This window comes from Haliotis asinina, chromosome 12, assembly GCF_037392515.1.
Source record: "Haliotis asinina isolate JCU_RB_2024 chromosome 12, JCU_Hal_asi_v2, whole genome shotgun sequence".
NCBI lineage: Eukaryota > Metazoa > Mollusca > Gastropoda > Lepetellida > Haliotidae > Haliotis > Haliotis asinina.
Genome location: NC_090291.1, coordinates 12,417,905 through 12,478,852, shown reverse-complemented (window position 1 = coordinate 12,478,852; position 60,948 = coordinate 12,417,905). Strand labels below are relative to the sequence as shown.

Genomic DNA, 60,948 nt, shown 5'->3' with positions numbered 1-60,948 from the left:
AGTGTTAACAGAACTATCAAACGAAGATCATCGTTTGGTGATTGCTGGAGGAAATACGGTAATACTCCAAGTCCAAGTCCACCGATTTACTTGTTTGTTTTGGTTTGTGTTGTTGTTGGTGGTGGTTTTTATTTGTTTTGTTTTTTTGTTTGTTTGTTTTTTGTCTTTTTTCTGTTTTTTGTTTCTCCCAGAAATCAAAATGCTTCTGATTCCACTGCATGCCAGGCCAAACTGATATTATGACCCAATCTTCGTCACGGTTTAGGCTAATTAACGAATGTGACCACCTCTAACAGCAATACACGCCCAGACTCACCGTCTCATCCAGGTCGTCAGCCGACGAATGACGTCAACTGGAATCCTGTTGCAGTTGTTCCTGAGAGCGTCTGCAAGTTCCTGTTCGCTAGGGGTCGTGGCCGTCTTCTCACCTGGGGATTCAGGTGACCCCCGCAAGTGCTCTAAGGGGCTTAAGTCCGGTGAGCGTTCTGGTCATGGAAGAACTTGGATACTGTGGGCGTTCTAGTCAATTCGAGCTTGTGTGGGGCCTGCCGTTCCTCGTGCTATAGAAGTGTTCCCTGTTGTTGCTGGTGAACAAATGGTATTGCCACGGGCAGAAGAATGTTATCTCTGTATCTCTGAGCGTTCAAGTTTCCACTTATTACGACCAATCGTGTACATTGATTCCAACAAATTCCTCCCCACACCATCACACCGCCTCCTCCAGAAAGGATGAACTTCTTTGGACGTAGTTCGGCGCTTTCTCGACCACTTTCTAAATGGCACTGTGTAAAAATAGATGGATTAATCTGTGTTAAATGTTTTGAGATATAGAGCGCAGGAACCATGGAACCAAGTATATCAAATATACTGTTTCCTATTAGCGTTCCTTTGATGGCGTTATGTGAGACTGGGTATGTGTATTGACTCTTTGCTGAGTAAGACTCTTTGACATTTTCCCCGGTCTGCGTTCGAATATTTAATTGAGACGTCTTGTTTTGTATGGCGCCGAAAACCACAAATCACGGTTAATTGCAACCACAAATAGAGATATACACCATATTTACCTACAAACAAAAATAACTCCGAAGTTTTTGTCTGGATTAACTTAGCCTACTAGTACATATTTCTCTTTGACTTTGGGTGGTGGGGGTAGCCTAGTGATTAAAGCGTTCGCATGTCTTGCCAAAAAACCCGGGTTCGATTCCCCATACGAGTGCAATGTGTGAACCACATTCCTGATGTTCCTCGCTGTGAACTAATGGCTATTGTCAAAAGCGGCCTAAAACTCACTCAGTCAGGTTCGAGCTGTCGGCTTCATCTAGACACCGGGGTTAGTGTATCGTAAACATGTGTGTAATTTTGTTCCATGAAATTTGAAAATTGTGAATTGAGGAGGAACCATTGAAGCTCTCTGGCCTTGCCGAAGCATGTATCGTATCCGATGATGTAGAACAATGTTTACGATGCCAATCCCTGGGTTATCTCCAAATCCGTCATCGACGGTTAATTTCGGTTGTAACGAAGTCATCCATGATGGCCAGGGTAAGGGTAGGTCTTCCGGCACCAATCCTGGTCGCAAGAGGTAACTATGGAGATCCGGTAATGATGCTTGTTGACTTGGTTGGCACATGTCACCATATCCTAATTGCGTAGATTGATTGCATGCTCATGTTATTGATCGCTGGATTGTCTGGTCCGGACTCGATTATTTACAGACCGTCATCATAAACCTGGGATAAACGAAATCAAAGGGACCACTAATTTTATTTCGTTATATAACGATAGTTTGTTTATATGCATTTCAACTAAAATGTAAACGCGTTTCCTGATGATTGCAACATCAAACGTCAAACAACATGTACGCAATAAAGCATACACAAAAGTCTCTTTGTGGACGAGCTGTACAAGTTTGATAATACAACACAATTTCTGGTCTATGCGTATCTTTTTTTGGATAGTATATGTGAAGTTGTGATTGGTTATAAACGTGTATACATGCATCAGTACAAAGATTAAAACAAAAAATGCGTGTTTTCTTTTGGAGGTAAAGACGTCGTGACACGAAACATTAGGCCTACCTATTAGTCACGCACAAGAACTGTCTGCAAGGTTAAAACAGATGGATTCCTTGCATGTGAAACCTAGATAAAAATTCATTATCACGTCCCTGCTTATGTAAAATCTGATTTTTCACAGCAATGTTATATGACGCTCTTGGTAATTTCTCTTGGTAAGGCTGCCGAGTCCCCTTTATGCAATGTTGTGGTGTGTGGTCCTGTGAGTGAGTGAATTTAGTTTTACGCCGTACGCAGCAATATTCCAGCTATATGGCGGCGGTCTGTAAATAATCGAGTCAGCAACATGAGCATCCATCTGCGCAATTGGGAACCGATGACATGTGTCAACCAAGTCAGTGACCTATCCCGTTAGTCGCCCCTTACGACAAGCAAGTCGCCTTTTATGGCAAGCATGAGTTGCTGAAGGCCTATTCTACCCTGGACCCTCACGGGTCTGGTCCTGGGCGTAGAGTTAAGGTCAAAGGCAGGTGAAGGTACTTTAAAGGTCACATGCAACCAAAACATCAACCATAATTAAAATAGAGTTATCACTTTTTCATGATATATAAAATGTACTGCTGATAAAGAAAAAGCGAAACGAAGCAGCCAATCAGAGCCGGTGGGTGTGCACTCAGCTGTAACAAAGCCTTTTTATTGGCCACTAGTTCATTTGCCGATACCCTTGGACGGCTCTTTGTTTATGGCATATAAGTGTTCATTTCAAATTGCGTGTAAGTGTCAATGAACTAGACACTGAGTTTTCTTTGTGACAGAGACTGGTTATCACAATCTATATGTTGGGGTTGTTTCATGTACAGTAATGAGTAGATTATTTACTTGTTTGTGTACACACACAACCATGACTAGACTACTACTCACGACCTCACACTCCGGGCACACTGTTCCAAGCTCCGCGACCCTAGTCACTGCCCATGCGTTATAAGCGCAGCGCAGCATAGCACTTTTCCCTCCAGCTCTGGGGGAAGATTAGTGAATCGTTTGAACTCCGATTTCGCGAGCTACTGTTGGCTGATGATATGTTTCGGTAAGTGCATACCGAAAGGTATCAGAATCTTGTGGTTTACGTTGAATGTGACCTTTAAGCACAACTTAGTGAACTTGAGCAAGGTCTTGGAAGGGTGACCACGTTTGGCAACATGGCTCCTGAGAGTTTCTAGGACTTCCGTCCTGACTTACGACGAAGCACATGCGGCTCATGTGGTCTCACCTCATGCAAGTGTGCTTATTCAAACTTGCCTCGGTTCACTCAGCAGAAAATGGGTACCCGGTGGGAAAAGTCATCTGACTATCATGTGACTATAACTTTCAGTTGGGGTTATCCAGGGTAATAATGTAGTGCGTTTTCGTTGTTAGCGGTATGGGTATGTCTGATGTGCAGTATGGCGCTATGAAAATGGACGTATTATGTAACACTTCCTAGCTGAAGCAAATCACCTGATGGTTTGACAGCAGAACTGCTGGTTAAAAGCTATTAAACAGACTCTGCCTAGATGTGTGTTTTTGTGAGTTTTTCATTATTGCTGGTTATATGACATTTTATCGAATGGGCGCTGTGTTATGTAATGGGAATGACTCAAAACAACACAATGCCAAGGTCCGTTGAGGCTCTAGTGCTGGTTTATTTACTGTAGTTGTGAGTGTATAACACAAATCTGAAACAATTTATGTGAATATATAATTCTCCATCTAAAATACCTATTTTATCACATTTGATTCATTGCAGACTGTTCAGATAAGAATTCCCGTACTAGCACAGAACATATAAAAAGAACTCAAAATAAATGGACATAACAAAATGAATTCTTCAGTGACATATTGAGATTCTTATAAGCGCAGTCATGGAACACATTTGGCATCTTCCAAACACAATGAAATATCAGCTCATCTCACCACCAGTGGAACAACCTGCATCAAACTGGCCACATGTCGTGAGGCACCAAAAATATATACCATCCAAGAACCTAAAATATGTATTCCTCAATTGGCATGGGAATACTAATTCTCACCAGTAAAGTAAACGTGCAATCTGTGAAAGTGAAATTGTTAACACCAACAATTTCTAACCCTGACTCAAAATATGCCTCCGCCAAATGCATAGCTTTAGCTACAATAAATACTGAGTGAACCTTTCAACAAGTAAATATATCTTTGTATTTTATTCCTTTTATATGAAATCAAGTATAAATAACCTGAAATACACAAAAGTCAAAATCTTCCAGCTTCCACTCATGACTTTAAAGCCACCTTGCCCAGTTGGGAGAAAGACATGTACAGCAAGTGAACAAACTTCACAGTCTCCAAATGCAGATAGATTCACCATTCAGTCGAGACGCTGCACATCTTACTTTACAAATTGTATACTTTGGGACTTGTTACGTGTACAAGTTTTTTTCATTATTATTTGGTATAAAACATGTTATCGAATGAGCGATTTCCGGTTGTGAGTCGTCAGAAATGTGCTTCAGACTAGCCACTAGTCAGTCATGTGACTCGGGATTTCGGGGTGAAGTGACCCGTGAAGGTCCCGGGGTAGAATAGGCTTTCAGCAACCCATGCTTGCCATAAAAGGCGACTATGTTTGTCGTAAGGGGCAACTAACGGGATCGGGTGGCCAGGCTTGCTGACTCGGTTGACACATGTCATCGGTTCCCAATTGCGCAGATGAATGCTCATGTTGTTGATCACCTGATTGTCTGGTCCAGACTCGATTATTTACAGACCGCCGCCATATAGCTGGAATATTGCTGAGTGCGGCATAAAACTAAACTCACTCACTCATTCACTCAACCCAATTTTGTTTTCGAGGGTTTCTTTTCTCTTTGTTCCCCACGTATTTCTAAAATGCCTTTGGGTCCCAGGTACATAATGTTTTTTACCTGTCAAAATCTTTGTTAGTCTTCCATTCCTCTTGTTTCTTAGCAGTATTCCTGCGACATCACTGCGGGGGACAGAAATGAGCTTCATACATTGCACTAATGTGGGGATCGAACCCGGGATGTCGGCGTGACGAGCGAACGCACCCCCGCCTCTGTTTATTGCAAGAGGGGACTAATTTGGACGGACGTTTAACTCGCCGCCTTCGTTCATGCACGCCCTTGTATCACAGTTACTTGAATTGATGCTCATTTTTTGATCACTGGATTGTCTGATCGATTACATACCTTCGTCATACAGCTGGAATATTGCAAACAATGTTTGCGTGTCATTGGCTGAGCGCCATTTCATTAAGCCCCTTATCCGGACCAGGATCATTCAGCACTTACATTACATTTGTTTGCTGCTTACCAAAGTCATCTAATAGGCTGCATGGTACTTCCACTGACACTGACAGCTTCAACGAGGTAGGATAGCTTCGGTTAAAAGATTTTTGCCTTGCAGGAATATGAAGGTTCGAACTCTCTCTTGGGCCAGTTTGTGTCGTTACCAGAAGTAGTATTGCTGTAAACTTGAAACATACCAGCGCTTGAAAACGACCAAAACTAAATTTCTCAGTTCACATGCGACAACATGTATAAGCATAAAACTCACGACAAAAAGTATGTTTTGATATTGTTTAATCAGAGTAGGGTTTATCTTTGACAGCATTGAACAGCGAAACATAGACTTTCGTATATATTATAATATGTTACAAATACAGATACAAAATAGAACTATATATATACTTAGTTAACAGAGAAAAAATAACCTTTTTTCCTACGGATACGTAACAAATACATCACCATTGTTGAGTGTCGACACAAACACATGTCCTCTTGTATATTTCTACAGCTATCTAACTGATTGCAGTATTCAAATATTCATGTGTATGTTTTCACTCTAAACAAGTACAAACACTTGTTCAAATGCTACCTCAGTAATTCATTTAGGATGTACAGTGCACGTCGATGAGTGGTTTTTTTAAGGTCCTACACAAGGGTCAATATGTACGGAAGCGTATTAGGGCCACAATGAAAAGTTTTTTTAGTCTCGTTATCTCCTACGTAGGAGATAGTAAGTCGTACGTAGGAGATACTAAGTCCTACGAGGACATAATAAGTATCTCCTAGGTAGGACGTACTACTCAGTATCTCCTACGTAGGACTTAGTATCTCATACGTAGGAGATACTAAGTCCTACGTAGGAGATAGTAAGTCGTACGTAGGAGATAGTAAGTCGCACGTAGGTCATAATAAGTCCTACGTAGGTGATAGTAAGTATTATTTTAAAATATTTTTGGGTGTCACTATCTCCAACGTAGGACTTACTATCTCCTACGTAGGAGATAGTAAATCCTACGTAAGAGATAGTAAGTCTTACGTAGGTTATAATAAGTTCTACGTAGGTTATAGTTAGTTCTACGTAGGAGATAGTGACACCCAAAAATATTTTCACCGTGGCCCTAATACGCTTCCGTAAATATGAACAGTTGTTTTGAGTGAGTAATATTATACGGTGCTTTCAGCAGAATTTCACACATTGCGGCATTTTACCTTGACGTGTCAGAACAACCTGTGCGAAGCTGGTTCAGGACGTGTCGGTGAAACAATCAATCAATCAATTTCGTATTCAATCTACGAATATTAACATGAGAACTGAAATGAAACAACATGTGTCAGTTTAGCAGTAACATGTGTCAGTCTAGCAGTAACATGTGTCAGTCTAGCAGTAACATGTGTCAGTCTAGTAGGAACATGTGTCAGTCTAGCAGTAACATGTGTCAGTCTAGCAGTAACATGTGTCAGTCTAGCAGTAACATGTGTCAGTCTAGTAGGAACATGGGTCAGTCTAGTAGGAACGTGTCGGTTTAGCAACATGTCAGTCTTTTAGTAACATGTGTCAGTCTAGTAGCATGTGTCAGTCTAGAAGTAACATGTGTCAGTCTAGTGGTAACATGTGGCAGTCTAGCAGTTAAGTGTGGTTACGGTTCAAGATCATTGCAATCTCTTGTTACGTGGTCGATGCGTATATGCGTACGTGCTTCCGTGTGTTGGGTGCTTCAGCCACTACACAAATAAGCTGGTTTCCGGAACACTGAATCTGAGAAGAAACGTCACGGGAACCAGTTGGTTTTCAAAGAGTTTCTTACAGTTTCAGTGTGGTTTCAGTGAACTGAAAGTGCACCATTTCAGGATCGTTTCCAGTTTGTTTCATTACCCATTCCTCCAAGCAGGATCGAGCTGAGTTTTCCGTGTTTTTAATTCACTGTAGGTTTCCATGCAAACTGAAACTGAATTTTGCTCCATTTCAGGATGGTCTCAAGTTCGTTTCCTTACAGGCGAATGTTTTAGCCACTGAGCTATCACCCTGCCCCTGCAACTCACGTATTGAGCTATAATAGTTATTTACGTATTGAACATACATTTATACGTACAATGCCCGAACGTATGAAAAATATAGACATTTCGACGTATTTACAGATGTAAAACAAAGCACCATGGGGTCACAGAGGTCACGCATATTATTGATATGAAAAAAAGCAAATTTTCTATAAATAAAGTACAAGGTTATACATAATTCGAGATAGCCTGTATAGTACTCAGCGTGTGATAAGGACATGAGGTCTTATAAGCAAAAGTGTGCTCCTTACCAAATGTTATGTGTTACGTAGACTAAAGCTTAATCTCTAGATATACCAGTTTGAAAGTAAGAAATAACCCAATTTAAATTGAAAAGAAGCCACAGTGAGATGGGAGATTCAGAAATCTAGAATTGTTTCATTGAGAGCTTTAGCACAGCATAGAGGGCTAGGAGGTGGAGAAAATAAAGTAGGCCAAGGAAAGGAATGTGAGACAGGCTAAGTGTTATGCATCAGTTACTGTGATGTTTTTGTATTAAACAGAATAACGTCTCCGTAATCGTCACTGATTCAGCAGTTAGATCATTTAAAGAGTGGCTGTTTGTGTTAGTTAACCCATTTAAATTACACTGACAACTGAGGATCGACAAAACACATGACGCCTGCCATCTTTGAAATATTGTAAAGCTGTGACTCAAAATGATACGGATTGAGATTTAAAGCTCTGATGTCTAAAATAACCAACAGCATTTTTGTACGAACAAACATTAAATACGTTTTAAAAATAATTTGACATGAAAATATAATCTGAACATTGAAATAAGTAGAAATGTATACTTCAGTGTTGACAAAACATCACTGTTCAATGTTTTGCGTAAAATAAATTGAAATATCCTCATAAGATATTTTTGATAGAAAAGGAAAACTTAAAACCAATACGAGGCATTGTTTCTTTGGACTTGATGAATACACCTGTCAGTGTCGAGACAGCAGTATATTCGACACATCAATGTTCGACTCAACGCTGTTTCTATTCCATATCTATAAATGGATTTGGTGACTACATCTATCAATGTCTTGACAACCGTATATTCGGCACAACGATCTTTACATTCCATACTATCAAGATATGAACTTGATAAATACGTCATACAAAGTAAGTTTTAGGCTTAATCAAAATAAAACATCTCATGGTGTGATACTTGCTTCTGTGACACTACATATACACTATTTGAGTAAATACGTTCACAACGTTGAATACAGACATTCGCAGATACAACTTTGATAAGGATAATACGCCGCAAAACGCTCTTTTATCGACTTCAAAGTAAAGAAATCAAGGACATTTTCCCTTTTCTTGCGTATCTAAAGCCACATATTTCTTAGCCGAGCACTTTGGTTGTTCTAGTTTTATCTGCTAATGACTACGCCAGTATTTAGCATTTTGCAGACATTTACATGAGCAAATACAGTAAAAATGAATGAGCACTGTTTTCTGCCGCATTTAATACAGTTCACGGGATCTGAACTAAATGTGGGCGTAAAATACAAGTGATTAATTGTTAAACCAGCATGTACCATAATAACAGAGACCTCGGCACTCGAAGCTGCCTATTAGAATCCTAAGTAAACTAAGGGAGGAAATTCTGCTTTGCTGTTTTAGCTTCGTGGAAGACCAAGTGAAAATGTAATATTATGGCCATAACAAGCTTGAAATAAACAAATAAACAAAAGCTTGTACTTGGCCTTATTATGACTTCAAGTTTACTATACCCGCAATGATCCGGGTTTTAACTGGTTTTCAGAAACCCATGCTTGTGGTATGAAGCGACTAACGTGATCGGGTGGCCAAGCTCACTAACTTGGCTGACACATGTTATCGTATCCCAAATGCGTAGATCGATGTTCATGCGCTTGGACACCAGACACAATAATTTACAGACCGTCATTATATAGCTTGAATATTGCGGCGTAAAAACATGCACTCAAGTCTATTATATATTGGCGCGTGATCTACATCTTTAAGGTGCCATCTGCACTCTTGTACCACTTTGTGAGTGAATCTAGTTTTACGCCGCTTCTAGTAATATTCCAGTAATATCACGGCGGGGACACCAATTGTACCCACATGGGGAATTGAACCCTGATCTTTGGCATGACGAGCGAACGCTTTAACCACTAGGCTACCCCACCACCCGCTTAATTTGTCTTACTATGCAGTTTAATAACTCGTGAGGTTTATGAATGTACATAGTTATTATAAGCAAATAAGACTCAGGATTTGTCCCTTTTAGAGGTAACGAACAAAGGAATGAATGAGTATGGTTTTACGGCACTTTCAGAAATATGCTTGCAATCTCAAGACGGGGATACCAGAAATGGGCTTCACATATTGTGCCCATGTGGAGAATTGAGCCTGGATCGGCGTGACGAGCTGGTGCTCTATGTGGCTACCCTACCACCCCAGAACGAACAATGATTTTCAACACTGGAACATTTTTGTCCGGTTACCAGAATGATATTTCGTGTCCTTTCACTTCATTGTAAAGCACGGGATACCGCTTCAAAGGTGCTTAGGATCATTTCTACTTACAGCGGTTGACGCATTCATTATTTCAGAGTAAGTTGTAAGTAATAAATGATGAGAAGCAATTACAATTACATTTGCATGACGCTGGGCATTCCTGACTTTGTCATTACTCATGGATGTACAATATCGTATTCCCTATGTATTTGTCTATCTGTAAATTATATCCAACATGATCTGATAATTCCATTAAACATGGAAGCTGACATTGGAGATGACGTAAAATATTAGAAGTGTTAGAGATCAATGTTGCTCGTGTATCAGCGTGTTTTTTTTTACAGTTCTTCAGATCACAGGTTTGATAATGGAAGTCATAAAATGTAGTGGACACGAGGTAGACTGGTAGATAAAGCGTTCGCTAGGCATATATGAAGACCCGGGTCGATTCCCCACATGAGTACAATGTGTCGAGTCTGTTTCTGCAAAACGTCGCAAAACCACACTCACTCACTCATACGCTCACAGAATGTGGAGCTGAAATGAAAACAAATGAAATGCACCAAGGTGCACGATGTCGTTCGAGTACTTTGAACATCATTGCAGTATATGTACCCCTGGTCAGCAGAGTGTAAAGCGGGTCGGGTGCTCAGTTCAGAAGGGGGTAGGGTGGCCTGCACTGCACGAGAGTTTCAATGATGATGTAGTAGTGTAATAAACTTCTAGGACAATTTTGGAGGAGGGGGATGAGGGTTGGTGTGGGTGTGATGGGTGAGGGTTTGCGCCCCCTAACCACTTCGGTTAAGTCCATGAGCGAAGGATATGGTGCTGTCAAAACCTTGTGAATCTGCCAACGATGGCTCCTGGCACGCTCAAGGGACGCAACGCAATAGATGCGGCACTTCTGACGACTTGGACACCCGTGACCAATGGCTGCGCAGGATTCTCATGAAAATGTGAAAATTCAGCACCTACGAATTTATAAATAAAATACGCATTTCTCATTCCATTACGTACCCTTGACACTGTTAAGTTGATCGTGATCTGCAGACGGTTCCTTTCGAGGAATAAGGGAACCTGTGACTTTCAGTTCCTTAGTCCTAAGAGTTAGGTCGCTTTGAGTTGACAATATAGATCTGACCGCTCGTTCATGGCGCTCTGTTTTCGTTGGCTGGGTTGTCGTCTGCGCAATGTCACCTTGACCATTGTCAGACAAAAGGGTATCGGAAGTCATTAAAACAATGAGAACTGGGATCACCACAACCAACGCCACCACGACACAACCGCACATCATATGGCGCATGCGTTTCTTCTTTTGGCGTTTTGTTTGCAAACTTTCTTCAATCTCTGATAACTGAAAGTTAAAAGGAAATGAAATGAAAACAATAAACAACGAATCACGATGAATGTATGTTTGTTTGTCCACTCTGCACTCCGAAAATTATATTAAAGCTATGTAATGGCGGACAGTAAATGATGGAGTCCAGACAATCCAGTGATCAGCAGCATAATCTACATGGAATCAACCAAGTCAGACCACCCATTAGTGTGGGTTGTAGAAGAGCAATTCTAACCCGGATCCTGACAGGTGGAGGTGCTTATACCGAAACTCTCAAATCGTCTTAAGTAGATAATTATGTGGACAACGTTTGCAAATTACCACTGACAATATGCCCGCTACAGTTTCGGACATTGAGACTAGTACCATATGTTTACCTTGAACACACGATCACAACTGTTGAATAACTGTTGAATAACTGTAGAATAACTGTTGAATAATAAACGTGTATCTTAGATACAGGTGGAAGCATAAATAAAGTTACGTTATGGATGACAATTTCTTTATCATATTACAGACCCGTGAAGGTCCGGGTAGAATAGAGGTAGAATCAGAAACCTATGCTTACCATAAAAGCTAAAAAGCGAGTATACTTGTCGTAAGAGATGACTAACAGGATCGGGTGGTCAGGCTCACTGACATGGTCGACACATGTCATCGATTCCCATGCTCATGCAGTTGATCACTGGGTTGTCTGGTCCGTACTCGATTATTTACCGACCGCCTACATATAGTTGGAATGTTGCTGAGCGCGGTGTTAAAGAACCAGGAAACAAGTAATGGTGTTAATTATAACCATGGAGGGAGAGGCTGGGTGGCTCCACGTCAGCTCATGTACCCTGTCGCTCCACACGCTGCAAGGAAGATGTGAATACACAACAAATCTGTGTCAAATGTTCTTATTGGCTTTGTCATGATCGTTACAATGCTAATACACTTACCACAACACCATTCACCCCTGTCGCGCCGATTATGCTGATGTTTGTCGACTCAATCGAATAATCGACGCTCCTTGAGCGCTGAAACGATGGACAGGAAGTTACGTCACGACGCATGTTCACCACGACATCATAAGCTGGTGGTGGATCCGAATTACTTCTCTGCAGCTGAGGTGACCTAGACTGTCGGTGACCTTTGTCAGTTTGTATGTGGGGGACTGGCGACGAACGGAGCGGCGAAATCTGGTTATGTTCTTGTGAGAGACAGATCATGATATCGTCTCGTGTAGTCACAGGTGCAACACGGGAGGGTGTGGGGGACATCTTGAAACTTCTCGGAGAGGAATCTAGCTTTCGGGACCGAGGAGTTGTAGGTGACGGATTTCTCGAATCTCTCTGTACATCGAACGCCAAACTCCCACAAAGAACGCTAGACATGGCTTCCTCGTAAGACGGTGGGACAATTCCGGATGATGTGTCTGAGCTCACAGGAAACGTCGAGTCTGAGCCGTTGAGGGCATTGAGTGGCATGAGCCCAAATGTATCATTACTGACTCGGGACGATCCTGAAATCACTGGCGTCATGAACATGATGATCTGGAAACAGACAAAAACAACATTTAATTCCGCGTTCAAGGCAACACCTTAATGAAACGAAACCTCGCTAATTCGAACACCTTTACCGCCAATCGTATCCCTATTGCGTAGATCTATACTCATGCAGTTGATCACTGGATTGTCTGGTTTAGGCCCGATTATTGACAGACGACCGCCATACAGCTGGAATCTTGCTGATTGAGGCGCACAAGAAACCAACCAACCAACCAACCAACCTTTACCTCATTACATCATTCACGAAGACATTACGGAGTTCTTGGTAGCACTGAATGGTTACATTAAGACTTGTCGATGTAAATGATCAGATACTTTAACCATATTGTATTGTCTCGTTACCAACGCGATCACAACATTTCAGTATACGTAAATGAATAGTTTTCGTCCGTCCTAGAGTCTCATAAACGTCATATTTACGCTGCATTAAGACGTCATTATGAGTATAAGCATGCATGGACAAGTCATTCAGAGATTCCCATGCCCTCAAACGCCTACGCCTTAACGAACAACCACCGTAGGTGTATACTGTTTCCTTTCTGTCTCGATTCCAGAGAATTTTGCTGACATAGGAATACTCAAAAGTGGCTGTTCTCGCAGTAGTTTTTATACTGTAATGTAACACTCCCGATTTCGTAATGCTGAAAGCTGATGTTATCTTAAATAAAAATATAACTCGCTCCCTGTGTTTTCCCTGGGTTGGCCGAGGCCAAATTCCACTGTAGCCAGTAAACATCACGAGATATTGATTTTATGGGTTCACTCATTCTTTTATCTTGTAACTACTGGCATCTGGACATTTCAGGTTTCCTTGAAAACAAGTACCGTTCGTACCAAATGTAGCACCTGGCGTTTTACACAAAGTCATCAATCCTGTCGTCTCTCGAAGACTTTGACATCGTCGATGGTGCCAGGGTTCATTGACCAAATGCTTTGGATGAATACTTCCTTGTTGTCTAGGGCAAGAAATAGAGCTCTATTTTGGCATAGTAATTAGATTTGCAATACACAAAAGAACATATGCAGTAATATTAGGACACAATCATGATATTTCGATGATCAATCACGTTTTATACGATTTTAATTCCAAAGAAATCTATACATGTAAGTAGTTGTTCCAATTATGTTTCAACCACGATATTTTCAGTACATACCGATTCAATACTTTTCGTGAATTCCCTAAAACCAAACATTTTACCATATTAGACGCATTTATCTCGAACTTGCTTGGTAAATCCAGGTGTAAGATAAAGGTTGCGAAATTCAATCCAGATGTGGGTGCAAACATAAGCCAATATTCTCATTCCTATATTTCGCTCTTGAGGACGAATAACTTGACAGCCAGTGACTATCATTTAAGAACTGCATGAATTGCTACGAATAAAATCACTTATCATAGATCTAGAAACACATATACCTTGTAGAGAGCAAGAAGTATCAGTTATAAGAGTCAACAGTGATAATCACTGCTTCACTTCAGAGAGAAAATATTTTTTGTGAACGATACCTGTATTGTACTGCTGGGTTCTAGATAAAAAAGACCCGTGAAGGTCCCGGTGTAGAATAGGCCTTCAGCAACCCATGCTTGCGATAAAAGGCGACTCAACTTGTCGTAAGAGGCGACTAACGGGATCGGGTGGTCAGACTCGCTGACTTGGTTGACACATGTCATCGGTTCCCAATGGAGCAGATCGATGCTCATGTTGTTGACCACTGGATTGTCTGGTCCAGACTCGATTATTTACAGACCGCCGCCATATAGCTGTAATATTGCTGCGTGCGGCGTAAACCTAAACTCACTCACTAGATAAAACACTTTACCGATAATTCCTATGGAAGCCATTGAGTACGAACGCCTGCAAGGACAATTTGTTATGATGCATATCTTTCTTGAATTAAAGATGCTATTTTTATATTTCAGGATAATATTTTGGAAATGAAGGTAACCTTTTGGCAATTCATGACCATCATCATTGGGAACAGGTATGAGTAAGTGATTCATATATTGAACCACTCCCTCAAACGCCCACGTCCAAACGAGGTACCGTCGTGTTTGTGTAATGTTTCCTTTCTAACTCGATTACAGTGAATTTGGTTGATATAGGAAAAAATATTATATATTTTTAAATTAAGGTCACCTTTTGAAATTTTATGAACATTATTTTGAAATTTTACAAAGGGTTTGAAATTTGAAATTTTACCAGGGGATATGAAGATAAAATCATAAAAAATGTTATAACTTAACTCTTCAAAATCATCATTCTAATTACGCATCATGAAAAATAAAAAACAAACTAAAATCTTTTTCGCAACCAAAAATCCGATGAGTTTTTATAATGGTAGCTACGCCTCTGTTTCTCCATATTAACGGCAAACCTTCCTATTATTTATTCGATGATGTCAAGCGAACACGACAGTTGTCACACGTGTCCTACGTGACACAACGTGCTGTCCTTGAAATGTCACGACGTTGAGTTGTTACTGCGTCGCGCACCTTACAGACAGTGACGTCACAGACCGTGCTAAAGGAACATGATTCTGATAGTAGACATATTAAAGAAACGAATTGTATTAACGTGCTTTGGAGACGTTTTGGTGCAGCCTGGTACACTAAGATCATCATACAAGATCGATATATCATAACATTCCAATAATTTTTAGACATGTTAGGCGTTACTGTGTTCGTTCAAGTTAAACTCTGATATGTCGAGCACTGATATATCGAGTTTACAGTTCTCTCGACTTAAACCTTTGATCCGGGATAGAATAGGTCTTCAGTCAACCCATGCTTGCCTTAAAAGGAGACTATGCTTGTCGTTAGTGGCGACTAACGGGGACAGAGTGGTCAGGCTCGCTGACTTGGTTGATACATGTCATCGGTACCCATTTGCGCAGATCGATGCTCCTGCCATTGTTGGTTTTTTTTACAGAATCGATTATTTAGAGACCGCCACTATAAAACTAGAATATTGATGAGTGCGGCGCAGAACTAGATTCACTCACTCACTCATTCAGTCGCTATTTGTTCATCCTTGATGTGGTTGTGCCGAAAGTCCCTTCGACACAACAGTATTTGACTGTATGTACGAACAGGTTTCTTGAGTGAGTGAGTTGGGGTTTACACTGCTTTCAGCAAAATTCAAGAAATATCACAGCGGAGGACTCCAGAATTGGGCTTCACACATTGTACCCATGCGATGAATCCAACCCGCGACTTCAGCTTGAGGAGTGGACGCGTTTAGCCACTAGGCCACCACACAGTCCCCGGTTTCATAGAAACTTCGTAACAGGCGACTGAGGTATGTGCATCCTTTCTCAAGTTCGTACATCGATGGTCATAATGATATCAATCACCAGATTGTCTGGTCCAGATATTGCCATTTATAGACTTCAGTTAAACAACTTACTGCTGAGTAAAGGTCAGTCAAAGATTTCCGATATACTTTCATCTTTTACTTCACTCTGTGTTATTTTGTTTGCTCGAGAAGAGTCGATTGTGCCTTTTGGAATAGATTGTGAATATGTATTCATAAATGACCATCAAACCGTCATGACACCTAGGTATCGCGAAAAGGAGCTTTCAGTACTGATCACAAACACATGCAGAGGCAAACCAATTAGCCCAGCTAATTCTTTCACGTTTTCACAGCTTTATGACAGTGTGATACGTCAAAGATTATTAATGCTAACCTATTTTACGTTGTCTTAATGTTGCATTGTAGTTGAATAGTTTTCCCAGAAGTGGACAATACATGTTTTGAGAAACGAAGCAGAAATTCACTTCTATGTTTATAAGTCTATTTGTATGTTGTTTTGGTCGCGTGTTTTCTGAATAGTGAAGAAAGAATCTCTAAGTGAAAACCTCTGTCGTTCTAACCTCTTATGTTGTAAACACGTCATAACGTTGCGAGGAGCCCAAAGCATAAAGTCTCCACAACATACATTTGCAACGGTGCTATTACGTTGTGATATAGCGTTACGAAATGACGTGATAGTAACGTTGTGACGTTACGCTACAAATCTACAAGCTCCCCACACAGTGAAAACAAGTGCCAGATATCCATCCAAAACGTTCTGCCGGAACCTACTATATAATTCACAATAGCAATGAATCAAATTCTACTGAACAGCAAAAGAAACGCAAGTTTAGGGGGAAAATCCCATAAAAGTAGGCTCTCATGTTTCACGGCAAAAGGAATAATGTGCTCAAACTACCAGCGAAAAGGTCTCGCACTTCATTTTACATCTCATCCTCGCGTGTCGGTCTATAAATTGCCTTGAAAATCTCACGTGGGCGGGTTAGATGCAATCAATATTGGATAGATTAGACGGAGAGTGTGAGGTTTTCATTGTCGCGACCTGAATTGATCTTCCAAGCAGTCAGCGTTGAATAATTGATGTACCTGTTTATCGATGCAATATTCCTCTTACGCGGCATGCTCTAGGGTGGCCCTGCGTCGTCAAATGGCCACGTGATGGACACGATAAACAATCGGCTAATTTGTCGCAGTGAGAGACACGTATTTCCTCGTGTTGTCAATCACAGTAATAACGGAATGGATCGTGACTGTGTTGTGCTGACGAGTCATTGTAATGAGTGAGTGACAATGAGTTAATGTAAGATAATCTCCCTTTTAAGAGATCGTGTATAGTTTTACGCCGCTAATGACAATATCAGTATACGCGGATTTGGGAAATATTCCAGCAATATCACGACTGTGGACACCTAAAATTTTCTCACACATTGTACCCATGTGAAGAATCGAACCAGGGTCTTCGGCGTGACGAACAAAGGCTTTACCACTACGTAACCCACTGGCCCCTTTTCAAGTGAGGGGAAATGGACTGGACGTCAAACAATTGCACCACAGCGTAGTCCGCATTAATGGCTATAGGTTTCTTCTTAGTGGGTGACTGTTTGTATAATTCCGATTAACGGGGTTTTGTTACAGTGTTAGCACAATGATATCCCATAAAATAATTTAAAATGGATACCCTGTACCGATGGATACCCTGGCCAATATTGTCTCCTTGTTTCTTAATTCTGAGCGCCACGAAGGACATTAACAAGTACCATCTTTTAAAGTCTTTTGGTTTGGCATAGACAACAACACCAAATCCAGTTTCGACGCACTGTCAAGGAAATTGTCTTAGAAAATCTATATTCACAGAACCAGTTTCATGGATACAATAAAATGAACAAGTCTTTCAGCAACAATCAAGGGGGTGAGTGCTTACAGGTACACTTGATATCATTCGTGCCCGCTCGTATCATTCCGTGGCAAACATACCCGTTAACGGAAAGGGGCGAATGTTTACGACTTGCAATATCGAGCTCGTCCCTTTCCACGTTAGATTCAAGCCGAGCCTGGGCTAATCATGTAACACATTCGAACCGCTTATCACGGTACACAATGGCGTCATCACTTCAGTTGCAACGTGCTGTATGCTACTGGAAAAACATAGCTATACATTATCTGAGGTCATGCCATTTTAATGGTTAAAGATACTAATATGATTTGTGCGATTTCTTTAATCTCGTTGTAACTGTTCACAGAATAATATCGAAATCTGTATCATCTGACACAAGGCATCGTGACACGCCCTGGAAGAGACGTGGTGTTAAAAGTCATATCAGAAATTCAGCATCGTGTTTGTTAACCATTGGCATTGATGCAGGCTTGACAACGACGACACATGTACGACATTAAGTGATTGAAGGAAGCTTGGGGAATACTGTTCCATGTTTCAACCAATGATTGTCCCCTTTCAGCTAACGTCAATGACCGTCAGCTAAGTTTGCTCGATAGAGGACAGGTCCTTAGCTGGCCAGGGGAGTACCGGAATGTTCTTCTGTGTCGTGAAAACTTTAGGTCATGTGGACGGGCAGTATATTGCGGAAGCGTGAAGATATATCTCTGTCCTCGAATGAACGGCTGCACGTGCCGCCCAAAGTTGTGCCCATCCATGAGATGTGATGACTCCCCATATCACAACACCTCCACTACCAAATTGTCGACGTGGAACAACGCTGTTGCAACATACCCTTCACTTCGCGCTTGCACACCCTTGCTCTGCCATCTGGGCTGTCCAGATTAAAACTCGACTCGTCAAAGAACAAAAAAACATTCCCATCCTGCATCCTGTACCGTACATGCTGTCCGCATTAGGCAAGACATGCCTATCGGTGACGTTGGAGCAAAATTGTAGGTTTTCAGGCCATCGGTACCGGTCTCGTACATTCCTAGAACTGACTGGACAAAATCCAGAAATGGCCCGAGCAGTCAAACTAACAGCCTGAAATAGATTCTTACATAGGTCAGCCGAAAGTGGTTGTCTTAGTTTATAAATAGAATATGTTCAATATATTCACTTATTTCTCAAAAGACTTTTATTCGAGACGTAAATAATAAACATCTTCAAATACCTTTAGGTTCCATATGAAATTGGATTAACAATTGATTAAAGAATTGATTAAAGAAGCTACTGTACTTTGTGACAAGTCGTTGCTGAAGAGTCATTGTGGGAGCTTTGTCAATATGTCAGTGACGTCCTTGGGCGAGTAAGTCATTGACACGTATAGCTAGGGCAGTGTATGCCTATCACAGCTGTCCGAACCACTTGAGGATTTCTGAAGCAAAATACAACAGCTGCTGTTTACCCAGGATTTCATGTGATCATCGAATTATTTTTGGCCTGTTTACTCGAATAATGATTTCAGATATGTAATCCTAGGGAACGCAAAAGACGTTTGCCACCTCGGTAGAACCAATTGACGTGGATTTGCATGTGTTTGTGACGACGCTGTCGATGAGTCAAAGTTATGAAACATACATGATGAAAAGGTTCAAAGAATACCTAGTCTTCACCATCGTCAGTAACATATTCCACTTGCCCATTTATTCCATAATATCTGTGGAAATATATGAACAGACCACTATGTGGTGGTGTGTAGTCCTGTGCATAAAACTCATTCATCAGCTGAGCATTCATCAAAGTTAAGCAACTTTGGTCTTGGATGGGTGCCTGTGTTTGGCAACTTGACTCCTGAGAGTTTCTAGGAATCCAATCCTGCCCCACAAAAAAAAAAACATGTGATATATGGTCTCACTTTAGGCAAGTGTATTTGTTCTAAATTTCCTATGTTCACCCAGCAAAAAATGGGTACCCGGTGGGATAAGTAATGTGCCTATTAACCTTGTAGCGCACCCCAGGTATAATCAAATTCTGATTACAATGCTCACTGTGCAACTAGTCGGATGGATACAAGGCGCTGTATAAATTAATTATTATCATTATTACACCGGGTGTTCGCAAAAAACACATGTTCATCATGAACTCGGAATAGTCAATCCACCCTGCTGTTTTATCATCTTCCAATTACCATGGTGTTCAAAGCACTCAATAACAACCACAGTTTACACACAAATTCACATGACCTCACATGAATACGGCCATCTGAACAAGACTGCTGAATATACGACTGATTAATACACACTTGGCTGTCGTCTTCCCACGCATAATCAACTCGTCGTAACAGATACTATCCCGCATACGTCACGAGCAAATACCATGCACATATATACGATCGATTCCATACAGAGGCGGATCAATGCGAAATACTATAAATACCAATTCCATCCTAACAATCCATTGCTTTAATGAAGCTCAGTCCTTTATTTCTAACGCCATATATAATAAGCTATGGCTACGACTTTGTTAGTGACTAAAATGGACGAAACAAGAAATAGCTATTCGATGGTGACCTCAGCTTTGTAGCGTTTGGGCGTCTGTTTTCATTCCAGAAACGTTTTTACTTTACGATGCGTTTACTTCCCTTTGTGACTTTGCTTAATTTAAGAAGACGCTATGCTTGCATAGACGCTTCCAAACGAACGAAGTTCATATTTGACATTTACAATAACGAGATGAGGTAAATGTTTTTTTCAAATTGTTCCATTGCAGGTTAAATATGTTCATTCATGAAACCCATTTCCTTTGTGCCCCGCCGGAATATTGCTGAGTGTGGCATCAGCGAGTCTGACCACCCGATCTTACGACAAGCCTGTAAAGACCATAGGAGAAGCTCTAACCCGAATCTTCACGGTTCTTCACCTTTTGATTGCGAGAGTCTGTTTTAGGCCACTTTGCCAATATTCCAGCGTCACCACGTGAATAAGCTTCATAAGTTGTACACATATGGGAAACAGAACCCAGGTTTTAGACGTGACAAGCGAACGCTTTAACCGTTAGACTACCACGCCGGCCCGTTCACCGCGTGTAGATGTGTGGTTTTGCAACACAACTATATCTTGTATGAACATTCATGTAGGTGCTTTGGACAATTGAATTTGTGTGATGGATGTGTCCATTTTACGTCAGTCTGCAAAGCTGTCATCGTTCCGTCTGGAAAACACGTATTTGATTTATATGTAGATATATTGTAGGTGATGAGAATGTTATTACTGTCTTAATTTCATGTGTGTTCAGTTAATAACTGCATCAGAGATTTGTATTTAAAATGTTAGAAAATTATCGAGTGTACTTTTATGTGTTATTCCTTGTCCTCTACACCCAAAATAGCCGTGGGGGAGACTATATACCAATGCTTGTTATAGATTTGCCACGAACTCTTGTTCTCGATTCTGGGTTTAGCGGTGTTGCTGGGAATTGGTGTGTAAGAATGATCGGAGACCTATCGTTACTGCCGGGGAATGATGTCTTTTTAATCAGACATATGCCTAGAAATTGTTAATGAAAAGAGCTATTATCTGGGTTTTCCAAGACGTTACTGTACATTGCGTCTAACATTTACAATATTGATTAAGGTGTTCTTACGTGAATTCCAAATAAAGGAAGACTTCTGAAATGTGTAAAATCTGAATGAGTGAATACAAGTGTCACTCAGGAACGTTGCAAAATATCTAAATATTTACCTATCTTGAAAGACTGAAAGAGTGGGTGAGTTTAGTTTTGCGCCGCTTTTAGCAGTTTCCAGCAATATCACGGCGAGGACACCAGAAATCGACTTCACACATTGTACCCATGTTGGGAATCGAACCCGGATCTTCGGCGTGACGAGCTAACGCTTTAACCACTAGGCTTTCTGACCGACTAAAAGAATACAACTGTCAGCCTGCACATATATTGGGTTTTTCGTAATCAATTATTGATTTGAATTTTCGGATGGATCAGAAAAGTCATTTATTGACTCATTTGACTGACGTTTTTTTGCCGCACTCAGCAATATTCCCGCTATATGGCGGCGGTCTGTAAATAATCGAGTCTGCCAAGACAATCCAGTCATCAACAACATGAGCATCGATCTGCAGAATGTCGGAACCAATGACATGTGTCAACCAAAGTCAGCGAGCCTGAGCACCCGATCCCGCTAGTCGCCTCTAACGACAGGCTTAGTCGTCTTTTGTGGGAAGCATGGGTTGCTGAAGGCCTATTCTCCCCCTGACCTTCACGGGTCCATTTTCGAGAGAAAACTCTGTGACTGTTTCAGTTGGTTGATTATCCATTGTCCATTGTCCTTTACACATATCAGGTTTTCTGTTTCAGAATTCTGTAAGAACACCTCTAGATATTACACTCATAAACTTTGTTGAGCGAAGACAGCCAATGAACACACTTAACCGCGTAATCGTTCACGGTCTTGAATGATTTTAGATTTGCGCCGCGTTTATCAATAGTCCAGAAATATCACACATGGGCTTCACATTATCAGGCCGATAGGTGCATCCAGGATACTGATGGAGATCACTGGATTGTCTGGTTCAGACGCGATCCAGGATACTGATGGAGATCACTGGATTGTCTGGTTCAGATGCGATCCAGGATACTGATGGAGAATTATCGGGACGCATACCTTGGAGATTATCGAGGATGGAACCGCATAGCATGATGTAAATCACTGGGTTGTCTGGTTCAGACGCGATTGTTTACAGACCGTCATCACAAAACGGTAATACTGTCGAATGTGGCGTTAAAAAAAAGCAAACGAACAAACGAACAAACAGTTATAACCGGAACTGTACAATCGATACTTTAACAGAGATTTCAGACGGGGCCATGAGGGTTTTGTTGGTTCTTCTGCAAGAGATTCGGATATTACTCGAATCCTTACACGTGTTTCTGTTTGAAATAATTAATACTGTAATAAAAAAATCCCCAAACACCCAGAGTTTGTGTGCTGACTCTGAGGGCGCTGATTTGAGTCTCGGATAATACTGTAATAAAACAAACCCCAAAACACCCTAATAATTATACTGAAGGAAACAAATAAGGGAACACGTGAAGATACAAGTGTTTCTCTATTCTTTTCCAGGTATCAATATATGCTCTGTGGGTGAAGCTTTGGAATACATAAAGGAACACTTCTAATTTCATGTATTCCTTATTTGTTCCCATGGGTATATGTAGTCAGTACAATTTACCATACAGTTGAATTAAATTGAGCCATATCAGATTTACGATGTTTGCAATTTCCTTTCAATGAACACCATATGCATATTTTAAAATTATATTCTGAAATATTCTTAACTTATATGAATATTGAGATTTAAACCTTTCAACCACTGTGGAATTTGATACCATTCGTAAAAGTTAATAGATGTAAAGGTGTTTCAGTTGTATCATTGCTTGGATGAACATAGTTTACTAATTTAGAAATATGTGTCAGTTGGCTTTCGTCGTCTATCTTTGGTTTGCTTACGTGATGTTAAACAAAACCCTGAACGACACCTATTGCGTATGAGCATGGCCTTCACATAACAGTATGTAAGCGAGGTGACGCGTGTGTATTACAAAAGCCATGACTCCCATGATCAATATTTGTGATGATGTCAGTTAATTACCTCTGCTACTTAGGTAAGTCTGCGATAGAGTCTGATTGTGCAGGTAATGGTGATTGAGTAAGAGTGAGTGAGTGAGTGAGTTTAGTTTTACGTCGCACGCAGCAATATTCCAGCTATATGGCGACGGTCTGTAAATAATCGAGTCTGGACCAGACAATCCAGTGATCAACAACATGAGCATCGATCTGCGCAATTGGGAACCGATGACATGTGTCAACCAAGTCAGCTAGTCTGACCACCCGATCCCGCTAGTCGCCTCTTACGACAAGCATAGTCGCCTTTTATGTGAAGCATGGGTTGCTGAAGGCCTATTCTACCCCGGGACCTTCACGGGTCTGATTGAGTAAGATATCTCTATACTCTATACTCTATACTCTATATCTATACTGAAAAACTAGCTGGATTTTAAGTAACAATGGAAGATTGTTTTCTTTGTGAAAACCCGATATCATCTCGAATATCCTGTGGCCCATTCATTTCTGTCTTGCCCTTACTTAACCTCAATAGAATCTGTTTTAGAAGATAACTTTTCTGTTCTGTTATGTTGATTTGTGATGCAATTCATGTTTATGTATCTCCTAAATTTACGTAAAGAATATCTACAGAGACAAATATGTATCAAGAGAGATCAATACGTATCAAGAGAGGACAGATGGCGAAAGACACAAATGCCATCAAGTTTTCTGAAATATCATCGAAAGATGTTGACAAAGTCTACAAGTTATTAGCATAACTTTCAAAGCTGGTCTAGTTATGATAAAATTCGTATTTAACATAGTATTCCTGAATTCTAAAACTGATGAAGTATATGGATTTGTTTAAAATTATCTTTTTAAAGTACTACAGTCGGATACGAATGCTTAAAATTCAATCAATACCGTTGTGTCGAAACTAAAGGCATCTGCTCGAATATTTCGAGTTATCCAGTTTTGTCAGCACAGCATTACTAAATAAGGAATGCGCAGGTTCTACATCGATACAAAGGACTATTCGACACATCAAAAATCGATACAACAGAACATTGGCTGTATACACACAAGTGTAATGAATGACAAACATAAACAAATAATAATAGCTGCCACCTGTCCAGGAAAACAGAAGTTAATGATGACCAAGCCTATATAATAGAAATACTTATCACCTCACACGGGGAATTCTTGACATCAACAGTGGATCCGTGATCAGCTTTGAAACGTGGCACGATTCATTGTAATGAAGCAAGAGAAACATGAAAATTACGTATCATGTCCACTGACGATTGTCGTAAATGCAATTAGTCGGTCGACGTCGGGATGCGTGATGACCGTAATTTTGTTTACGTAAATTGATGACCTGACGTCACGGCTCTTGGGTGACACGCCATTACCAAACCACAGAAGAAGAATAACAACACCAACAACAAGACCAGGTTCTTTACGCGTTGTTTATTGGATGAAGGGGCCAGATCAGGGTACTGACACTCTCATCCACTGAACCATGATTAAGCAATTCCATTTAAAAGTGGCCAAAGATAGCACGCTATATTTGGAATTATACGTTCGTAGTAAAGTACCTTTGTTTGGTTGAGTCCCATCCGGGATTCGAGTCTACACTTTATGAGTTAGGCTGTCTATACTTATCAGAGGGATACACAAAGTCCGCAGTCGAGACACCCAGTCGTCCGACCTCCATTTGTTGCGGTTGCTGAGCGGGTTACGCGGCTGAGTTCGTGTGCTGACTCTGAGGACGCTGATTTGAGTCTCGGATAGGGGTGGGAGCATATTTGCGCGTCAAACAAACTGACTGATGTATCATTCGGCACAAGTTCAGTTTTTCAAGGTATGAAGGCTAGATGACCGACCGCTAACCAAAGTGAATATGTTGTGTATTGTGAGGAACAGTAGCCCTGGCGATATCCATTGGTTTGCATGAAGAGTAAAACTAGGTCTGTTCTAGCCAAAACAACTACATTCCGCTCGAGATCGTCAGAGTGATCATAATACCAGTTCAAAATCATAAGCATTTCCTTACAATGAGACTGCCCAACGCATTGCAGTGGTCGGTCACGTTTTCTCGCAAACACAGCACCGTGACATGTCTTGACGAAGAGATCCACCCTTGTCGAGGAAGTCGTAGAAAATGTTATTTTATACTTCTTCAGTTAATTATTATAATATACATCCTCATGCTGACCTAAGTCATAAAACCTGTCATTGTCCTATATTTCATTAAACCAAAGAAATTATTTATACTTTGGAATTCACTGTCGATTTCACACAAATGTGACTGAAATTATATCTAGGAAAAAAATGTGCATTTCAAGTGGTATTTCAATTTCTCAGTATGGTACGTTATACCCCTCTCTGGTGAATGCCATTGAATCTTACCTACCGAAATGTCCATCTACAAAATGAGCAGCATGTTACGGTTCTGTTAGAGAAGTGATCGTCATGACATGAATGTCTAATTATGTATATTCCATAATTATAATGTGGCTGAATAGTATTTTTTTTCTCTCAGTATATTTTGAACAAAATAATGATATTTATGTTTCTCCGAACGCAAGTCATAATACTGGAACCATTCACCATGAATAGCAATGGAGTAAACACAGTACATGTAGCTTGTTCAGTTGTCAACTGGTCTATCATACTCTGGTGCGGTGGCCTAGAGGTTATAGTGTTCGCCCCTATCGTAGAAGTCCCAGGTTCGATTTCCCACATGGTTACAATTTGTACTTGAACATTGCTAAAAGCGGCTTAAAACCAAAATCAATCACTCACTCACTCACTCTTTCACACTCTACACAAGCAGGATCTGCAAGCTCGATAAGACATCACATATTTTCCAGATCGAGGATGCTTGTTCGTAACAGTGATATGCACCACAAATTGCAATATCCGATAGTTTCATTTGCAGACATGTTTCACCTGCTGGCCATGTACCACACATACAAAAGGTTAAGTGGACATACAGGTGTGTGCTACATCAGCTGAATTCTCGTTTTGTAAGCCAAATCAATATGGTCGGACTCTGTACCGTAACTAGATCGTTTTCAGGTACAGCTGGAAAAGCAAATGTGATAAAAATATAGAACGACCCTCATTGCAGGAGATCTGGGTTTGGGAACCAATTTCGCCAGTCGTCTATTTTACGTTATTTCCCAATTATGACATCATTTTGGTCAAGCATTTGTGACTAGGGAGCCCCCCAAAGAGTTAATATATCATCAACTGATTCAATGAAGAGGTATTAAAGCATGGATAATCTAAGATTATTACCAAGTGTTTGAATATGTATATATAATGAGATGAATGCATACTAGTGTACCTCCAAATGATCTGATGATACGTAATCTGAGTGTATAAACAGAGAATTGACAAAAAGAGTAATTCAAAGTGATTCCGTAAAAGAGCAATACTAGATGTAACATAGGTATTTAAGCATATGTCAGACTACACGTATAGAAACCTGTGAAAAAGTGTACATATATGATGTCAAATGTTGAATAAGTGTGCATTTGTGAATGATTGACTGTAGGCCATTATGTAATCAATGAAAGACAGTGGTTTGTCAGATGGTTGCATTCAACCGTTTTGACGCATACTTGAATGTAAGAGCATAAACATATCGTTGAATGCAAGAGCATGAACGTGTGTTGTAAGAGAATGGACAAATATTTGAATGTAAGAGCATTAACTTGTTATTGAATGTAAGGGTATTTACATGTGATTGAATGTAAGATCATAAACAAGGTTGTCATCTGGTGTAATAAGATTAACAGATGAGTGGATCTGAAAGCATGTGAATTCAAGAGTGAATTTAAAAACATTGAACATGTGATTGAATATAAAAGCATGAATATATGATTGAATATAAGAGCACTAGCATGTGAGTGAATATAAAAACATTTTACATATGAATGAATGTAAGAGCCTTAACATGTGGCCGAATGTAAGAGCTTGAACTTTTGACTGAATGTCAGAACAACAATAAATGATTGAATGCTGGAGCATTAGGGTATGATTGAATGTAAGAGCGACAATAAATGATTAAATGCTGGAGCATTAGCATATTATTGAATGTAAGAGCGACAATAAATGATTGAATACTGGAGCATTAGCATATGATTGAATGTAAGAGCGACAAAAAATGATTGAATGCTGGAGCATTAGGGTATGGTTGAATGTAAGAGCGACAATAAATGATTGAATGCTGGAGCATTAGCATATCATTGAATGTAAGAGCGACAATAAATGATTGAATGCTGGAGCATTAGCATATCATTGAATGTAAGAGCGACACCATACGGCTGCATGCACGTGTGTTAATGTATGATTGTGTGTCAGCTTCACGTGCAAGAGCATCACCTTATGCAAGCATCAGTTTATGATTAAATGCAAGAGTGAGAAAAAATGATTGAATATGAATATTAACATAAGATTGAAAGTAGTGATTAAAAGGTCCTAAGGCGTAAACTGAATGACGACATCTCGCCGATGTCGCTTGTCATTCAGAAATCACTGTCACAGAAATAAGAAAGGCAGAAAATGTACAAATGAATATAGCAGATTATCATAGAAAAATCGTCAGTGTCGTCAATCACCATACGTACTATGAAGTATGGACAATGTACACATTGAATATCCTCATATGCAAACATTTATGTCATATACACACACATTAATGGTCAAATGTACACACATTAATATCCTTTACGTCAAATTATGAATATCAGTTTCCCTAAGGGCGATTGGAGGATCATGATGTGATATTAATTTCCAGAACAATATGAAATGACGTCATACCACGAGACATCTTGTCCTATATATTCATTAGCTTTTGAATTTTTTTAGAAGTCTGAACCACATTTGGGGTGTAGTCTAACCCATTTCAAACACCGAAGCTCTTTGATGAGCCGTTTGACAAAGAGACAGACACACGTCATATGAAAGCTCACCTGTAGCTTCAAATCTCGTATCTGATTTCCAGGTAGGGTCAACTCCGCCAACATATGGTTTAGCCAGACATGTTTCTGCCGACACGTTGACAAGGGCATAAACAATCGGCTTGATCAAAGTTCATGTCACGAGGTAAACAGACTGTGGTTTAAATCTTTGCTTGGACTATTTCACCACGAGGCTGAGCAGAATTCCCCGTCCTTCAACAAATCGGTGTGTCGTAAAACACCTGTTACCATGGCAACTGTTTGTACGCGCAGGTAACACTGGCCTCGCCGTACTTATCCATGTGCTAGCGTTACAATAGCTTATCGACCAGTCGATCGACGGTTTAGATGACTGAAATCCGCTGTTTTGCGTTCAATATTTCAGCCTCAATAGGACTTTGAGAGGAATCTATTTGTGTAGGTACCACTTGCCCGTTAGATCTACAGGCATGATAATTAGACCGAGCGAAACATTTTGCAGAAGTGACACCGATTCTCGAAGGAGCAATAAAAGCAGAGCATATTTGCTACATCAATACTTCTTGTTTGTGTTGGTCTATGCTGATCTTCCTGACTGACTGAGTTACGTTGCACGACGTTTAACAATATTCCATCAATATCACGACGGGATTCAAACTATATTGGAACGGTTGCAATAGGACTGAGAGAGTATGGCAATAAATTCACACATGTCCAATAAAGAGCAATCGATGCATTGATTGGCACCTTCACGTACATGCCATGTGTTCTTAATCCAACCTTGACAGTTGTTTGTATCTATTTCTGTATTTCGATCCCGTTGCTAATGAATGAAGCACATTGATCTACACAGGCTCAGTGTGACTCGGGTGAGGTCACAATAACATATTATTAAACACGTTAGATAAACGTGAACACATTAAGCTAACAAATGCCTGTTACAGAAACAGTAAACAAGATATGTAACCATATGCATGGTACAGATATACAAACACGATATTAAAGCGTATGCATGTTACAAAAACAGTAAACGCGATATTTAAACATATGTATGCAACAGAAACTGTAAACAAGACATTTGAATACATGCATGTTACAGAAACAGTAAACAAGACATTTAAACACATGTATGTTACAGAAACAGTAAACACGATATTAAACATATCTATGTGATAGAAACAATAAACACGATATGTAAACATATGCATACACCATAAATTGTACACGAGATATTTAAACACATGCATGTTACAGAAACAGCACAGATCTTGACACATATGTAACTTAATGTACGCATCGCAGAAACATATACATTGGTGTTTGGTTTTCTTGTTTAACGCCACGCTCAGCAATATTGTAGCGGCGGTTTGTAAATATTCGAGCCTGGACCAGACAATCCAGTTATTGATGTCTATAGCATCCATCTACGTGATTGGGATACAACGCTAGGATTGTTTCAAGCAAGTAAACAAGCATGACCACGCGATTCCCTTAATCTTTTACGACAACCATGCGTTGCTGAAGATCAATTCTAACACGGACCTTCACGAGCCAATATGTACATAAATGTACATATATGTAAAAAATATACATTATGCAGAAACATCGTTTAAAATGGCCGTGTTAAATACCACAGTTATTTGTTTTATTGTCCTTTTTGTTGCTTCACAAGCGTATAGTGGGATCATATAGCAATATCATTGCTGAGTTCTAACAATCGAGCCTTGTGGGTAGCACAGTGGTTAAAGTGTTCGTTCGACACGCCGAAGACCCCCATTCGATTCCCAATATGAGTACAGTGAGTGAAACACATTTCTGGTGTCCCCCGGTGTGACAATGCTGTATTGTGTGACAATGCTGTATTGCTAGGATATTGCTAAGAGCGTAGTAAAGCCATACTCACTCACTCACTCACTATAACTGTGGATTAGTGATGATGGGAATGGTTGATGGTAGGATTCAATCCACAGTTAGCACATTCAACATTAAGTGTGATTAGTTTTGGTAATGAAGTTCGGTGGTTTTAAATTTGTGGTTTAAGGTTTTAAAAGTAGAGCATGTTTCCGAATCTTTCTCTCAACAAGATGGGTTTAACCGATTATTTTAGCAATAAATTCAAGTTTCAAATTTCCAAAGTACCTTTCTATGTCTACACATCTATATAAGACAAAATGTTATGGAAGTCAGCTTTTTCGTTATTGTATGCACAACGTGTCTGGGCTTTTCCTTGCCGCTTCGTCGGGTGAACGTCGAGTGGACGTCGGGTGGACGTCGGGTGGACACCAGATGGACGAAGCGGCAAGGAAAAGCCCGGAATCGTTGTGCATACAATAAAGAATTTGACATCCATAACATTTTGTGTTACACTTAAATACCAACTTTTACATGCCTCTCAAGAACGTCTCTATACCTACATCCTAACTTTTTATGGAGGAAAAAATACTGGAACTATAACTGATGTATTGGCGATAACTGTTACGCTGCGATAACTGTTCGCTAGCCAGTAGTGGATAAAACCGTCAAGCTTGAAGGCGGGCATCAACGCAAACTATTGGAAGTTTTAAATAACGTGATGCATTACGATCGTACTCAAAACTTACATTGGCAATTTTGATTCTGGGACTATATCCGAGAAACTGCCACGGGAGGTTAACGCGTTGAAAGAAGAACCTAGCGGGACAATAGAGGGACGTCAGTGAATGTCCCTTAAAAGGGCGGTATGTAAATAATCGGCCAGATTTTGCAGTGATTCAACAGCATGAACATCTATCCGCGCCTAATGGAACCGATGACATGTGCCAACCAAGTCAGAGAGCCGGACCACCTGATCCCGTTCAGCGCCCCTCACTACCACTGGATCGTCAAGTGTCCGCATTGCCAAGGTGAAATTATATTGAGCCGAGCGATGTTGATTCAGAATTTATTCACTGAAGATAAAACGTTTACAATTTTCCAGAAAGCACTAGCATACTTGAGCCGGTGTGTGTTTGTGTGCGTGCGAGCGTGCGTGCGTGCGTGCGCGCGCGCGTGTGTTTAAGAGTATATATATAAAGCACATAGGCTTATTTTATTTATTTTTAAAATTATCTTATCAACTCCCAGAATATGTCTCTCGTACTATGATATCGATTTCTTATAAGCTGTCTTCATATCATAAAACACTCACTTTCACCCTGATATAGATCACATCCACGCCTATTTTCTAAACTTGCATAACGACTTTAAAAATATATTTTTTAAACTTCATATTCATGGGGATGTCTTGCGAAATAGATTCTTCGATATAAACCCCTTTGCCCTATCCAAATCTGTCATCATTGTATATATCGATCGCAACACAAATTCTATTGTATGATTATTTCCTAATTCTGTAATTATTTCTATTTACATCCGCGTTATTTACATATATCCCTGTTGAATACATCCAAATAAAGACAAATAGACCGGTCTGTCTTGAACTGTTATCACCCATCCTGCAGTGACGTAGAAATGCATTAACGGAGTTCAGGAACAGGTGTTCTTGCGACGTCACAGACACTACGCGTAGGCTAATAAGACGTCCGATTTTCCACCAACGACCATGATGAATGTCACGCATTTAGCGCTGGTTTTGTGTTGCGAGTAGTTGATAAAGATAATGTGGTGTTGGTTGTCAACGACGCTATCTTTTGAAAGCGGGGGCCGTGATACACCTGGTCTATTTACATATGAACGTAGCGATACGTGTTTTTCAGTTCCTTATTTCCGTCCGTTCTTTCGTTTGCGCATCAAATGTCCAAACTCGACAGTATTACGGTTACAAATGACGATTTCGTCAGTGACATTTAACTGACATATGTATGGTTTCATAAGCAACAGTTGTATTTATCGACTTTTTATTTTTCTTCCGGACTTGTTTTATTATATCTGACGAGTTTAATAAATTTCAAATTTAAAACAGACTCCCTCAGTAACTTTTAATGTCGTTTAATCTAATCCGCTGATCAATATAAACACTTCCTTAATAACGTCTTCTCCATTCTTAACTGTAAAATGTAAAGGCAATCACATCGGCTTGTTCGTCGTAGCTATAAAAACAACTTATCAATCTTCAAAGGTTACACCGACAAGAGGGCTAGGGTTATTATTTAGGATAAATAATATCTCCTTTGATGTTGGCCGTTTTCTCTAGACACAGAGGCCGGTTTCTCTAGACAGAGAGGCCGTTTTCTCTGGACACAGAGGCCGTTTTCTCCTCGCTTAGGGGCCGTTTTCTCGTGAGCGGTGGCCGTTTTCTCGATTTTTCTGGGGGCCGTTTTTGCTGAGGTCCGTTTCCCCCGTATCCCCATATTGAAGTTAAAAGTGGAACGAAACACAGAACCGGTTCATGATACAATAACAATAAATTAATGTGAACTTTCAGTGAACGTTGGTGCGTGTACACCGGTGCTAATTAAACTGTTTCGTTCAGGTGCCTCTGCATATTACAGAATGTACCTTACCTTAAAGATGATACCTTCCCATTTGGACGTTGAATTTCCGAAACTGTTCGTAATTCGAGGACAAACGGGAGGAAGATCAAGAAAAAGGAAATGTAGGGGGAAAAAGGACATAAATATAAAACGGAGAAAAGAAAGTAATGATAAATATAAGACGCGGAGAAGATGAAGTGGAAAGGAAGAAGAACTGGAATAATATGTAGAAGTGGAAGGGTAATTTTGAGAAGGTTCAGAAAGGGAAAGACGCCTGGGAAGGAGGAGAGAAAGAAGAGGACAAGGACAAAGAGAAGGGCATGTGGAAAAATAAAAGCATATGTCTACGTCTTTTACGTTTATTGATTTTCATGTCAAAACACGTGAAGGCCCGGGATAGAATAGGTCTTCACCAACCCATGCTTGTCATAAACGGTGACTGTGCGTGTCGGTAGAGGTAACGAACCGGATCGGGTGGTCAGGCTCTCTGACTTGGTTGACTCATGTCATCGGTTCCCGATTGCGCAGATCGAAGTTCATGTTGTTGATCACTGGAGTGTCTGTTCCAGACTCGACTGTTTACAGACTGCAGCCATATATAGCTGGAATATTTCTGAGTGCTGTGTAGAACTAAACTCACTTACTCACCCATGTTGAAACGTCATAAACATTCAACGTACAGATGGTCTTTGGGAAACGATTGTTACAAATAACAAAAAAAATAAAAAAATAAAAATAAATACCCGTGGAGCGGTTAACGGGATCGGGCGGTCATTTTTGCTGACTTGGCTGATGCATGTCATCGCACCCCACTTGCGTACAACGAAGCTCATAATATTGATCACTGGATTGTCTGGTCTGATCAGACAAGTCATAGCAGGAATATTTCTGAGTGTGGCATTAAACAACAAACACAGGCTACATAAACAGTATTATAATTATCGTCACAATACACCAGCTCAATGCTCATTATGCCCTCTACGATTTTGCATCCCAGATGCAATGGCGATAACACCCTGACATTCAAGGTGTTCCCGCATCATGTTTAACTTTCCCTCACGTTGACGTACGCATGACATTGTTGGAACGCCTCCAGTCACGGCCAAAGCTATGCAGAATGTCCAGGGCCTTCCTTAACCTTCCCTGAAACACAACATTAGACCTTCTTCTTGTGGAAACTGTGAAACCTGACTGGGATAAGTTTCGATTTATTAGGTACAAGGCGTGGGCAGAAAACATGTTAGCTAATGCAAACTAGCTCTTATTCCAGTGAAGTCCTGACCAGCTCAACTGCACAGCGAGGGGTGGTAGGTAGCCTTGTGATTAAAGCGTCCGCTCGTCACCTCGAAGATTCTGGTTCGATTCTTACATGGGTACAACGCATGAAACCCATTTCTGATGTCCCCCTCCGTGATATTGCTGGAATGTTGCTACAAGCGACGTAAAACCATCCTCACTCAGTCACTCTCTCAACAGCAATATGGCTGATGCTGATTATTGGTTGTTTAGCTAGATTTCTCAAAGTCTAGTCATTCTGACCCTGCTCTGTTTTATGTTGACTGCTGCGTGTGAACGATCATTATGTTTATAGTTTACAGTTTAAAAAGTCTCAAAGTCTGCAAATCACAACCCGTTTAGCGTTGGGCATATTGTGTTGTGTAGTAATGTTCTAGCTTTTGGAGACATGCAGGTGGTCCTTAGATATGACTGGAACAGAAGCGACAAAACTCTTTTCATATCCATAAAATATTTATCTGTAAAAATATAGTCGAGTGTACGATTCTAACTATATCATTGGTATATATTTGTTTCAGCAGTATTAGAGCTATGCGATGTTGTTTGTAAACAATAGGGTCTGAACAGTTGTCAATCGGATGGCGAATGCAACATCCACTTAACAATAAAAATAAGATAATTTCAATTTGCAGGTGGTCAGGCTCGCTGACTTTCTTAACACATGTCATCTTATCCCATTTTTGTAGATGCTCATGCTGTTCATCACTGGAGTATATGGTCCAGATTCGATTATTTAACGACCATCGTTATACAGCTAGGATATTGCTTGGTGAGGCGTATAACTATATTTTTTCATCCAACTTGAACACTTTCTTTCTTTTCTTACATCTGCTAACAATAAATCATTGTAAATTTCATCTTTGTGTTTGCACAAGAAATAAACCTCGATCGGTGTTACATGTATACAATATTGTAAAATGAAAAATGTATGAAGATAGAAAAAGATATCAACACGTACCAATTACCCTTTTTCTTGTTCCTAAATGTCACGCCAAGAAACGTATATTAAACGCCTATACATGTCTAAACATAGTGAATCCTTCACGATATTTTGACGTCATGATGAGCACGACGTCACATCAAAAGGCGTATCTTCAACATGAATGGCGCTACGGGTGATAAAGATAACAACAGCATCAAATTTCATTTTGCTTTAATCACCTATTGGTGCGTGCACTTTACAGAAAGGTCATAAAGATAGAATTATGGTCTCGGCATATCTAATATATGGACCCTATGACATTATAAAGCACAGAAATACGCTGCGAATATCCTGTCAGCTTAAGTATCAAGGCGACTAATTTCGCCGTCCGCCCCCACGTCCCAGTTGTAGCTGCCCGCTATAACCTCTATCATAATGCGATACAAACATTCTGAAACTTCTATTAAAAGGTGGGTAGTAGTGATTTGATTTACATAACAGGAATAGCCAGTGGAGGACGTCAATTTGTTTGTAAATAATGATCTTTGAAATGTTGGTAACACATACAACTTTCTATGAAGGAAAGGATAATGTAGATAGCAGCTTTTGTTTCAATTTAATAAACAATGCCATTTAGAAATGTCATTTGCTTCAATAGTTTCGTATAGCAATGTATGTGTCAGCTCACAAATTTCCATCATTTCTTAAATTGACAGAATCAACCACAGGTCGTGAATCTGGCACATGAATACGGCAGTATGTTGTGGGCAGTGTAAGTCTTAGCACCTGAAGCTGCACATGATGACCATACGTTTTTACCGTGTTCCTGCCTCATGATCTCTACTTGTAATATAAGTATAAGTAATTCTGAGTGAATGATCGAGTGAGTTGAATTTTCACGCCGCACTAAGCGAGATTCAAGATATAAGGTTGCGGTCTGTAAATATTCGAGTCTGTACCAGACAATCCAGTGATCAACATCATGAACATCCATCTGTGCAACTGAGAACCGATGACATGTATCAACCAAGTCAGCGCGCATGATCACCCGATCCCGTCAATCGCTTCTTACGACAAGCATAGTCGCCTTTAATGGCAAACATGGGTTGCTGAAGGCCTATTCTACCCCGGACCTTCACGGGTCAAGTAATTCTGAAGTACAGCATTACAGATGAAGTAACAGAATTTACCTGCGCCTGTGCCAGAGGTATAATCAGGAGATGCACGTACTGAGGGAATTAGATGATCTTTGTGACCGCCATGTGCTGATGATGATTTCATATATGGAGGACGAAAGAGCGAGAGAAGGTGTTTGCGTCTGCCTATCAATTCGGTCTAATATTCATCTGTTTCCAAACACAGTTCCGTTATCTCCTGATTACAAAAGGGTAAAAAAACCTAACATTATCTACCTCCTTATGTTTAACCTTTAGTCCTTTGCTAGGTCACGTAAAAGCGTATTTACAAATACACGGCTGTGAGTGAGTGAGTTTAGTTTTACGCCGCACTCGGCAATATTCCAGCTATATGGCGGCGGTATGTAAATAATCGAGTGTGGACCAGACAATCTGTTGTTCCAGCGTTCAAGAAGCGTCGATTATTCGATTGAGTCGACAAACATCAGCATAATAGGCGCAACAGGGGCGAATGGTGTTGTCGTAAGTGTGTTGGCATTGTAAGGATCATGACAAAGTCAATAACAACATTTGACACAGATTTGTTATGTGTGCACTTCCTTGCTGCGTGTGGAGCGACAGGGTACATGAGCTGACGTGGAGCCACCCAGCCTCTCCCTCCATGGTTATAATTAACACCATTACTTGTTTCCTGGTTCTTTAACGCCGCGCTCAGCAATATTCCAACTATATGTAGGCGGTCGGTAAATAATCGAGTACGGACCCCGTGATCAACTGCATGAGCATCGACCTTCGCAAATGGGAACCGATGACATGTGTCAGCCAAGTCAGCGAGCCTGACCACCCTATCCCGTTAGTCGTCTCTTACGACAAGCCTAGTCGCCTGCACGGCTGTGTATTTCAAGTTATTTCATTAACAAAATATATATATTTGTTTACAAATTAGAGGTCAGACTCTCAACGTAATCTGAAAGATGAGGATTTGCATAATGTATCGCGTTTTGTAAAGTAAATTGGTAATATACTGTCATACTGTCACCGCTGTCATCATGGCGATATTGTAGAGATATGACGCCAGCGTGTTACTAAACTCAGGAGTTAATATATTCTGTACCAATCCCCAGTAAACACCTATGACAGAAGTATCTGATAATCAGAAGTATCAAGCCAGTATTTTTGTTGATAAGTACCGCTAATGTGATGATTAACCTTGTAACGCCAATTCAGTAATTACCACTTATAGTCCGTTAGATAATAGTGAGTGAGTGAGTTTAGTTTTACGTCGCACTTAGCAATATTCCAGCTATATGGCGACGGTCTGTAAATAATCGAGTCTGGACCAGGCAATCCAGTGATCAACAACATGAGCATCGATCTGCGCAATTGGGAACCGATGACATGTGTCAACCAAGTCAGCTAGTCTGACCACCCGATCCCGTTAGTCGCCTCTTATGACAACCGTTAGATAATAAGTCAGCGGACAAGTTGCTAACTTACACAAATGACTTAAATTGAATGTAAGAAAAATGAATGGAAAGAATTATTTGAGACTGACATCCGATATAACAATAAGAAAAATTACTTAACCAGCATATCCACGTGACCATTGGTTTAACACCACCTGAATCCAAGAGCAATTTTCAAAATTGTGGTCTAACCGGACCACCATACCCTATCTCTGAAATGAAAATGCATGTGCTTCGCACACTATCTCAAAAGCAATGGATCATACATTCGCCTAAGATGTGAATGTGCTTGATAAAAGCGTATGTGTAGCTGAAATAATAACATAATTTCTGTACAAACATTATGTTTATGAACAAGCGTATCTTTACATTTCTTTCACAGTAGATCTCTAACGGAATACATTGCAAAGGTTCTTTCACAGATTAAACTGATTTAAAAAAAGAAACTTCACAAAATGTATTTTTCAAAAGTAATGGATAATTTTTCTCTGATCTATGTATCCGAAATGGGATCCCTATAGCCGGCTACATGAACCAGGGCTGAGATGTTTAGAAGTCGACTGTGCTCACAGACCATTCTAAATCGATTGCGGGCTGCCAATCTCCATTCTCGACGTCCATATTGTGACTTGACACTCTGTATACCCATGTCTTGGAACGGCGGTGTAGCCTAATGGAACTGATAGTGGCACTGTCAGTGTATCGAGTACATCACACAGATCTCTGCAATGAAAAATAACAATTTAACCGTCTTCGCATCTCTTGTTCTTTTATAGTGCCCCGAAGAAAGTAAGTGAAGTTTCTTTTCTGACTCAGTATATATCATGTTCGTGGCAAAGGCCTGCCTTACATCTTGATGGACCTGGTGACCTGATGGACATGATGTCAGCAGGGTCGTCATGATCCCAGCTTCATCCTCATCCAGGTGCTCATCTCACTTGTCATCACATATTTGCTATTAAGATGATTCTTCTTGCTTTGCAAGCAATCTTGTGTCGAGGACATGACCAGGTCACCCAATGTCTCTGAACCAATACTTCTCATCACAAATTCCTTGAAGTATGAGTGAGTGCCAATCTTTTCTATTCAAATAGTCCCCGTGGGGCACTTGTGGACTAATTATGGCAATGTATTTTTATGGCAATGTGGGCAGCCATGTATTGGGAAACTCCACATTTTTCTGGAAACCTTGAAAGACGTCTCGGACATTTTCATGGTTAAGGAAAACCACGGATTCGTCTAGTAGGACATGTTCAGGAACACAACAACATTAATTATACAAAGACCGTTGTTTTAACAGATCCTAATAGATTTGTACAATTACGTACTCTGCAGTTGAGGCAAGTCAGTACAAATCAATAGAAATCTTTTACTTGTATCTAAGCAACCCGTTCATAGATGTCTTTTGGATCCTTCCACTTTGGAATGAACCTGCTCAAATCCATCTTAAGCCGTTCTAAATTTTGTTGTCCCGCCATCTTATCATATCGTACCACCGGGCCGATTGCCTGTCACGGTAGGGAACTTTTAACTCCCGTAGCTCTGCATTATGTCCTCTACAGTGTCAACCTTTTGGCTAAATCGTAAACTAATACCCGAACGAAAATAATGTTTACATACCCTATTTACGTACCTTGCTATTTATCAAGAGAGTGAGTGAGTGAGTGAGTTTGGTTTTACGCCGCTTTTAGCAATATTCCAGCAATATCACGGCGGGGGACACCAGAAAATGGGTTTCACACATTGTACCCATGTGGGGAATTGAACCCGGATCTTCGGCGTGACGAGCGAACGCTTTAACCACTAGGCTACTCCACCGCCCCTTTTATCAAGAGAAGACCTATTAAATTTACATCTACATGTGCGTATATCTGCATATATGTAAATATACTCTCAAATATAAACAGCGTATGAGGTATTAGCCTAACGTGAAAATTCAGGATTGGTCCGACCCGACCTTAAATGTGTCTAATGTTGACGTTTAACTTAATTTCAGCATGGCCACATTTTCCTGATGTTTGAAGAAACTGGCAAATAGTAGATTAAGGATCACATATAGCAGTTTTTGCTCAAATCACTAAAATAATTCCAAAACGTCACCGATAAACCCAGAAACAGTGAGAGGTTTTTAGAAATACACGAATACTAATTTTTAGAGTGCTTTCTACCATATTGGATAGTGTTTTGAAAATCTCCGTGCTGCAACGTCGGTCCGGTCATAGGACGCCTGTTACATCACGGATATTTCAGACCCAGCTGCGACTATATCATAAGCAGGTCGAAGAACAGCGATTTCATTTAATCTGATGAGTAAAACTGTGAAAATTATTTTAAGAAAAATCTTTAATATTTATTTTATTAAATTTATATGCACATATATTTGTGGGAAAGCTTCTAATATTTCTCCGGGTGTGTCACACGTTTTCTTTCCTTGTTTTCTTTACATAATCAATTAATATTTTTCAAAAATTAGTATAATATTGTGGTGACAGAATATTACACTGTTATCTAATTTTTACATAATTGTACAAAAGTGTAAATTATGCCATGTCCTCTGGTAAAGCCGCACAGTGTTGTTCAAATATGTGAGGAGCTATTTTCTCATTGTAAAATTATGAGTGAATGAGTGACTTTAGTTTTACGCTGCACTCAGCAATATTACAGCTATATGGCGGCGGTCGGTAAATAATCGAGTCTGGACCAGACAATCCAGTGATCAACAACATGAATATCAATCTTCACAATTGGGAACCGATGACATGTCCCAACCAAGTCAGCAAGCCTGACCACCCGATCCCGTTAGTCGCCTCCTACCACAAGCATAATCGCCTTTATGCTGAAGGCCTATTCTACCCCTGGGACCTTCACGGGTATGTAAAATTATGAAAAGAAAAAGACACAATATAATGAAGGAGGAAAAGTTCTTTTCTGACAAGGTATTCACGTGTTTTTTAAATCATCTTTTTTTTATTACCGTCAGACTCATGTCAAACAGGCCCACGTGTTATCCACAGTAAGATACACGGTTCAACTAAACTGACGCGCAAACGAAAGTACAGATGTTGTGTTTTTCTTTCAATAAGATAAAAATAACAAACTCATTTGATGAAATGAAAAATGTTGCTGAAGCACACTACAATACACATGTTTTATCAGCATAAATCACATTGTAACAGTAAACAGCGGTGCAGTGATGACCACTGCAGATGGTCCACTCCACGCAGCGGTCATCAATTTAGTTCCGATAAACCTTGACCATTAAAACACAAAGTGCAAATGTCGAAAGAAACCAAATCGAGACACCGGATGATCTGGGAGAGCGGATGAGCTTGCTTCTGGTAATAGGTGACCATCAGTAGATCGTTAAATGGACATAAGAGATGTGTTCATGGTTTTAAATGGGATAGGTGGATTGACCTTCAAGCATTTGGATGGTTCTGGGTTGAAAGGGCTGAGATGGGGTTAGGAATGGGATAAACATGATTTGGAGAGGATATTGATCACGTTCATGTGGCAGATATTCACAGGGCTGAAATGTGATTGAAAGAGATGGGATCCATTTGGCAGTGGTTTAAAGAGATGGTGATAAGAGGAACGCTACATGCAGCTGTTGGTAAGCCCATATGCCACATGAAATATCAATATATAATCAGAGTTCTTCAATAATTCAACAATAGTTAGAACCTAAATTTGGGATTGGAGCGGTTTAGAAGTTTGACGTGACAAAATGTGTAAGAAATCCCCTGGGAACAGAACAAAGACAAGTCCAATACATTCAAATATTGTATTATTAGCAAAGAGAGCAAGTTATACAAAGTCACAAGTCAATTTCACAATACCGATTTCAAATATAAAATAAATACAAATGAGACAAAATCTGAGGCAATGGGTCACAAAATATATTATAATGGCAAACTCACCAAAGTCTTGCTGCGAGAGGGAAACACTTTTCCAGAATGCAACACAGCGAGCGGTCTGGCAGGCGTCGACAGTTATGATGATATATACGCCAGTAATTTTGTGTCCGTGTCCGTACGGCAAGTAGCCTTTATATATACATTTAGTCATTTCCTGAAAGTTCGAGCACATACGACCATCGCCACTCACGTGGATAGCTCTAGACCATATTAGTCTCCCGGAAGTCAACAAATAGAAAGCCAAGGGCATATAACTCTAAAGTACTTCCGAAAAGCCTGCTGCCAAAATCCTAAAAGTGTTGACCATCTATTATACGAAATGTGACCCATCATAATTATTATTCAAAACACTAAACGTTGTGACCCAATAATAATTATTACTTAATTAATAACAAAATATACAGAAAATATACACTCGTAATTACTTTCGTTTGCTCGTCAGTTCATCTGTTGTTTATCTATTCAAGTCATTATTCAAATGATGAACTGTGTTATTTCATGTTCTGTCCACGTCAAATTTCGACTGCTCTGTTATGTCATCCCTGTTTGACGTAGAGTAAAACAATTTTCGCCAATTATGGCATGCCATTTTATACATTGAATATGTACATAAGCTCTCATGTCGATTTACATATACTTATGTCGTTCAGATATTTTGTGAACTTGAACGTTGTCGCATAGTGTTTGTTATCAGTGTAAAATAAAAAGAGTTTTTTTTAGGCATAACATAAATTCGTACAATACTTAACAGTGTCTACGTTTCAAACTACCCAAGTGTTTGGACTTTGATTTAAACCACTGGATGGGCAATTTCATAGTCTGCATTTCAGTGTCATTTCATAATCATACGTAGATTCAGGACCACGTAAGCGCCCTGCTAACTTCCTTTGTATTTCATTGGTCCATACAGAAGATATTGTAGTTGCATATTGACAGCCTTGAATTTTCACCTCTAGGAGATACACATGTTGCCTGATTTCCATGGCACCAAAGTTAGTTGTTCACAAATGTTTGCCTAAGACGTGCTTAAGTGCCATGATTGAGGGTCGAATTCGGGATCCTTAACAGATTTGTCAACACAATGCTGTTCTTGTAGGTTTTGTCCAAAGTGATAAGCATTTAAGAGTTTATCTCTGTACAAATTACCAAAAGAAACACTGATTGTATATTAGAATGGGACGTTGGGGTGGCTAGGTCGTTAAAGCTCTTACTCGTCATACCGAAGATCTGGGTTCGATGTCCCACCTGGGTGCAATGTGTAATGCTCACTGTGTTCTCGGCCGCGACATCGCTAGAATATCGCAAGAACCATAATCATTCACTCACTCTTCCATATGTTGCAGGGTAAAATCTGTTGACACAGGGTAAAATCTGTTTGTCACACACAGCACCATACTTCCCAGCACTCTCATTGATGCTGGTGTAAACGGTGCACCGTACCTGTGCTCTGACTCCACGCCTTGGCGCATGCAGTCCGTGCAGTTGTTGCAGAGGCATGTCACATGACTGCTCTCTATAAAAACAACATGTGTCAAGTGCCTAGCACACATCATGTCTGGCAGCAACATTAACTGGCTGTGATCCACTGGTCTGTTGGAATTTGGAATGATTGTTGAATGAGGAACGTGAGGTATGCATTTCAGTTTGTAATTTTGGTTTTTGATGCTGGTGGGGAGGGGATGGGTGTGGGTACGGGTGGAACTCTTAGCACTATACTCAACATAATATTAAACACTTTTAAGGCGGAAACAGCCAGAGATAAAATTGATTAAAATACAATTACTTCAGTAGAGTATGTTTTGAATATTTGGCAAATGATTACCCTTTATGTTGTCTATGTAGAGACCCCATGTCAGGCAGTAACCTGTGATCCACAGGTTTTGTTCATCCAAAATATAACATCCGCCGGAATGGATTTTCTGTAACAGTAGTTCCTGCGACATATATAATTCAACAACGAGGGTTTGGTGGCGACTTCTTGAACGTAGTTCCAAATATCAACTGCTTTCCCTGGACATTTCTCGACAATGAACATGACAGTTCAGTCGAGAAATGTGGACGCCAAAGGCTGGAAATGACAGCACATTCTCGCTATGACGGCCATTCACGACCAGAAAGTCCCAGTCATCCATTTAGTTCCGATAACACTTGTCCATTAAGAATATGAAATGCCAATTAATTAAATTAAATTAAATCGAGGTTCTAGAAGATGCTTCTGGTTACATTACAGGTGATCAAAAGGATCGGATGGTAAATCGTTAAATGGACATAAGAGGTGTGCTCATGGATTGAATGGGGTAGGGACTGGATTGACCTTTCAGTTTTTGTAAGGTTCTGGGTTGAACGGGATGGAGATGGGAATGGGATAAACATGGGTTTGGGAGGGATATTGATAAGGTTCATGTGGTAGAAACTGCGTTGAGAGCAAATGTGATTGAATGTGTGAGCAAATGTGATTGAAAGAAATGGAATCCATCTGGTATTGGTTTAAAAATATGAGGAGTGGTATATGCTCCAAAGAGGTATGTCTGTGTTGATAGAAAAACATATACCCTCCCAAAAAAGAAAAGCATAGATGCGTTTTCACTGACTTGATCTGGTAACTTTAACGTGAGAGAGCAGGTGTAATTCTATATCAAATTCTGCTAAATTTGACAACATTAAAGATGAAAGTGAATACGTCCGTTCCCTCGTCTGCCGAGGTCATCCCTCATCCCAGGTTGAGGTCGGGTGGCTACGTAAGCATTGTAATATTCTCATTCTGAAGATACTGAATAGTGCTGTGTGACTTGGTTGGGACATGTCATCGGTTCCCAGTTGTGCAGATCGATGCTGATGTTGTTGATCACTGGATTGTCTGGTCCAGACTCGATTGTTTACAGACCGCCGCCATATAGCTGTAATATTGCTGAGTGCAGCGTAAAACTCACTCACTCACTCACCACCTTATGTTTGAAAACGACGAAATGTCGCTATTGCCCAGAGAAAAGGCTGATTATCCATAAAGACTTGTCCTACTTACCTCGAGCGTCCCACAACCAGAAGAAAACTAATGATATTTATTGATATTGTCTTTCTACCGACTGCATCTAGTTTGACTAACACTTTCGAAGGACCGGGGTAGAATACGTCTTCAGCAACCCATTCTTGCCATAAAAGGCGACTACGCGTCTCGTAAGATGCGACTAACAGGATCAGGTGGTCAGGCTCGCTGAATTGGTTGACATATGTCATCGGCTCCCAATTGGTCTAATCGATGCTCTTGCTGCTCTCACTGGGTATGTTGTCCAGACTCCGAGTCAGTTATTCACAGAACGCCTCCATGTAACTGGAATATTGCTGATTGCGGTGTAAACGTAAACTCACTCACTCACTTGACACACATTTCTGAAGTATCTGTCTGGTGACATGCCCAGCAGATAAAATCAGTATTTGACGTCACAACCGCCCCACATGTCTATGTTACCAGTGATGATAACTGCCAGGGACACGAGTACTTTAAAGTACGAAAAATATCAAGAATGATTAAACAACACGAGTTGACATTCTCAGTAACCGCAAGCAAGAAAAGAATCCAGAGAAGATGAGATGAAACATATTTTTTTTCTGTGGATATAAACCAAGGCTGTTTGAAGAGCCTTGCCTAAAACAGCACATAGAATTATTTTCTGAAAGCGGAAATGAATAGTTTAAAGCAGCACCATAGCCTTGGCTTCGTCAGCAACTGCGGAGTATACTGATAAAGATAGATATTTAGATAGATAGATAATCAACTGACACCAGTCTTCGATCGGGTTGAAGACTGAGCGATGAAAAGCGTGTCTAGTACGATGCAATGAGTGAGTGAGTTTAGTCTTACGCCTCACTCATCATTATTCCAGCTGTAAATAATTCAGTATGTGCCAGGCATCCGGTGATCAACATCATGAGCATCGAACTGCGCTTTTGGGAACCGATGACGTGTGTCAAGCAAGTCGACAAGCCTCACCCGATCCTGCTAGTCGCCTTTTAAGACTAGCATGGATTACATTCTAACCCGGCTCTTCAACGGACGACTAGGGTGCAATGAAAGAACATGGCCTGTGATGTGGATTGAAGGAGTACAATACTCGTTGATAGGGATTATGCTGGAGGGGTTATGGATGGTAAAGTCTGTGGTCGTTGTTTCAAAAGACTTCAGTTGCTCACAAACAAATTTTAATCGTAGGATGAGAGTGCATCAAACCGGAACTGATCCAGACCGGAAGCGTCACGTGTGAAGGACGATTATGTCTTTAAACAGATGTCAACCAAAGACAGTGGGGTTCAGAGACCAATCTCGTGTCATACTGAGACGGCGGCATGGCCCGAATGTGCAACAGACGAGGTGAACTTCACGTACAAGTCTGCGTCAATGAAGTGGACAGATTTGGTTTATTTACGTTCTACACTTCACGAGATAACGTATATTTCTGTACGAGTTCAATTGCTGACGACAAACAAATATTAACCGTAGGAAAATGAGTGCATTAAACCAGAACTGATCCCCCACCCCCACCCCCACCTGTGATCGGAAGCGTCACGTTTGTTTTCCTTTGACGTCAAGATGTTCTGTGCAGAGCATACAACTAAAATTATTGTCTTGATACTAATATTTTTTTTTTTAAAAAAAACCCAACAAACAAGTTAGCCAGAAAACCTGAGTGTCAAGTTTCAGTTTTGCTCAGTACTGTAATGAGATATCAAGACGCATTATTTTCGTGTTCCTGTTTCTCGTGCCCGCTCAAGGTCAAGATCAAACATCACTTGTGGCTGTACTCCTACGTCCACAGACGCGCTGTGATATAACTTCCCTTCCAACTCGCCCACTCATTCATCAGTATCTGCATTGAACCTCTGTGATTATTCTGTGAATAGAACTGCCGATATCATTTGTAGACAAACAGGAAATTCCACAAATGAGTATATAATTATGTACAAGTTCCAAAGCATGGTGCTCGCCAAACATACATAATCAATCAAGTTTTATATCTAGTTTTATTTCTACATCAACATGTGTGAGTGTTGAAAGAGGTATTGTTTGTTTGTTGTTTTACGCCGCACTAAGCAATATTTCAACGGTGACGGTCTGGAAATAATTCAGTTTGGACAAGATAAGCAAGATATCAATAACACGAGTATCAATCTTGGCAACTGAGATACGATGACATGTGTCCACTAAGTAAGCGAGTCCGACTCCACGATCCATTTAGTCCCCTCTTACGATATGCATAGGAAGATCAATTCTAATGAGGATCTTCCATACATTGCTCGGTTTAAACAACACACAGACAAACATACGCTTTAAATGTATATGAAGTAGATGTTAACAGGGACACGATTATGATCGTTACTGAGATTAATAACTCTTTTAGAACTACATTTCATGTATTACCATACATCACCACTTCTCGAGGGAGGGACCACTCTGAGAATCCAGTTTTCTGATTTCTTCTGATTAACAGAATCTGAGCGAATCTGGGTTATTCTAACTTTTGCATACACTGATTAAACAGTTAGAAAGCTATCAAGTATGTAACATTTATTATCATTATCCCTCAAAAGGTTTCTTAATTTTATGCATCTATTTCTCTTGCCTTTGTTACGAGAGCGTACTTTCCGTGATTTGAGTTGTTATTAATTAATACTGTGGTAGTTGTAATCGGGTCACAGTATTTAAGTTTTTAGTGGTAGTTATTATGGGTCACATTTCCTACAGAGAATTATTTTAGCGGCACGCCTTTAAGGCAGTACATTGGCGTTATCTGCTCTTGGCTTTCTATTTGTTGACTTCCGGGAGCTAGAGTTCTTCATGTTAGTGACGATGGTCGTAAGTGCTCGAAAGTACTTTAAACTATGACAGTATATATAAATGCTAGTTGCCGTGTTGGGACGGACACGGACACAGAGTATAACTGGAGTAATATCTTTCTGCATCTGTCAACGCCTGATATACTTCCTCCTAACCGCTCGCTGCGTTACTTTCTGCACAACTGTTTTTCTCTCGCGCACTAAGACTTTGGTGAGTTTGCTATATATTTTGTGACCCAATATTGCCTTAGACTTTGTCTCATTGTATTATATTTGAAGTCGGTGTTTTGAAACTGACTTCTGACTTTGTATAACTTGCTCTCATTGCTAAATAATACAATATATGGATGTTTTAGACTTGTCTTTGTTCTGTTTTGCTGGTTCACAGGGGATTTCTTACAGCTCTTGTCACGGCAACGTCTTAACCGTAACACCATGCAAAAACGATTTATTGTTTCTTTCTGAGTGCGACATAACACTAAACTCATTTACTCACTGTTAGGTTTGATTTCACTTTATGTCGTCACTGTTAGGTTTGACGTCACATTAACCGTGCTTCGAGCTCATGGTCGAAATACAACCTGTGAAATATACCTTGCATAAACGCCTCTGCTTTCTGCGGAAACCTTTGTTTTCAACGATAATGATCTGTATATCTGCCCTGTAGCTTTGACATAAATAGAATGTTGATATAGAGTCTAAGCTAGTTAGAGTCTACGCTAGGACAAACGCGCTGCTGGGATAGAGAAGGTGCATAACCTTACTTTAATTGTTGACAATTATGAACCAGGTTCTTGAGAGGCATGTAGAAGTTGGTACTCAGGAATAAGACGAAGGGTTGTGGATGTCAACTTCTTGTTTATTGTTAATACATTGTTTCTGGGCTTCTTGTCCCTTCGGTGAATACAGTTATGCACAATTACACACACACACACACACACACACACACACACACACATATATATATATATATACATACACACACATACATAATTTATATTATATACATACACACACACACACACATACATACATACATACATACATACATACATACATACATACACACACACACACATACACACACACACACACATATATATATATATATATATATATATATATATATATATATGAAGTAATGTACATGAAGACAGAGTAATGATTATAAGCATGTATAGACAATAACCAGCAGATTATACGATGAAATAGAGTGCAATATACAAACCCAATATGGTGTTTTTGCAGCCGATTACGGGGGTAAGCGATAGAAGCCAATGAATGTATAAAAGGTGGCGAATAGTCTACGATAAACACATTATGAACAAACAAGAACTAGATATACGATGGCGTTGTGCTTGGCAATGTGTGACGGGTGGTACTATATTCACAAACATCACGTCGAAGTTCAATACTTGTGAATTACACATCACACATCTTTAAAAGATACAATCAAGTGTACGTTTTCGTTTCCTTTCAGTTTAGCAAAATTCTAAATACTGAACAGCAAAAAAAACCCCGCATGTTTCGAGAAGTAAAATCTCATAAAAGTAAGCATGTCTTGTACATGAAAACTTGTCAGGAACCCTGAGTTGCGTTTCTTTTGCTGTTCTGCATACTGGCCAAGTGAACATTCATTAAACACTATCAGTCTGTGGTTATTGTTATGAAATACCAATGATATTCGTAAACAACGCAAGTCGGAGCGATGTACAAAGAATCTGTTCTCACACAGCAGCCGGATAAAGCAATGAGTTGTTTTATATTTACGCCGCTTTCAGCACTTCAGCACTTCAGCAATATCACTCATCGAACCCATGTGAGGAATCGAATCCGGGTCTTTGGCGAGACGAGCGAACGCTTTAACCACTGGGCTACACCCCCCACACTCCACCCCCACCCCCACCCCCACCACCCCGGCAGGTAGAAAAGAGGAAGTCGGTGAGGTCATGCTAACTCTTGAGCAGTTGATGAGCTAATTGGTTAGTCAGTCTGTCACTTCTTGTCGCCTGCTTTCCTTTCAGCTGGTCAGTCCGTGCTCGCTGTTTGCCCAGCTTGCAAATCCTGCGTGCTTTAAAAGGCGCATAAATAACTACCACTCTACCATTCCATTAACAGAGCATGTTCATTTGCTTTACACTTTCTGACTATTCAGCGGGCTGCACATCTACGCTTATAGAGAATATAGATTATAATTGCAGAGTTGCCTTACAAATTATCTTTAAAGTTTCTAGCTAATTCTCTGATCTCGATCGTGATCGTGATCGTGATCTGATATCTGATCAATGTGTGAGTTGCTATGATTCAGTAAACAATTTTAAAGTAGTGAAAACATCCGAAGCGAATATATTCCGGATAAAGGAGACATTGGTACGGTGTAGCTGCACGTGGTCAGTAACTTAGCAGCCACGAATATCCGGGTTAGAAATAGGCGCTTCTGGGATCTGGTGGTGAGGCGAGCTGACTTGGTAGACAAATGTCATTGTATGCCAGATTGCCTTGACCATTGCTCAAGCTGTCCACGACTGGCTTGTCTGATCCAGCTGAAATACATTACTGATTCCGGTGTGAAACAAGCAGGAACTGACTTCGCAATCCATCAAACGACACGGTCATGGTGCTGTTTCCCAAAACAATCTTTTCTAAGGTTGAACTCAGTGATTAGCGAGTGAGTGAAATTAGCTTTAGTCCACACTCAGCACTATTCCAGCTATGGCGGTGTTTTTTAAATAACAGAGTCTGAACCAGACATTCCAGTGATCAACAGTGTGAGCATCGATCTGCGCAATTATAGATACGATGGCTGTCTAAGCAAGCAAGCGAGCCTGACCATTATCCCGTTAGTCGCCTCTTACTCAAGGTCAATTCAAAACCGGATGTTCACGGGTATCTTTGTGACTAAGGCTAACTGTAAGGCAGTCATAGCAAAACGTTAGCACAATGCTACCTCCGGTCAAATCTTACGTTGGAAGGATACATTTCAGATACATCATGAACTTCTTTGATGCCGAAGTGAACCTTGTGCATGCAAGAGTTGAGCTCGCTAGACCATGAATCTTTCCAATAAATGACACTGAAATGCTGGCTATGAAATGTCACATCCGATGGTATAGATGCAAGTTCAAACACTTGGGTGGTTTGAAAACTAGACAATGCTAAGTGTTGTAGGAATTTATGTTATCCATTGAAAAACCTCAATAAAATTCACTGCCTTTTAACGCACACCCATAAAAGCATTAGGTGACGATTTTCTTGATCGGAAAGTGTGAGCAAACAAAATATTGTCTTTTAGAGGCATTTAGAAGTTGTTATACATGACCGCTATATTTTATGGATTCAAGCGTCTGTATTCTTTCCACAAAGTTTTTCCGGATCATTACAGATCCCCTCATCAGGTGAAGTGACAGTTGAGGCTATGACGTCATTACAGAATATTGCCTGATATCTGAAAGCCATAGGTGTATAAAAATGGATATGTGAGCTTATGTATAAAGTTGTAGGTTTAGATGTAATATAGAAAGACCGGCTTACCATAAATAGCGAAAACTTATTTTATCTACTACGTCAAACGGCGATAGAGAGGCCACACACGCTTTTAGGCCAAGGTATCATGTTTCAACTATACTTTAAACGAGGCCATTGTAATTGAAGGCACTTGGAGAGAATTTGTTGTGGAGGTGGACTCTATATTTTCGTTTGGTTTTGGTTAATATGACACGAACTACACCAGTACACAGATAAACATTGAAAACAATTTCGTTTCGTAGTATCACACAATGGTGGCTTAGTCTAATATGTAAATTAGATCTTACATTCTCATCTTTTCCTCTGTGGTGACAAACTCCACCATTATTCATAGCGCACTTGTCACACATTTAAATATTCAGAAGAAAATTAAACACATTATTCTAGTTGACGTCATAACTTGTTTATTCGATTTTGCAACGTCGGAGAAAGACGATTTTGTATACTAATTATGATATATTCGTTCATATCATTTGTTTCGGTTCAAAACATATTCTAAAACCTTACGTCCGTCAAAATGTGACGCTCTTTTAAAATAACTGATTTTATCATTTGAATAATGTCCTAAACACAGTTGTATACATTTTGGCCGTGCATCTTAGTGTGGACAACACGTGCACTTAGTTTCCACGTGAGTCTGAGTGAGTAATTGAATGAGTTGAGTTTTACGCCGCATTCAACAATATTCAAGCTATATGGCGGCGGTCTGTAAATAATCGAGTCTGGACCAGGCAATTCAGTGATCAACGATGAACATCGATCGGCACAACTGGGAACTGATAACATGTGTCAATCAAGTAAGTGAGTCTGGCCACCCAATCTTGTAGGTCGTCTCATCCGACAAACATGGGGTACTGAAATATTCCAATAGTCTACCCCTGATTTTCTAGGGTAGACATGAATCTGACGTAAATATAAATTTTAATTATTTCAAAACATTATCATTTTTATGTGTCTGTGTCTCTTCATAACTATGAAATGGAAGATAATAGAATGAAATTATGTCCTTTTGTATGGACATATCTAATCAACACTGTCCAGCCCGACCAGCGGAGGACATGCCACGGGTTATTGTTTCTTTGTACAATTCTTGTACAGATATCCGTGTAATAGTCTGTAATCACATTTTACCAGTTTGGGAAAATATTAATTGATCATATAAAGAAAACACATGATGTAAATCGTTAAACACTTGTTTCCCATGCCCTGGGAGAAGTATTACACGTAATTTTACGTGTAGAAAACGGCCGAAAGCTCACTTCGCCGTTCGTGTTCGTGTTCGTGTTCGTGTTCGGAAACATCCTAGAATCCGGATTCTAGGTTTATGAGCGACGTTTAAGAATTATTATTGGTGATTTGATGAAAACTACTGTATGCGTCGTTAATATATGCTATAAACATGTTTCCTCAAACATCGAGAAGAATGTAGCCATGTTGAAATCACGTGAAACGTCAACATTTGCCACTCTACGATCGGATGGGACCAACCCTAAATTTTCACCTAAGGATACATCAGTGCCACGTAGATACGTGCAACGGGACGTCAACCTTAGGAAAAACCTTAGGTTTAAACTTAAGAAGATAAGGTAATCACAGACCTGTAAAAAGTTTCGGCAGATGATGTTCGTCTCATCAAAAACGAGCAAGATTTGATGAAAACTACTATTTTTTGGTTGGTTAAGCGGTGTGGAAATATTCTCCATGAATTCCCGTCACATGATGGGTACGCATGGGTACGCACGCTAAGAAATCCACCAGTACGTACAGTTTGAGGTATCTTGCGACCCCGCGTCACGCCTGGGGGTTCTGATGTACACCGATGTTATCCGAATGCACTGGGTAAAGGGAAGTAACTCGGCCAGTTTGCGTCTTCTGTCCGTTGTGCCGAATTTTTGCTCAATTCAAGAATGAAGTCGTTTGGATATATAACTGACGTGTCAGTACATATACGGGTACCCAAACTCACAGGTAAAACACTTTACTGACCCGTTTAGATCCGTCGATATAGTATGTCCCACGGTCCGAGTAAAGCGGTCCTCGTAACGATGGCCAGTGCACGCCAAGGCAACGTCATTTTGCAGTTCCGATCGAAGTGGCTCAGAGCTACTGATTGGTGGTGAACTTCATCTATAATCCTCCCTTCGTTTCAAGTACTCAGAACGCGTAATATAATGTGCCATTGAGTTTCAGGGACATTTTCCCTGAAAAACAGCGTTTCATGATCAAGAGGTGTCTGCTGTAAGTACTGCATTTTCAGGAAAGTTGACATGGTCTTTTAAAAGAGAAAAAAATCAGGACAGGGGCAGGGCAGAGGGGGCTTGCGCACCCCTGCACGCTGCCACCGCCCCCTGTCCTGAAAGTCCTAATCAAACAGGATTAGCTCATGAAGTAAATAACCGAACAGAGCGGTGCTGCACCCAGCCGTTATTAAAGGCGAACTGTGCTATCAATTTTTGTTTTTGCTACCTTTGTTTATTTAAATCATTAACTTTATTCAGCGACGTGCATATTCCTGTTTGTATGGCAGCTTGTACTGCATCTAGCTATAGTGTCAGTTCTATAGGGCTGACGTCAACGGGGCAGCCTTGTGTTTAAAGCGTTCGCTCGTCACACCGAAATCCCGGGTTCGATTTCCCGCATGGGTACGGTATACAATTTGTAAAGTCCATTTCCAGTCTAAGTAAACTTATCCTCAGTACTTTTCGTTACACTCCACCACTGAGTCTAACAAAACCTTATGGGAGGTCGCGTCAGGTAACCTTTGAGATTGGCCAATGAGAACACAGCTTACCAAAACGCAAAAGGGGACATTCGCACATAACTTTTTATCTCGAAAAGGTTCGTACACGAACGATTCCGAATGCTATTTAGTGTACGATCCCTTCCGGGTGATGCACACGGCGCACGTTACAACCATGACAACGGTGAGTAAACAGTCCCTGAAAATAGTGTTTTTGGCAATATTCAAGGATGTCATCTTGCGGAAATATTGGCTAGTGGTAACCATGTCAATAGAACCCCCAAAGCGTATATACAGCTGTCAAATAACTGTGTTATATACAGATTTTTGTTTGTGGAGAGATCTGTGTCGGAAACCTGAATATTTTGAAAGTCCCACCGATCCCTAAATAGTAGCCGTTGTTTGACTGGTTCAAACTATCTAACCGTCTCGCGTTTGATTGGACAGTTATAAGTAGCTCAAAGGTTACCTGACGCGACCTTCTACTAGGTTTTTGTTAGACTCAGTGGTAGAGTGTAACGAAATACACTGAGACTAATTTTACTTAGACTGACTCAATTTCTGGTGTCCCCTTCCGTGATATTTCTGGAATATCGCTAAAAGCGGCATAAAAATAAATTCACTCATACTCACTATATCGTTGTATGATGTCTGAGTATATGATTGGATGTGAAGGATTACCCACACGGACACAGTATATATAGTCCAGTTAAAGCTGTCATTCCTTTCCTGGCAAACGCTAAACAGGAAACAATTTCTCTCTCTTAATGTCTGTACTCTGCTAGGGATCAAACTGCAGACCATCACGTCTCCTCGCAAAGGCTTAAAACAACCACGCAATCATTCTCGGTTTACATGAAAACAATTTAACACCTCCTAACGGGTTTATCGTCACTATCACTTGCACCGATTCCATTTAAGGCACATTATAAAGACACGCAATCGCAAGGATTGGCTGAACGCTGGCGAACACCCCCTTTGATGTCGTTTATCGAAAACAGCTGACAGTCAAACGAAGAGCTGCACTAAATTTGTTGAGGGGCGTTCCCGTGTTCGATTCCCCTAATGGGTACAATGTGTGAAGCCCATTTTGGTGCCTCCCACTGTGATATTGCTAGCACTCCCTCACTCCCTTAAATTTGCTATACGGTACGTAAACGAACGCAAGTTACAACTGGAAGCGCACTCGTTTCAGCAACTTAGGTCCACAAATATCCATTGCTCCCTTCGGGAACTGTTGCTCACGTTTCACCGAAAATATTCCTCTGATAGACTAGGATGGCGAATTAATGTTTTCTCTCGATTTAGTTAAAAATGCAACTATAGATTAAAACATGTTATCGTGGACTGGGATGAAATTACACTTTTAATAAACTAGGTAGCCCATTTACGTAAGCTAAATGGCGTGATATTATTTGCCACAGGCTTTGAAAAGACAATTTGGTCTCGATTGGAGCATCACTACCAATTTTTCATATTAGTTCTTTGTCAATTTCCAATCGAAATGGAAACAGGCAAATGGCATGTCCACATGAGAACGTGATGGGAGAACTCTCATCATGAACAGCAAAACTTTTTCTCAAGCTATTAATAGAAGACATAAACATGAAAGCTTAGGATAAATAAGATTCCATGGTTTCGAAACTCTGGCCCTTCGGTACATTTTGATGCAACGATGTAATATTTGACAAAGAGGTTCTTTCGAAAAGAATAAGTGCAGTTTCCCTGATAATAATTTCTCGAATATGTAACCATATGTAAATTAGAATATGAAACTGTTGATTCTTAATGACGTCGACACTGAAAATTGTTTATGGTGATAAAACTAATGTAAAAACATTGTACACTAAAATGATAAAAAAAAATAATAATAATAAAAAATAAAATAAAAACACGACCTTTAGTTTCCTCATCAATGAAGAAGTAATAAAGGTATTCTGTTTCATGCTTTAAGACGAAAGTAAATGCCAAAGGGTACCCGTCCAAACCTGGCGGAACCATGTTGGAACCCTGGTTTTCGTTGAAAATGGAGAGTGAGAAAAGTACTAAACGACAGAAATACAATAACCGTTTTATGAACTCTGATATTGGAAGCTGACACACCGAAATGAATTTCCAAAGACTCTCTTCATTTCCTTTCTCATACCTGAAACTAGAAACAATCAAGAGTTTCGTATTCTTTGGTATTGTTTTCATTATTTCTTCGAAATTCTACCCCAGCTTCAAATACATTTCAAGGCTTCTTGGAGTGTAACATGTTTTCCCTTGTTTAGCAACCACAGCTTTCGCATGCAAGACCTAAAAATCTGAAAATCAATGAGTTATTGCTGTCGCGTTATTGCCACGTTCCAAGGCCATAAATTGTTGTAGGTGTATTCAGTACTGAACATGTGCCAGTTATGACACGTGTATGTTGCGTCACGTGAGCAGTTGTGAGATTTGATCTTTCTGAGTTGGGGATACATCACACAATAATATATCACTGTGTGCATACTTGTGGAGGTCTACAACAGTTTCCAAATAGGTACCAATTCAAATATCGCGGAGTGCGGAGTTACACAATGACAAAAACACACGCAGGTTGGTTGTTGCTGGTAGATATTTATTCGCTTCCAGACGTATGTAATGTAGCATATAAATGTGACTATAATACTCGGAATGTGGGTTGTAGTAGTTTGCTTGTAGAGCTTACAAATCAGTCGATGTTCGGCGCGGTGAGTCATTGGATGGGTGACAGTGTTTGGCAGCTTGAGTCCTGCGAGTTTCTAGGACTCCAGCCCCACAACAAAACACGCGATACGTGCGGTCTCCCCTTAGGCAGGTGAATTTGTTCAAACTTGCCTCGATTCACCCTGCAGAAGATGGATACCTGGTAGGATAAGGATAGCGCTTCACAGGCATACGGGTAATATTAATCATAGTGTCGCTTTGAGCATGTGCATTGTACATGGAATATACTACTAATGTATTCACAGCTGATCAGTTAATAACGAACCACAGGGGAGTAAAGGGGTTAAACATAACGGTGTCTTGAACTGTTATAACGTCCCTGTTGCATTATGACGTGGCAGTTCTACTTGTGAAGACGACTAGGAGGGACGTTTCGTAGTGGAATGAAGACAAAAAATCCAACTTTTAACCCTGCTTTTATTTTCCCGCAGTTGTTATATACACACAAATGAATGCAAGACACTGTGTGAAAGCTGTATAGCGGTAGTCCGCTAGGTTTCAAAGCAACTCGTGAGCAAAACACAATTCCTCAAAGATTCCAACGTTTTTTCTTCATATAAAATACAAAGTTGTCGCAAACCTTATTCCGTACACAATTCCCTTCACAACTTTGTGAACACCATAGTGCCATCGTAAAGCAAAATGTTCATCGAAGAAAACATCACAACTTGTGACTAGACATGTGCTCTCTGCCACGTTTTGGTTTCGCAAGGGGGTCTGTAAGGGACGCAACCCTCCATCAATACAACTCGCATACCACTAACAAATTCCTAACGTCCCTATTAACTGCTACAAACTACACTATCATAATAAGGTCTAGTTTTGACCGAATCATCTAACAAGCGTCTAAATATCTAATATCTAACACACAGATGGGTGGGGGTAGTCTAGTGGTTAAAACGTTCGTTCGTCACAACGAAGACACCGAGATCGATTCCCAACCTGGCTACAATGTGTGAAGCCCATTTCTGGTGTTCTCTCCCATTCACTCACTCAACCCTACACACATTCTTTTGTAGGATCACGAAATATGTTCATATAATAGAAACGTGAGTGAAATTCACAGGTAGATGTCATATCCGCGAAGCACAGTGAGTTTGCCTGCACAGCACATTTTCAAGAACAAAACATCTGTAACATAATTGAGCATGTGTCCCAAAACGCATCCGTTTTGAAACGTTCTGCGAAAATACGTGCATCTGGTATGCAGATTACGTTTTTCGAAGTGTTTCGAAACTTCCGTGAACTGTTCTTCAGTCCAAGGGATAAAGGTCTTAATCGTTTAATATTTCGGTTGAAAGTACGGGCATTATTATCCTCATTCAAACCTACCATATTTGGTTGTTGCCCAAGGGAGGCAACTCAGGCAAGTCCATAACTCCAGGATCCACACGTGTATAGAGTTAAATGTCATGTGTCATCATTTTTATGACACATATTCCAACAAACAATATGTCTAGAAATATTGATGTGCACGCGAGCAACTTGAACAAAACAGCAAGAAATATTGATCTGCACGTGAGCGGCTTGGCCAAGACAGCGCATGATTCACATATTGGTGCAGATGAAGTTTCACCGTCACAGACTGAACGGAATGGTCACGTTAAGAACCGATAATTCTTTTCCATAAATATGTAGCTGAAAGTCATTTGAACAAAAGGCGCTTTCTGTGCTAACATGACCTGTGTCGACAAGACTCTTTGCTGTGGTTGTAAGATAAGATCAAGTAGTAGAATTAATCCGCAGCCTCACCCGTGAAGATCCGGGGTAGAATAGCCCTTCAGCAACCCATGCTTGCCATAAAAGGCGACTATGCTTGTCGTAATATGCGACTAACGGGATCGGGTGGTCAGGCTCACTGACTTGGTTGAAACATGTCATCGGTTCCCAATTGCGCAGATAGATGCTTGTGGTGTTGATCACTGCATTGTCTGGTCCAGACTCGATTATTTACTGCCGCCGTATAGCTGGGAAATATTGCTGAGTGCGGCGTAAAACTAAACCCACTCACTCACTAATACGCAACTTGGATTGTTTCCGCTTCCCATGGCTCCCTTATTGTCAACCTGATTTGCGAAATCTAGATTTCAGCAAAGCGAAAATGTTTAATATTCAAAATTCAAATGCCAGACTCATGATTGATTTGTCATATTGCCGTTCTAACATTCCTTCAAGGATCCACTGACGGGCAACCTGATATCTAACGGGAGCTTTCACAGATGTGACATTTGTCAACTCAGTCTTTCCTGCACGAATATCGAGAACGAATTGAGAAATATGGAACAGAGTAGGTGTATATGCACTATTGACAACAAATATTGTTTACCCATTTTAATTCATATTTACATATTGTTTTGTTTTAACCACACCAGACGCAGTTTCACAATATCTGGTTCATTAGTTAATAAGAATATGAAAGTGTGTGAATAAATATGCCAAATTACATTTTATGCCTCGGGTCTTCTTCTTGTTATGAAGTCAGATGATTTACTGTCATGGTTCATAATTTCTCAACTGTTTGATAATGAGACTATAAATATTTCTCACAAAAATATAAATTAAATTTTGATATATGATATGAATATGATGTCATATTCATTTCTGCAGGTCGAAGCGGAAACGACGTATTAACCACGTGCTTCAGAATATAAACGATGTTCTTTGAAACCCATGTACCCTAGGACCCGTGAAGGTCCGGGGTAGAATAGCCCTTCAGCAACCCATGCTTGCCAGCCATAAAAGGCGACTATGCTTGTCGAAAGAGGCGACTAACGGGATCGGGTGGTCAGGCTCACTGACTTGGTTGAAACATGTCATCGGTTCCCACATTGTGCAGATCTATGCTGATGCTGTTGATCACTGCATTGTCTGGTCCAGAGTCGATTTTTACAGACTGCTGCCTCCATATAGCTGTAATATTGCTGAGTGCGGCGTAAAACTCAACTCACTCACCATGTACCTTAGCGTCTATGAACAGCGTTGGAAATATGGGCTTTTTCACATTTCTGACCGATTTTGTGTTGTGGGTAGACAACAAGAGGACTGATTAAAGGTTACGATGAACTGTCTGGTAGATGGATACGTAGATACAACATCAACAAAGTGGATAACATCAAGCCCTGAACACACAAAGGTCGGCAACGAAACTTCCTCAGTGGTACTTTTTTACTTTCAAATTCTAAACTGCCCACGATGTTAATCGTGTTTTTATGCTATCATTAGATTAGTGGTAACTCTGACGTAATGCTCACGTCAGGCTGTGAGATACGAAATCCGCAGGTCACGCAACAACGAAATTGGTGATTCGTAAACAATGGACAGTAATGTCAACAATGGACGCGGTAGGCCCTTTATCAATACAACTGTGCAACTGTTATTTTAGATCCAGTGTAATCAGGCGGTAGGGTGGATGAGTTTAGTTTTACGCCGCTCTTAGAAATATTTCAGCAATATCACGGCGAGGGGACAGAGCAATGGGCCTCAAACATTGGACCCATGTTGAGAATGGAACCCAGGTCGAGGGCATGACAATCGAACACTCTTTGTTTGTTCAGTATTCAATATTCGTTTTGAATATACGATTTACGAGTCAGCAAATTGTGTATTCTTTACTCATGTCTTGTCACGCGAGTCTCATTTGTAATGACTTTTATCGTGACATTTAAATCCACAGGAAAAGACTGAAATAACATCTTAAGGTCATATTGTTATCCCTTTTTCTGACGTTTCTAAAAGCAATTACATGATGACTGCTGACTGGAGTGCTGTGAAACCCCAGTTATGATCCCAAGGTCGTTTTACGACTGGTTGTCTTGTTTGTGTTGAGGACAAGTCTTCGAGTCACCTTGAGATTTTGACAAACGCTTCCTAGAAAGCTTCAAACAAATGTTGGAGTGTTGTCCATGGAACCCAGAGGCGTGGCTATCATTGTAATGTTCCCGGGCTGACACACGACAGATGCTAAATAGTTCTGTACGCCCCTCCTCTGTGTGAAGCCCATTTCTAGTGTTCCCACGGAACATTGCTGGAATATTGCTGAAAGCGGCGTAAAACAACACTCACGTCACTCCCTGTACTCGTACTCAGTTCAAGCTGTCAGAAATGTGATTCTTATGACCGCCTTCGCGCTTGTATTTTTGACAATATTAGGATATGGATAGTCATATTAATCATATTAGTCATATTAATAAAGTTAAATTCAGACAATGAAGTGATCTAATTGTTAGTTTTTAATGTATTGATGTCCTCTACCCAGTAACACTGCCTTATTCATCTGATTATTGTTAGTAACCTTAGATTGGTTGGGAAATTAAGTTGCCAGCACATGAGGATGATTTGGGAAATTTACCTGAATAGTACATGGACCATTGTCTATTGTACAACTGTTGCAGGTGTGCGGACG

At 40.3% G+C, this 60,948-nt stretch overlaps 1 protein-coding gene across 1 annotated transcript; it reads right to left on the bottom strand.

The window, feature by feature from the left end:
* Positions 1 to 312: 312 nt before the first annotated feature.
* LOC137258770 (uncharacterized) lies at positions 313 to 12,745 on the bottom strand. Its single transcript, XM_067796458.1, has 3 exons — positions 12,158 to 12,745; positions 10,895 to 11,231; positions 313 to 485 (listed from the first exon to the last, which is right to left on the bottom strand). The coding sequence occupies exons 1-3, from the start codon at positions 12,743 to 12,745 to the stop codon at positions 313 to 315; spliced, it is 1,098 nt and encodes a 365-aa protein (XP_067652559.1).
* Between the last annotated feature and the right edge of the window lie 48,203 nt (positions 12,746 to 60,948).

Bases quoted from the DNA above. Each gene is read 5' to 3' on its own strand.
- LOC137258770 (XM_067796458.1), bottom strand. From the start codon at position 12,745: ATGTTCATGACGCCAGTGATTTCAGGATCGTCCCGAGTCAGTAATGAT. The intron at 11,232-12,157 runs GTAAGTGTATTA...TTTAACTTTCAG, and splicing joins CAGGGGTGAATGGTGTTGTG to TTATCAGAGATTGAAGAAAG. The intron at 486-10,894 runs GTACGTAATGGA...TTCCATGACCAG, and splicing joins TCAACTTAACAGTGTCAAGG to AACGCTCACCGGACTTAAGC.